Genomic DNA, 60,948 nt, shown 5'->3' with positions numbered 1-60,948 from the left:
TTTTGAAAAGGAGTTTGTCTTTTTTTTTTTTTGATGGGAAAAGGAGTTTGTCTTCTAGCTAAAAGCATTGGCGATAAAATTGTCTTTACCTAGCAGTAGCGTAAGCGGCATCACTTCAGTTGCTTTGTAATTGTATCCTCAATCTCAATCACATCACATTTCCACTCAAGCGACAAGTTTTCCATCCTCATCATTTTGAGCATTGATGGTTATTATGCACTCATGCTTCTAAGTTTAATCCTCCTCATTAGTTTTGGAAGTTTTTTTTTTTTGGCCAAATATTCATCTTTTGTAAAAAAAATATTACCGAAAGGTTTTTGTTTGAAATTATTTTATCATGTAGCCCACTTTGAAATTTGAGTTCTCACGTGAATTATTTTATTGAGAATAAATATTAGATTGGACTTGGAACTCAATTTTAGTAAACTTGAGTTCCAAAATGAACTACATAACTAAATAACTTTAGGTATAATTTTTTCAATAATAATTTTCCAAAAAAAAAAAAGCCATTTGGGAATGATAAAATTGTAAGTGGTGATTTCGATTATACAATTTATTTATTAATTCAATCAATTTAGTTTGATGACTTTTAATGAGTTATTATGTGACAGTGATATTAATCAATTTTATTCACAATCATGTAAAATTTTAATTCATTTTAAAGTAAAAGTTAGAAATGAGTTTTTTTAAAATGAGAATTAATTTATGAAATAAATATAAGATTTTTATTATTTTCATTATAATAATTTATTTTAATTATTATATAAAAAGATTGAGAAGAAATTAGTATATAAATTCATGATGAATAAATGATGGAGATCAAATTTGAACCTAATATTAATATTACTTTTTTACCTCAATAATAGCAACCAATAATAACTTACTATTTAGAATTTATTGTAAAAATATTGTGGACATATCATTTCCCATACTCTATAATAAATCACAAAAATTTCCTAATACCTAAATAGATATTTTACTTTTTAGATTTGTAAAGGTAAAGGAATGTATTATATAAAATTTTATTTCGGTTTAAAAAATAACAAAGAAAAAGCATGAGAGTGAAAGAGAGTATCCTAATCAATTCTTCAAGTTTTGTCTTTGGGTGATTGGGCCTACTGGTGCGGATGGTCAAAAGTCCCGTCGTGTGTGATGAATCATCGCGCCATTAAAGATCTGGTTAGTAAAGAGAGACGTGTGCTCTTGGATAAGTTAAGCCACGTAATGACCCTATCCTACAATTGACAACGGCACGAGTTTTGGATAATTTGTGGTAACTGAATTTTGAACTAGTTTGTCGTTTAAAATTTTTTGTAAAAATAATGTGAGTGTAATACTTTTAAAAAAAAAAATTATAATATTTTTTACAATTTTAAAATAAATCTTAAATGACAAGATGTTATTACTTATTTTTATAGTAGAGTTAGTGAGTTATTACAAATTTTACTACGTGATTAGTATATATTTGATGCCACCTAAACATAACTAGTCTCATCGCATGTGCTCCGCGCTTGATGAAGTTTTTTTTTTTTTTTTTTTTTTTTAGTGTCATAATTTTCTATTCATCAGAATTTGAGATTTAAGTATACGTTTGATTATATTATACATTTGAGAACTACTGATACAATCAAGAGTATCACGAGGTTAGTTTCAAAAAATGAATTGAAGCTAGCCTTATAATACTCTTGGTTGTACCAATAGTTCTCAAATGCATAATAAGATCAAACATATTCTTAAATTTCAAATTATGATTAATTGAAAATTGCACTAAACCAATAAAAAAAAAAAAGGAACCTCATGCACACTTGGAGCACATGCGTTGAGGCTAGTATTTCATAAATATCATCTAATTTTTGTGTTGCTTCTAATGTGATTATTAATAGATTAATTTTTTAAAACTTAATATAATTAGAATTAGAATTTGTAGCCACAATCTCAATGCACTATCACAACCACAAATCAAAATAATCCACCACCACTAGATTGTAACCCAAAACAAATTGGCCCAACCCAAACCCAAATAGGTCAAACTACCACCACTAGGTCCACTACTACTATGACCCATTGCAAACCCAGAGCCCAAAACCACTAGCCAGCCTTGAACAAACCATTGGAACCCATGAGCTCCACAACAAACCAAGCCTACTGTGACCCATACCCACGCACACCAGTCTCCATACCCACGCACACCAGTCTCCACTGCCTGGGTTGGCCACGATGGCAAGTGGATTGGTTTGAAGAGAGAGAGAGAGAGAGAGAGAGAGAGAGAGCCACACACACCTTATAAATATTATTCACAACTACAAATTTAATATATAAATATATATATGTAAAATTCAAAATTACTAATATAGGTTGGTTTGATTAAAAAGATCACTTCACTACACTATGGATTGATATTAGGTGTAATAGTTTGGGTAGTGTACTTGATGCAATTGTAAGCAATGCTTGAGATTGAGGATTGAAAAAAAAAAACTTTCAATTTCAATCATTAAATAAAAAATTATTAAAATAAGTAAAAAATTTAAGAAGGTAAAAAATTTGTGAGAGGGAAGTGGATAATTGCATGCATCATGTGCAAATGTGCAATACCTCTGACCTCAACGCGTACACTACCTTCTTTGTTCTTTTTTCTTTTTGGGTGAATTCACATAGTATATTAGAGTACTCATATGAGGTATATTAGTGATTGTATAATAGAAAAAATTGTAAATTTTTGCCAAAAAATGACCCATATTAGTGGGTATAAAATTGTATAAATTGATACTGATAATATTCATTTTGCAATAATTTTTTATTCTTTGATAATGTAGGAAAATAGTAGATGAAAATTATTGTGCGTAAAGAAAGATAAAAAAGATTTTTAAAAAATTAAAATTTTAATAAAATATCATATAAAAAAAAAGTAATTTATTAATAGATTGAAATTAGCATTAATATCAACCGATTACATTGTAATTTAAAAAAAAAAAAAAAAAATTGGATGAAACATTGTAAAAAAAGTTGTGTAAACATTATCCCGTAAAAGACATAAATAGAGTGAGAAAATTACAAATACAAATAGTTGGTCTGACCGATTGTTAGCGAGAAGAGAAAAGAGAAAGTGCATCGACTGGCGAGGTTTGGGTACAACACCAACATGCATTGATAGAAAAAACCAGATTGAGATTGTACAGAACGCGCTCAGACAAAGGAAATTTCTAAATAAATAAATCAAAATCAAAATCAAAATCAAATATCCTTTCCTTCGCAGCCTCGTCACAACAAGTAAACGAAATTACGTAGAAGCTGCTTTTCCTTCCTCTTTCTCGTTCCCTCTCTCTCTCTCTCTCTCAGGTACCCCTAATTCTTGTTCTTGTAGGCAAAATTTGGAACCAAAACAAAAACAAAACATAACCTTTGTAAATTTTGTTGCAGCATCATATGATTACATATAATTTTAATTCCTACCTTATTTGTTGTACTTCAATTCAATTTCCTTTTATTTATTTATTTAGTTAATCAATTCCTTGTTTAGGGTTTTTGTCTGAAACCCAAGAACCCGCCACCCCCTTCTTTTCCTTTGATTGCAATTGCAAACTTTAAGATTAGGGGTTTTGATTTGATTAATAATATGATACAACGACCCAAGGGGTTTTTGGGTCCCAGAAATGCCCGCTTTCGTGGGGGTTTCAATGGAATTTGTGCTTTGGTGTTGTTGTTTTTCTTCTTCTACAATCGCCATGGTTTTCTGACGAGAAGGGGTTGGAATTCGCATAATTTGAGTCTGATTCCTGATTGGGGTGGTGGAGCTGATTCGTTTGAGGTTGTTAGTCGAAGAAGAATTTCTGAAGTTAATGTGAGTTCTTTGAATTTTACTGGTGGTGTTGTTAATGGGTCGGCTACCGATGATTTGGCGGTCAGGGATCCGAAACTGTGTGCCGGATTGTCTGAACACACGGGCTATAAAAGCAAATGTGAGTTTTTGATTGCCAATCCTGAGTGTTCGCCAGGCGGGTATATTGATTATATCATGTTCTTTTATTGTGATTGTGAGAATGTTAGCGTTTTGGGGTACTTAGTGTTGTTCATATGGTTGGCTGCTTTGTTCTATCTATTGGGGAATACTGCCGCCGATTACTTTTGTTGTTCTTTGGAGAAGCTTTCGAATCTTTTGAAGTTGCCGGCGACTGTTGCAGGAGTTTCCCTGCTTCCTTTGGGGAATGGAGCTCCTGATGTGTTCTCCAGCATTGCTGCGTTTGTGGGAAAGGACGCAGGCGAAGTGGGTCTTAATAGTGTACTGGGAGGAGCTGTCTTTGTTACTTGTATTGTTGTGGGGACAATATCGCTGTGTGTGGCCGAGAAGAGGGTTCAGATTGATAGGAAATGTTTCATCAGAGACATATGTTTCTTCCTCTTCAGCATCATGTCGCTTGCCATCATTTTGACTGTTGGTAAGGTGACTGCTGCTGGTGCCATAGCATTTGTGTCTATTTATGTGGTTTATGGGTTTGCAGTTGCTGCAAATGAGATTCTGAGGAAACATGCTCGGAAGTTAAGGTTGGATGCTGTAACACCATTACTTCCTGTTAGAGGAAGTGTCTTTTCTCAGGGGAGTGAGGAGGATGATTCTATATATGCCTCACTGCTTGAGTCTGACTCTCAAAGTGAGGTACCACATCTCCAAAGTAAGTTGCCTCAATGGATGTGGGCTTCAAATGTGGCAATCTATTCAAACCAGGGCATGAAGGCTGGTTCAGAGAGTCCGAAGTCCTATTGGGGTTGGAATGACGAGGACATGGAGAATGGAAGTGCTTACTGCACATTTTCAAAAATTTTAGCACTGCTAGAGCTGCCGTTGATACTCCCGAGACGGTTGACAATACCAATAGTTGAGGAGGAGCGCTGGTCAAAAGGGTATGCTATTGCAAGTGCTTCACTAGCACCCATTCTTCTGGCATTTTTGTGGAGCACCCAGGATGATGTGAGTTCTTTGAGTGGACAAATAGCATATTTTATTGGTGTTGTTTTGGGTGGTATATTTGGTGTTCTTGCATATCTATACACAAGACCTGATGAAGCACCTCGCAAATTTTTATTTCCATGGGTTTTGGGAGGATTTTTCATGAGCATTATCTGGTTCTACATTGTTGCAAATGAGCTTGTTGCTTTGCTGGTGGCATTAGGTGTAATTTTTGGAATTAACCCATCAATACTTGGAGTAACTGTATTGGCATGGGGAAACTCAATGGGTGATTTAATGTCAAATGTTGCACTGGCAATGAATGGTGGAGATGGTGTACAGATAGCCATGTCAGGATGCTTTGCAGGGCCTATGTTCAACACGCTTGCTGGTTTGGGGATCTCAATGCTGCTTGGAGCCTGGTCTAAGAGACCTGCCTCATACATAGTTCCCCAAGATAGTAGTTTGTTTTTGACTATGGGATTTCTAACTGCAGGACTTATTTGGTCACTTGTTGTGTTACCAAGAAATGATATGCGCCCTAACAAGGTGTTAGGAGTTGGCCTTATAGTAATCTATCTGATATTTCTCACTTATAGGATGAGCACATCCATGGGTGTTGTGTCAGTCATAGGTGCCCATTGACGACTTGTGTATTCATCACTAGCATGGTGATATTTGATGATTTCTGAACCTGAGAGCACAGCTCCTCTTGATGGTGGTCGGTTCATCCTTGTGCCTATATTAGACTAAACTCATGCAAACCGGGTATAGTGTCGAGTTGGAATGGCAGTGTCAATGCCATAAATTGTTTCTCATAGCAAATGAAAGTAAATATCATTGATGATGTATAACAAATTTCATGTTGATCCAGAAGAAATTTATCCTCTGTCTGTTATCTAAACTCTTGTACCTTCTTCATCTTTATCCACTTTTGATCATTGTGATCTGCTTAGTGCTATATGATTATTAAATGTGATATGATGGCTGCAAAATGGATGGTGTGTGTATATATATATATATTATTTCTCTTTGCTCTTGAAATTTGTGAAACTCAAGTTTTTGCAATATTGATGTGTCATTTTCTATTTCTTTTATTCTTTTGAACACTGGAATCTTCATATGGCATTTGTTGTTTTAGGCTTTGGCTTCCTGCTCATACACTTTGGATATTATCTCTCCAAAATGGACACCTGAATTTAGATTTGTTTATTAGTGTATAATACAGTCTGTGGAGAAACTGAGTTAGCTGTTTCAATTTTTTTGCATTACCTGGAGTGCTCTCTGTAATCTGTTCAGTCATATAGGCTTAAATTCTACCCAACTTGTTGCAGCAAAAAATAATTATTGGCATCTGTCTGGCTGCAACTACATGAGATCCATGCTTAATGTTGAAGTCTTTGTTTTAGACTATATCGAGTGGTCTTTAGACATTTTATGTCCAGATAGGCCATTAATAATCAGTAAGCTTCATTGATAGTATGCTTAAGTGACTTCAAACAATGTTATGACTTAATGTAGTAGCAATTAAACAATCTTGCTTGGTCTCTATTCAATTATGTTTTATTTTATGATACATTGGTAACTTATCAAAACCATCCAATAACAAGAAGCAATTAAACGATCTTGTATTGTACATTCGCCGGTTATAGAATGACTTGAGAGTGTTCTTGTTATGCAACAACCACCCCCCCCCCCCCCCCAACTCTCTCGTTCTCTTTCTGTCTCTCTCTCTCTATTGAGCATGTCAGAATTTGGAAGTCAATTTATTCTAATTTGTTGATTGTTAATGGCAGACATCTGATATAATTAGATTGATATAATCAAACTTCTGGAATGATGGCACATATGTCGAAGGCAATGTTAGAATTTGAACAAGGGCCAACTATTTAAACCCTCCAGTTATGGTATATTTTATTTTATTTTTATTAGTTTTCTCTCATAGATGAAAATACAGCTTGCAGACATACATTCATACCAATTCAATGGGCTCTGAAGCTGGATTTTGCACCATATTTGAGTGTTTTTATGCGATTTTCTTGGAAGAAGTTTCATTTTGCTTGACGCTTGGTATTTGCACATGGGGTGATTTTATCTTTGCTATAGACGCTTTGTTGCATATCAACAATGAATTTGCATTGAATGTCCATGTAGAAAGTTTGATCATGGGTTAGATCATGGTTGTTTGAAAATCAAATGTTTAGTTTTTGGATCCTTGCGAAAATTACTTGATTGTACTTTGCTTGCCTTTAAATGATGGTCAAAATCCGACCATTTATTCCTGAAAGTATGGTATAGTTGCACAAAATCACAAAAATCTCACTCTAAGCTTCTCCCCTTTTTTCTGTACAACAATGTTGTTTCGTTTTTACCTATGTTAAAACTTAAAAAGTAATAAAACTGCCCAGGTTAGTTGTTGGTACTTGGTATACTGGTAATATTGAAAGTTAATGAGTGCATGTGTATCTTTTAGCCAAGAATGATTCTGAACATGATAAAATGACAGTGTCATACATACACGAAGCTTCTTCTTTTATCTTTTCTGCTTAACACATACGTCCAACCCAACCAACCAAAACCCAACTCTTTATATAGCTGTGCATGTGTGTGTGTGTGTGTGTGTGTGTGTGTTGGATAGCAAAATAACGAAGATGATGCACATGACCATATACTGGGGGAAGAAGGTGACCCTCTTGGTGCACTGGTGGAAGACCAGGACATGGGTGAGTTACATCCTCACCTTACTAGTATGCTTTCTCTTCTCTGCCTTCTACCAGTACATGGAGGACCGCCGCCTCCACTTCAAAGCCTCCGCCTCCAATCCCCCTCCCATTGCCACCCCACTTCTCTCCAAACTTGGTCGTGCTCGACGAGTCAGTCCAGCCCGGCTGGTTACCTCCCTGTTTTTTGGAGTCAACTTGGCTCTTGGCTACCTCCTCATGCTGGCCATCATGTCATGTAATGGAGGGGTTTTCTTGGCCATTGTGTTGGGGCTGTCGTTTGGGTATTACTTGTTTAGGACTAGAGATGACTGATGTCCTAAGTCCTGAATCCTTGTGATATACTTTGAGATTTTAATTTCATTTTCTTTGTCATGTTTGTAATGTATTACTATTCCATGATGTGTTTTCTTGTTAAATAAAGGGATTCGATTTCTGGATCTAAACTCTATAGAACGAGGGTCAAATGTAGCTGAATCAATACATGATCACTGGCATTATTATTCTCCAAGAATCTTCATTTTTCTTTCGGTTTTTTGCTTTTGGACAATGCCAAATTGCTTCTGATTGAAGGAAAAAGTTTCACAAGGGCAACAACTATTTACACTGCTTGAATTAGCTTTTGCTTCATCTTAAGTTCAAAATGGATGGACTTAAAAAAGTTGGTTTTTGGATACAACCCCTAATAGAAGTTCAAAAATGAAAGATAGCAGCTATATAAGAACAAAAACTCTTAAAAAGTTGAAACGTCAAGTAAAAAATGTTTATGTTGATGGATCGGCAACTGGATAGATCATTATTTAAAAAAAAGAAAAAAAATTGAATTAACTTTTCAAAGAAGATGGAATATAATCCACTTAAGCCCAAGTCTATATTTTTATGACCATAATATATGCGTCTTTATTACTGGTTCTAAAAATCAAAATTTGTATCTCCTATAGGCGGTTTCAATTCTAATCAATAATAATCTTTCCACTCTCTTCTAGAATGGATATAATTTCAACCTAGGCCATTCAATCCATAATAACTGCTCTTTATTATCAGGTAAATACACTATTGTTATTCACAAAAAAAAAAAAAAAAAAAAAAAAAAAAAAAAAGAAAAAAGGTAAAGACACTCTATTGGTTTTTAATGTAGGGAAATGTTAATGAATGCCCTAAGGACATTAGTTTAGGAACTACTTTTAGAAACATTTTATAGGAAAATAATAAAGTAATTAATTTTTCTGGCAACTTTTTATATTTTTTATGAAAGTGGTGTAAAAACTTTTCTAATATAATTTATTAACAAACCCTAAGGGTGCTTGTTAATATAACCCTTTAATGTAAATAGGAATTCAAATACAAGTTCCTTATTTAATGATAAAAAAAACTTGTCAATTAAGCTAATTGAAACCGCGTTATATAAGAATCTTTAGTGCATTCTTTTTCTTCATTTTCTTTGAATGCTTATCCACTTTCAAAGCATCAAAAAAAAAAAAGAAAAAAAAAAGAAAAAAAAAAAGAAAAAAAGAAGAAGGAATCGACAAGAAAGACTTCTTAGGAAGCAAACCTAATTGTCAATAAACCAATATTTGTTTCGTTGAATTTCTTTCATGCATTGTGTACAACAGAAGCTTTAATTTTGATGAGCTTCACAATAAAGGATGCTAAGGATACAAGTCATTGCATATTATTTAGATGATCTATTGATTTTTTTGTTCAATTACCAAAAACAAAAGATTTTCTTACCCCAAAAACAAAAGGGTACTCCATCCTCAAACTTATAGATGGCCATGCTAGAGCATGGAGACATCAACCTTATCTCCCTGGCTTGGTGGTTAAGTTGCTCCTCGTGAATATGCTCAAATAATAGCCTATTCGTCCTTATTACTTTTGTTGGGGAAGTCATTTAGTTCAATGGTAAAGTTTTTATTTTTTATTTAAATTTTGTATTGTTAAATAAGGAATCTAGGAACAAATTCTAATTATACTATAAAGAATTTTATTATTGACTTAACTATTTTTTTTTTTTTTTGAGAAACAATTGATGACTTGACTTAATAGTAAAGAAGACGTCATAAGTTCAAATATGATATTTTATCGTATTATATATATATATATATATATATATATCATTGTCAATTCAATTTTTGGACTCCTCTAAGCTTTAGAACTGATTCAAATCTTAGAAATCAACTGCAATTAGACTATTGATGCTTCACTATTTACTTATGGTAGTTTTAGTTCTTAGCATTAACCAATAGTGCATGACTAATGCATGGTAATAGTATGATATTTGATAAGATGGTTTTATGAGATCTTCCTCTCGCAACATGTGAAATCCACATATATATTGTAAGAGAGATGCCTCTTCTTGAAACCATTGAATAAGAAAAGCTTTTGGAAGGGGCTGGGTGATGGGGGTGGAATTGAATTTTCTTTATTTTCTGTCGTTTGAAATTCAAATGACGGACCCATTATACTTGATAATTAGAATATTTTTGCATTGTGTCCACTATTCACTAAGATTCTTTGTTTCAAGATAGTGGAGTATGAAAATTAAGTTAGGCTTGGTGCAAAAGCAAGCGTGTTTTGTCTAAATCAGCATGTCGCGAGCACAAGTCCAAAAATTAAGTGGGGTAGTGTAAGATTGTCTACCAACACTCTTCTAAATCTTGAAAAAAATGTAAAGTTTATGCCTTTTTTAATGGAATACATTGAAAAAATTTTTAATGTAAAAGGAATCTCCATTGATTTTTATTTTCTTTTTACTTTATTGAACAATCTCAATTGAATTATTATAGTAGTTTTCCTGATGTATTTATTTAAAAGTAATTAATGGAGCTGTCACTCTTTAATAATTTTTCCAAATACACAAACAAATCATTCCAAAACTCTAAAATATATTTCAGCTCAAGTTCTCTTTGTTTAGAAAATCGAACAATACCATTAAAATACAAAACTCTTATAATTACTACAAATGTAGTAAACAGAATAATATATTACTTGGAAAAAAAAAATCAACAATAAAGCTATACCATAGTCCTAAAACTTTAGGGTAGGTAAAAAGCATAATTACATGATAGCATCAGTTATATGTGGAGAATTACTTATGTTCTCTCATATTCAGATGTGACAAAAAACATTAATTATTTCGTCTGCTATATTAATTAGCACCTCGTAGATTCACCATATATATAGTCGAGAGTAGCAATGATACCAAAAACAAAAGCTTGATCAATGCCTGGTTTCACCACCACATGGTAGAGATCCTTGCTTGCCATCAATTCCTTCACCTCCTTCTTCACTCCAACCTGCACTTCATAAACAACAAATCCTTATGAGAAAACCTCAGATAATATTGATATTAATTTAAGCATCGCAGTGTACAAGTTTATAGCCAGAATAGTATCAATTCAATTACCTGCGCCACAATGTTGCCTTTGGTGTCGATGATGCTACAATCTCTATCTGGGAAATAGCCTTTGATCGTAAAGTCCCAATCTTTGTTGCTTACCCTGGGTTCCGTGGAGATTTTCATTGCATTGTTCCTTACCAAACAGGAGTTGGGTTCTTTTAAGCTGAAAACCAACTTTTGAGACCCTTCATAATCAAAAGTGTAGCCTTTCCATTTCTTGTACATGCTTAGAGCCTCAACCATTCCACCCTTCTATTATTTTTTTTTTTAATTAAAGAAAAGAATAAAGAAAAAAAAAAAAAGGAAAAGATGCCAAAAGTCAAACGACAAGAATAAATTCATTTTTTGATTATGCATGTACGTGTATTTATTTAAATAAACGTGTATGTATTTCTTAATATATTGTGTATATACATTAATGCTTGATGTTCATCAAAAAAAAAAAAAAAAAAACATTAATGCTTGCTCTAGAAGTCATCAGAAAAGGAAGACTTGTAACATGATTATTTTTTAAAAAATTTTACTTTTAAGAAACCAAAATAGATTTTTAAAAAACCCCAAAATTTTTAAGGAAATGCTACAATAAGCAGGCTTATATTTCTAAGTCCATGTTTGGATTTACAATCCCACTAGCATTTCCTGCTTTAGTGAATCATGTTCTCTTATTGGAGACTAATGTTTCTCAACAATGGTTTTCCCCAATTCTCTCTTCTAATCCATAGTTTTGAGAGAATAAGATCTTCTCCATTTCAAACATATTAATTTCATAATTCAAATCAAATATTACAGGTTTAAAATTGTATCATACTGTGTTATTTAAAATTTTAAATATAACATTTTTTATTTTACTTGAAATTGATAGACCAACGGTATTTGCTAGCTTAGCAATCTATAAATTTGAATAAATTTAAAAAATGATCAGAATTAAAGCACCACCATCACTTTGAGTCCTTGAGGCTATCCAAATTACCCTGTCAAATATCAAGGACGTTTAAATTAATGCATGCATATAAAACTTGTTTGTGGTGATGCATGCATGTATATGTGTGTTTAGGTACCTTTCGGCGGATCAGCAGCAAAGCATCTCCATTACCATCTCCATCTCTCAGAATCAGCTCATCTTTTGTGCCAAGAATACCACACCCATCAACCCTGAAAATCACCTTCTGATTACAATCTGTCACCACAAAACCTCCTCCACTTGTCACATGTGGCCTCCTCCTAACTACAAGGACAACCTGTGAAGAGGAACAGTAAGTCTTGTTTATGATTGGAATCGTATTAGCCCTTGTACCCATCTTTCTCTATACTTCTTTCAAGCTTTGTATTGCTCTCATATATGCAACAATTAATACTCTTATATATAATGTTGGGACTTGGGAGGAGAAGAAAGAAGCTTGCTTTGTTTCTTTTTTAAATTCAAATTAGGTTCGGCAGGATTTGACAATGCGATTCATTGGAGTCTAGAAAGTGAAGAGAATATGTGGAATACATAAACATTGCTTGTTGAAGAGGAGAATTGATACCTCACTAGCGAACTAGATGGGAAAGTCCCCGCAGTTGTTTTTATTAGTTTCCTATTAAGGGTGCATAGGGATAAATATTAAAGTTTGATATATTATAATTATTTTATTTTAATTAGAATCGGGTATGGTTTGAACTTTGAACTATATATATATATATATATATATATATAAAAGACATCACAAATAATGTCATTATCACTTGGTCATTACTTAAAACTTTGATGGCATATTAGAATTGGTGAATAATAAAATGGCCCGTTTGGTTAGCTAACTCAAACATTAATTTTCACACATTTCAATATACTTTTTTACCCACATGTATATCAAAAATACTCAAACAATATTACTCAAACTAACCAAACAGACCCAAAAGTAGTATTAGTATTGGTTACATGTATAATTAAAGTGATTTTATATCTATCACATGACTCTGTTTGGTATTGATTTTTTCATTGGACTTTTTAGTTAATTTGATTGTGCAGTTTTTTTATAATTTATTTGCTATACTATGCTTTAACTAACTTTATTTAAATAAACAAATAAACTTAAAAAAAAAAAAAAAAAAGCATCCAAATACACTATCACATTGATTAAATAATTTTTTTTTTTTTTTTTAAAAACAAAAGCTACTATCCTAATAAATTCCAATGATTGAGATGCAAGTCATTGGTTGATTGAAAGCAAAATGAAGTTTCCTTATAACTAAACAATATACATTCAAAAGAGGCTTTTTGAGCTTTTTGAAATTTGCGGCTTAGTGAGTAGGAAGAGAATCATTTGAAAGATAAAAGTCTTAGTTTGACAGAGGACATTTGAACACGATTTCCTTTCCTAGGGTATCTTGTTAGGGTGGATTTCGGAGTAACGTTTGGCTCACCCTAAAATGCGTGCATATGATCTAGTTTAAAATTTATCATGGAAGATGTATATCCTGACACGTGGCAAAAAACAATATATCGCTGAATACTAAAGGTTTTTTATTTTGCTAAGCTAGTAGAAAGGGACCAAGGTTATTATAAAAGAAAAGAGGACAACTTTTCTCTTTGATGGGGGGTTTCAGAGAAATGATGGGCTGGAAAAAAGGAAAAGATGAAGACTTTTCAACCTCACCTCAAGATTCTTAAGATTGCTTCTTTATATCTAAAATCATTATTCAAAATTTTTTTTTTTTTTCAATTGAAATGCAAAGAATCTATATTATGGTCAAAATTAAATGGATTAATTGCATTTCCTACCCCCTCCCCCACCCCCATATAAAATCATCATTCAAATTTCTATTATTTCGATTGAAATGTAGAGAATCTATCTTATGGTCAAAATTATATGGATTAATATCACCCCCCCCCCCCCTTTCAATCTCCATTTTAAGAACAAAATCATCTTCTTCTTTTTTTTTAATTGTTAATATGCAAATTTCCTTCTATCACTAATATATTTCGTTACTTTCAAATGATAACACTTTTTTTTTTTGGTAATTTGTTCATTTTTTGTGGTCCATTAAGCCTTTTATAAACATTAAGCCACGTACAATTTTGCCATCCAAATCAAATAGGGGTAAAAATAAATTAAGAGTGTGTGTGGAGGGAGAGGAGATGGGGTCACGGGGAGTAGACAGAAGAGGGCAGCAATTGGTGAAATTTTAATTAATCTTATTTGGATGTTTTTAAAGAGAGAAGAGCTTGAAGGAATTTGGAGGGCGTATAATACTTCCCCCAACCCTTAATTTTGATTTTTTATTTTTAATAATTCGATAGTTATAATAGGAGAAGGGATATGAACCTTGAATATTACCGTTGAAAACATCAAGATTCAACCAAATTAGGGAAATTTGGTTGGAGAAGAGTGGGGTTCAAGTTATAAATATTAAAAAAAAAAAAATTAAATTCTCAAATTTAACCTTATATGTCAATTTGTATTAGTTTCTTTAAAATTCGCAAATAAGGGTTTATAATTGTCAATTTAGATGACTATGTTTTAGAGTAGAGAGCAAGGCTTTCTTTCCCGAAGTCATGTAGGAGTTTGTTCCTTCAGATATTAATAATGTTGTTATGGTTGATTTACCAGCCTTGGAATGATATTCATGATGATCTTTTTCTCCAATAAAAAGAAAAGAAGAAGAGATGACCATTCCCTTCCCATCTATTCCCCATACTTAAATTTTAAAACATCCAAAAAAAGGGGGAGAGATATCTATTCCCTTTCCTCCTACTTAATTTAAAAACATCCAAAGAAGAGGAATGGACATTCATCTCCCCTCTCCTCTCCTCTCCTTCCCCCTACCCTCTACTCCTGCTCTCCCTTGAAATTTACAAACACACTATATATTTATGTTGGGTGAAAAAAATTATTTAGGGGGAAAAAAAAAGCACTCATTTGGGCTAATTCCAAGCACCACAAGATTTTTCAAAAAAATCCAATTTGATTTTTAAGCACAAACAACACTTAACACTTTTTAAAAGTTTCCATGCTCCTCCAAGTCCTTTGTTTCCTCCTTCATCTCTAGTTATTATCCATCCACCATATGCTACCCATCGTGCATATAGTTGCAACAATCTAGTCATTATCGGACTTTTGCAATCAAGACCAATTGTTGGATATATGCAAATGGGTCCAACTTCTTTGATGAGATTCAGTTCCTACCCACAATTGAGATCAAATTTAAACACATTTGATTTCAAATTTCCTATCCATCATGCCGGTTAGAGAGCTTAAAGGTCATGATGCAAGAAGCAAATTAACTTGTAACCTGGCCACGATTAGTTTTTTGGGAATTGAGCACAAACGGTGTTAAGTGTTAAGTGTTGTTTGTGCTTAGGAAGAAAATGTGATATTTTTTAAAAGTCTTGGTAATGCCTATCATTAACCTAAACCCCAAGGATTGTTTTTGTTTTACCCATTTATTTACTAGTGAATCATCATCCCAATTCAAAGCACAAACTATTTCTTTTAAAAAATATACAATATCAATATATTCCTTTTGTTGCTTGATTTGAAAAGAGAGAATAATTTGAAACAATATAAAATTAATTCTCTGTTCTAAAATATATTTATATATATATATATATATAAATATATATATGTAAGGACACGACTCTCTGGCGGCCCAATAAGGATGTTGGGCTCGCGCACGGAAGATCCCTCACAATATAATTTGTAGAGAGTGGGCTTAAAAAGCTAGCCGCTGGTCGCGGGGCGATGTCCGATCCTGGTTTTAGAGGAATTCAGGTAGAAAAAGGTGTTGGGCCTGAACATTTAAGCCCTAAGACGTCGCACCATATGGGATGGGACTCCTCGGAGTTGATCCGAGGACCATTGAGGCCTAACCCCGGTTATCCAAAGACGGACTTTCTTCAGTGAAGTCCGGTGTTGTTGAGATGTTCTCTCCCATGTGATCCTCCTTTTTCGGAGGTGGGATGGGATCCCCCTTTAGATTTACTTGCTTTCTTCTTTTATACTCGTCTGCGTTAATTGTCTTTCGTCCACGTGTAGGGTCAATCTTTACAAGACTGATATTTGTCCCATCAGTCTAATTCCAGAATTGTTGGGTATGGTTGATAAGACTGCAGAGTACGGCTCTGTCATGTGTTGGGTCTTATCTGGAAGGGTAGTAAGGATAACTTCCCCAAGATATTTTGGATCTCCTTACAAATTCATCCCTATACCAGTTTTACCCCTTTATTTCGGTGGGATTCAGGATCTGCCGAGGACCAAACTGTCCTCGGCTGCCTTCCAAAATTGTTTTGTGCTCTGTACTGTAGAGTTTGGGCCACAGCTCTCCTCGGACTGGGCCTTCAGATTTTCCAGGAGCAATCGGGCTTGGTCCTTAAATTATTGGGCCCCACAATATATATATAAAATTAATTCTTAGAATCATTCTCGTAATGCCCCCCATTCCTTGAAGGTGAAGTTAAATAATGAAGTTCTAAAAATTCTCAATTCACAACACGACTATACCAAGAAGCAATCTCATGCAATTTACAGTCTTCTAAAAATTTCATGAATAAAAAAAAATCTATTTAAAGGAATCATTCACACTATTCGAAATTATCACCCCCAAACACATTAAGACAACACGAAACCTAATAGCAACCCAAATTAAGCCACCATAACCTACCCCCACCCCAAGGCCATATCTACAAATAAACTACTTATTCGACTAACCCATGTCCCTGGTGGCCAAAAACCACACCCAAACAGTTGTTGGGAAATAGTCTCAAATTCCAATTGTGACTTGGAAAGTTAATTGGGTTTCCTTGTTGAAAAATGAAAAATTAATTTGGTTTTTTGTTGTTGTTGTTGTCGTTGTTGTTTCCTTATCTTGGAAGAAAAAGGCTATTTTTTGGAGTGGATGGAGAACCTAATCCCTATTAAAGAATTAATGTATTTCATATTCATAAAGGAATAGGAATTGAGTCTTTTAAATAGACAATAATAAAAAAAATTTAATGGCTTGGCCTAGGGGCTCTCCTTACAAGGAGAGAGAAAGAATTATAGAATTGGGCGTGAAACCAAGAGAGAGAGAGAGAGAAAAAAATTTCTTGGGAGGTAATGCAAGGAGAGAGATAATAAGGTTTGTGTTTTGTTAACAACGTTATTTTGTAAAACACACTAAATTAAGGAGAATTTGTGAGGCTTATTTGTGATGTTACAAAGTGAAGAAATAAGAAGAAACTGCAATGAACGCAGTGAGTGTGTGCAAGAGTAAAGAAAATAAGGAAATTTTCTTTAGCCGTGAGATATACACAAAAGAAGATATTATTGTATTTGGTGTGGATCTCAAGTTAGGCATAAATTTGAAAGAATATATTCTAATTGATTTTATAATAGTAATTTATTTGAAGTTTGTCTCATGATTTTTCATTTCAAGGAGAAAATGTTTTTCACATATATTTTTGTGTTCTTACTAAAGATTGATATTTTGGCTTGGTAATTTTAGTGATAATATTTTTGGGGGATTGATTAAAATTGTTGGTTGTTTTTCTTAATTCACACAAGGCTAGATTGAGACCCAATAAGTGATATCATAGCTCAAGGTAGTGTGCAACAAGGTGGCAAGGTGTTTAGCCTCCTTTTGTAGGTGGTGTGCAGTAAGGTAGCGAAGTATTCAAGGTCTCCCATTCACAGTTGGAGTTGGGACATAGCAAACCTAAAAGGTCCACACAAACGATCCTAGAAAAAGGCATATCAAAGGAGTATTGTTAATGGGTGTTAATTCATGGTGTAGCATGAGGTGTTCCCATGCACAAGGAAGTGCGGGCTGGATTCTCATGAATGAGTGTGCAGGATTGACACGTGGTTCCTATAGATTGAAATGTGGTTTTCATAAATAGCATATGAGAGGCCTATAGATAATACGTTGGTGAAGGAAAGAAAGTCTATAGGTGAAGAGGAACGAGTAGGACTTGTTTGTTGGCCCAAGTAGGCCTAGAAGCTCATAAAAAGGCAAAGACTCACATATGAGAGAGAGATGATTGGATATACATGTGTGAGTGAAGTTTCACATTACATAATAATAAGAAAAATGAATTGTTCATATATCATAATTTGGCTCAAACAAAGAGGTTTAAAATTTTAGGTTAAGTGATATCCTATATTGTAATCGCAATAACAAATACATATACAGTATACCACATAAATTAGCGAGGAAATGGTGCCTAGGTTCTTTTTCGGGTGTTTTTGTACCTAGCTATTGACAACTCATTTGCCATGAGAAACATATTTCAGCGCATTAAAAGATGAGAGATTTGTAGTTTATTTAACTTGGACTTAATTAATTAAACTTGGAAGGATGAGATGCGAATCAAATTTTTAGCAACTCTCAGAATATATGATACTGGTTCCAAGATGCAAAGAACCCAGAAGGACCTAGTCCTATCCTGTTGAATAATGAAGGTATTTCATTTTAAACTTCCAGAATGTTTAAGGAGCCGCCCATCTTGGTAAATTGCATCGAGTGGGAAGCCCATTAGCCCAAACGTACCAATAGGCCCAAGCCAGCATGTTGTGAATTGTCATTCAAAAGAAGCACAACACCAAATTTGAGGCGTTTAATGCACAAGTACAACGTGCAGTAACTGTGGGGTGCAAAAGTCTTCTCACTTTTGTTATTTTCTTGGCTGCATTTGAAGTCCAGCAGCTCCTTTTCTTCTTTCTCTATTCCTCTTTCTTTCTTCTTGTTTCCTTCTTCTCCCCTTCTTACACGGCAGCCTTCTCTACCTCACCAAAGTAAAATATCCCTCTCTAAAGAAGAAATCAAAGGGTTAACACTAAAATTTCAGCTTCAAATTGTTGGGGGTAAGTCATCAAAACTTCATTTGTTTATTTCTACTTCTTTATCCTCTATCCTGATTTTAGAGGTTGAACTATGATTCTGTTTTAGTGATTGAAAGTTTGATGATATTTTGATCAATTGAATGCTTATTAACATATTTTAATATGTATACTATAGGCATAAAAATACCCAAATGAAATTAAGACCTATTGCTATTTGTTGATGATTTTGTAAGAATGTGTACTGAAGCTGTCTCTGTGACAGATTTGATGTTTACTACAAGAAAATTTTGTATTAAATCGTATTTTGTGAATTAGGATGCAAGGAGTAGTTTTTATGAATTCTAAGACACACATGGTTTTTATAGAAGTGGTCTCACAACATTTTGATGAACATAAAAATAATGGTTTAATTTGTAAGTTGCAAGAAATTCTAACAGGACAGATTTGAGTATCCTGTTTTGTGTGATTTTTAGTAAATCATGGGTTTATGCTTTGACTCCGAAATTTTTATGGTATATACTGGACATACAGGGGAGTAGTTCTGTAAAATTTCATGACAATTGGATGTGTGTGGATAGCCCGTTTGTATTTTACAAATGGAGCATATGTTGCTGGAATGAGCAGTGAACAACATATGCTACACTTGACTTTGTGGATTTAATTCCCAAGTTAGGGTGTATGTTTTGGGCTATAATTTAATACGCTCATCCTTTGGTATGTTTGAAGCATATATAAATTCTATGAATTGGTTTCTCTATGGTTCGGCTGCAAAATGTGTTTGATGATTGTATCAAATGTTTTGGGGAACTTTATGCGATGGGAATTAAGATTTTCTTGAGTTTGAGAGTTAGGTTGTGATTGAGGTATAAGTTTATATATTAGGAAGAGTTTGTCCGTAATAAGTTTTGGTTTTTCGTTTAGGCAGTGAGAACGAGAACACGGACACTTGAGCTTCTCGTGTACAATCTCTCGCGTCTTCTGTTTTCAGGTAAGGGACTTGTAACACGTGCTTTTGATAAGTATAAAAAATTGTTTAGAAAAATATTATGTATTAAAACTTTTAATTAGAGATATTACGTATATGCATGATTTAAGTAAAATACGTGTTCGTGAGTTATTCAATATTATATACATAATAGTTTTAGCATATTGATGCTATGATTTATATCACGAACATATTATTTAAAAACGAAGTGGATATGCTACTATTGTGAAACATTTATGTAAAAGCAAAGTTATCAGAAAAATGTAGTTTTCGGGTTATTCCATTGTTATGTTCTGAACTCAGCCAGTAGGGGTTATAGTACTGGCATTTCCATGGAGATTCTGATTGGCCATTAAAAGTGGGACTGGTTCTGCTGTACCTGCCCTTGTTGGTAACAACCAACTTGTGGAGGATGTCAACCTACCCGCATGGTTGAAAGTATATATTATGATATGATTCCGGAATTACCTAGCATTGTGGGGAATGTTGGATGCCTGACACTCTGTGTTGAAAGCCTCCCAAAGTAGTGACAGACTTACAATTGGATTAACTAATATGTATTATAAGTGAGGTATAAAGCTATTTGGAAATTATAAGGAAAGTAAGATGATAAGAAAGGTATATTGAATGTGTTATAAATCTGATGAGAAATTATGATAAAGTATTTAATAGTATGTTCAAAGATAAGATTACTGAATTATATTCAAGTTCCTTATTATGTCATTTTATTTATTAAATGAAAGAAAAATGAAGTATTCTCATCTTAAGTTATTTTTAAGAACAATATGAACAATATGAAGGCTATTTTATCAAATCTGGCATATCCATAAACTATTTGATTTACATGCATTTTTATTAAAGGCCCATGGAGCTTTAAAACCTTACTGGGCTTCGCAGCTCACCCTATTATATTTCCGTGCACAGGTTCTTCCTGGAAGCAGCGAGAATATTAGAGGTGGCAAGAATTCTATGTTTTCTCGTTTGTTAGAATGTAGAGTTTTGTTGTATAGCAGTTAGCTCTTTTGTTGTATAGAAGGAATCAAGATGCAATTGATCCTTTGAGCACAGATGTAATTCGGTACCTTATTTTGTTGTGAACCCCAGTTATATGTTTTTGGGGTTAGGTTTGTAATAAGAGTTTTGCTAAACGTTTAGCTATGTAATATTTACACGTATACCTTAAGTTTCAACCAGGTGGTAATTTCCCAAGTTCAAAGGAAATCAAATTTCAAGGTTTCCATCATTGTTGTATATTATGGCTTTTATGCAATAAATTAAGCAGGAAATCAAGAAACAATTCTTGATAAGTACCTTCAGTTTAGGTTGGTTTGTGTTAGTATTGAGGTAAACTTGATATTAACATGCTGGTCATGCTCTAAACTCTGAAGTACAGGTTTGGGTCGTGACAATTAGCCTCCTCTTCTTCTCAAAAATGTTACCAAACTGATTCTTGTTCCACTGCGTCATTTCACTTGTAAATTTTTCTATTAAAGCCGAGAGATTTCTAGTATGACTCCCTGCCGTCATCACAACCCCAAGAAACGAAGGATTAGATAACCAGAAGCTCTGGAACTTGAAAGGTCTATTAAGGTGAGTGACTCTTTTAGGAACTGCTTCTATGAGAACCGGACAATGATCAGAGTGGCATCGAGTTAAATGTGTTACTCTAGCCTCTGGGTACAATAGGCACCAACTTAGGTTCGTGAAAAATCGGTCAATTCTCTCTTGAATGAGATTGTTCAGGTCCCTCCTAGTTGTCCACGTATATCTAGGACCGGAGAATCCCAGGTCAACCATATTACATTTATCCAGACAGTCTTTGAATAGGAGGGATCTCGAGATACTAACAGGTCTTCCTCCAAATTTATCCTCACCCAATAGGGGTTCATTGAAATCCCCGGCTATCACCCACGACTTATTATGTAAACCTGCAACCTTAATTAAGTTTTCCCACAGAATATACCTTTCTGCACTCCTAGGACTAGCATACATACCAGACAGAATCCAAGAAAAGTTAGAAGCAATTACCTTCACTTCCACATGGATTTCCTGCTCTGTATTAGCCAGCTGCACCACCTCCATGAGGTCAGAGTTCTACAGAAGCCATAAACCTCCACCATACCCGATTGTTTCAATGTGAATGGCGCCATCAAACGAAAGTCTATCCATGATTCCCTTGGCTCTTTCTCCACCCAGTCTAGTCTCCATAATCACTAAGATGGCCGGATTGTGGACTCTAGCCAAGTCTCTAACATACTCCTGAAAATTAGACTTCAGCACGCCCCTGCTATTCCAAACTAAAATATTCATTATTATGGGGTGGGTAGGTGTATAGCACTCATCATAGGAAGGCATTAGCTCCACCTCCCTCTTCGAATTCCATTCTTTCTTCTCTGAGCTCTCCGCCGCAATAATCTGCCACTTCCCCTTCACCGTGGTAAACCTGGGTTGAAGCTCCTGCATCTTCAGTCCCCAAGTCAGGTCTGAGGCCCCCTCATTCTTCCTTCCAACACCGTGACAATCATCTTCCCGAATTCCTTCAAACATTGATCGGACCACCCCATCACCAGTGTCGGCTTCTCTCTCATTTCCGCACTCACCTCTATTGACAATCCCATAAATCTTATGTTGGTGTTGATTGCCCATCTCGGCATTAGTGGTGGTTGAAAAGAGGAAAGGTGTGCTTGGGTCGTGGTCAGCGCCATCTCTACTGAGAATCTTAGGTGTTAGAGAAGTAAGGTTGAAATGGGTCTTACTACTTCCAGTAGCTTCCGTGGTGTTTTTGTTCCTTGCCCTATTCCTCGCAATTACTTTCTTGCCCTTAACTGATGGGCTACTTTGGGCTTCTGAATTGAAACTCTTCTTATCTGTTTCACCTCCAAAATTAACATCTGGCCCAACCTAGAAACCCCAAGTCCATTTCCATTCAATAAGGCGTCACCCACGGCCTGATGATCTTTTGTCATTGCTGGCGCTACGAACTTACGAGGTAAGGACTATTGGGTCTGTAGGGAGCCCCTCGGCCTTAAGTTGAATATTGTGCTTTCAACTTGGGCTTGATCCAATTGTTTTGAGGGGGCCAGCTTTATTTTAACCTCTCTACTTGGCCCATCAGCCAAATTTTTTCTACCCGCTGTAAACTTGAACTTGGCATCAGTCTCTACCTTTCTCTGCTCTTGTCTTAGCTGACCGTTATCCAGCACAGCATGGCCCCCTCCACTTCTCTGATTTTTTGGCACATTCCTCCTTCACACTACTATAGTCCAAGGACCGTATGTCCTTTCCTGTACCTCCTCAGACACATTCCCATGCACAATCCTGCTGGCCTCCATTCCCATGGCCGATTCGTGTGGTACATGCATATCCCATGATCGTCCTTCACCGTCCCTGCCATTTTCCGATACCCCCTCTTTCGCCGACGAAACTGGACGAACCGTATACGGGCAACTTGCCTTCCTGTGACCCATTCTACCACAAGAGAAACATAATTTTTGAATGCATTCGTAGCAAACCAGTTGTTCAAACCTCCCTATCAACACTGCTGTCACCAACAGCTTATCCACATCAATCTGGACATAAAGTCTAGCAAATCTACCTATTGCTTCATTCGCAGTGTGTGTGTCAACCCTTAACCCATTACCAATGGACTTCCCAATTTGCAACAGAGTTTCCGAGTTGTAATACTCGATTAGCAAGACGTTTAATCTAATCCAAATAGCCACCAAAGTGACATTTGCCGATTCCGGTCGAAAGTTAGGTTCCCATGGTCTAATGGAGAGAAAATGCTCTCCAATGAACCAAGGTCCCCTCTTAAGAGTAGCTTCATAATCCTCTTTCAAGTAAAACCTGGTCAGAAAAAACCTGTGCTCCAAGTCGACACAGTCCAGCCTTCCCGCAGGCTTTCCACATGGATAACAACGTGCTATGAAGAAAACTTAAGCCCACCACCCTTCCATACACCTTAACAATGAGGGCTCTTGTCCATGGAGTACGAATCTTCTTCTTGAAGTCTTTGGAGAATTTAACAGCAACTAAACCTTCACGAAGGTTTTCAACCTCCTCATCAGACTCCATGATGTCACTAAAATTGAAAGCTTGGGTGTATGCCCCCGGGATATCCCCAGTGAGCTTCTCCTTGAAGGAGTTTGCCTCACTCCACCCTCCCTGCTCATGGTATGGAGGCATCGAAACAACATCCTGTCATCCTCGGTAATCCTCATGGCTAAAGTCCTTCACTTTTTTCTTGCTACGTACCAACTCCTCTTGTTCTTCCCTTGAGAGCACGAGGGAGTCCATTTCTCAGCGATGCCACTGCTTTTAGAATTGAGTCACTGATAAAGTCTATGATGATAGATATTATATGCCACACCAATGTATTTACACTGCTTGAATTAGCTTATGCTTAATCTTAAGTTCAAAATGGATAGACTTACAAAAGTTGGTTTTTGGATACAACCCTTAATAGAAGTTCAGAAATGAAAGATAGCAGCTATATAAGAACAAAAACTCTTAAAAGTTGAAACGTCAAGGAATAAATGTTTATGTTGATGGATCGGCAACTGTAGAGATCATTATTTAAAAAAAAAAAAAAATTTGAATTAACTTTCAAAGAAAATGGAATATAATCCACTTAAGCCCAAGTCTATATTTTTATGACCATAATATATGCGTCTTTATTACTGGTTCTAAAAATCAAAATTTGTATCTACAATAGTCGGTTTCAATTCTAATCATTAATAATCTTTTCACTCTCTAGTATGGATATAATTTCAACCTTGGCCGTTTAATCCATAATAATTGCTCTTTATTATCAGGTAAAGACACTATTGTTACTCAAAAAAAAAAAAAAAAAAAAGAAAAAAAAAAAGAAGAAGGTATAGACACTATTGGTTTTTAATGTAAAGAAATGTTAACGAATACCCTAAGGACATTAGTTTAGGAACTTCTTTTAGAAACATTTTATAGGAAAATAATAAAGTAATTAATTTTTTTGACAGTTTTTTATATTTTTTTATGAAAGTGGTGTTAAAAATTTTTTAATATAATTTATTAACAAACCCTAAGGGTGTTTGTTAACATGATCCTTTAATGTAAACATGAATTCAAATACAAGTTCCTTATTTGATAATATAAAAAACTTGTCAGTTAAGCTAATTAAAACCGCATTATATGAGAATCTTTAGTGCATTCTTTTTCTTCATTTTCTTTGAATGCTTATCCACTTTCAAAGAAAAAAAAAAAAGGAATCGACTAGAAAGACTTCTTAGGAAGCAAACCTAATTGTCAATAAACCAATATTTGTTTCGTTGAATTTCTTTCATGCATTGTGTACAACAGAAGCTTTAATTTTGATGAGCTACACAAGAAAGGATGCTAAGGATACAAGTTATTGCATATTATTTAGACGATCTATTGATTTTTTTTGTTCAATTACCAAAAACAAAAGATTTTCTTACCCCAAAAACAAAAGGGTACTCCACCCTCAAACTCAAAGATGGCCATGCTAGAGCATGGAGACATCAACCTTATCTCCCTGGCTTGGTGGTTAAGTTGGCTCCTCGTGAATATTCTCAAATGATTACCTATTCCTTATTACTTTTGTTGTGGAAGTAAGTTAGCTCAATTGGTAAAGTTTTTCTTTTTTATTTAAATTTTGTATCGTTGAATAAGGAATCTAGGATCAAATTCTAATTATACTATAGAAAATTTTATTGGTGACTTAGTATGAGTTTGGATTGCGTCTGGCGTTTGGCGTTTTTGCGTTTGGCGTTTAAACAGTGGGTCCCGTGCACTGTTCACAGGATCCACAAGTATGGAATTCAGCAAAATTTTCATTAAAACTGGGTCTCACAGCACTATTCATACATTTAAAAATTATTTTGTTACAATGTTTTCAGTTTTTAGTTTTCAACAGTAATTGGTGTCTAAACAGATCCTTAACTATTTTTTTTTTTTGAGAAACAATTGATGACTTGACTTAATGGTAAAGATGACGGCATAAGTTCAAATACAATATTTTATCGTATTATATATATATCATTGTCAATTCAATTTTTGGACTCCTCTAAGCTTTAGAACTGATTCAGATCTTAGAAATCAACTACAATTAGACTACTGATGCTTCACTATTTACTTATGGTAGTTTTAGTTCTTAGCATTAAGTAATAGTGCATGACTAATGCATGGTAATAGTATGATATTTGATAAGATGGTTTTATGAGATCTTCCTCTCGCAACATGTGAAACTCACATATATATATTGTAAGAGAGATGCCTCTTGAAACCATTGAATAAGAAAAGTTTTTGGAAGGGGCCGGGTGATTGGGGGTGGAATTGAATTTTCTTTATTTTCTGTCTTTGGAAATCCAAGTGATGGACCCATTATACTTTTAATTAGAATATGTTTGCATTTTTACCTATTATACTTAATAATTAGAATATTTTTGCATTGTGTCCACCATTCACTAAGATTCTTTGTTTCAAGATAGTGGAGTATGAAAAGTTAGGCTTGGTGCAAGAGCAAGTGTGTTTCATATAAATCAGCATTTCGCGAGCACAAGACCAAAAATTAAGTGGGGGAATGTAAGATTGTCTACCAACACTCTTCTAAATCTTGAAAAAAATGTAAAGTTTATGCCTTTTTTAATGGAATACATTGGAAAAAATTTTAATGTAAAAGGAATCTCCATTTATTTTTATTTTCTTTTTACTTTACTGAACAATCTCAATTGAATTATTATTGTAGTTTACCTAATGTATTTATTTAAAAGTAATCAATGGAGCTGTCACTCATTGATAATTTTTCCAAATACACAAACAAATCATTCCAAAACTTTGAAATATATTTCAGCTCAAGTTCTCTTTGTTTAGAAAATCGAACAATACCACTAAAGACTAAAGTACGAAACTCTTATAATTAATACAAAGGTAGTAAACAGAATAATATATTTCTTGGAAGAAAAAAAACATCAACAATAAAGCCATACCATAGTCCTAAAACTTTAGGGTGGGTAAAAAGCATGAGTACATGATAGCATCAGTTATATGTGGAGAATTACTTCTGTGCTCTCATATTCTGACGTGACAAAAAACATTAATTATTTCGTCTGCTATATTGATTAGCACCTCGTAGATTCACCATATATATAGTCGAGAATAGCAATGACACCAAAAACAAAAGCTTGATCAACGCCTGGTTTCACCACCACATGGTACAGATCCTTGCTTGCCATCAATTCCTGCACCTCCTTCTTCACTCCAACCTGCACTTCATAAACAACAAATCCTTATGAGAAAACCTCAGACAACATTGATATTAATTAATTTAAGCATCGCAGTGTACAAGTTTATAGCCAGAATAGTATCAAATCAATTACCTGCGCCACAATGTCGCCTTTGGTGTCGATGATGGTACAATCTCTATCTGGGAAATAGCCTTTGATCCTAAAGTCCCAATCTTTGTTGCTTTCCCTGGGTTCCGTGGAGATTTTCATTGCATTGTTCCTTACCAAACAGGAGTTGGGTTCTTTTAAGCTGAAAACTAACTTCTGAGACCCTTCATAATCAAATGTATAGCCTTTCCATTTCTTGTAAATGCTTAGTGCCTCAGCCATTCCACCCTTCTATTTTTTTTAATTAAAGAAAAAAAAAAGAGGAAAGATGCCAAAAGTCAAACGACAAGAATAAATTCATCTTTTGGTTATGCATGTACGTGTATTTATTTAAATAAACGTGTATGTATTTCTTAATATATTGTGTATATATACACAAGATATATGCCTTAATGCTTGCTCAAGAAGTCATCAGAAAAGGAAGACTTGTAATATGATTATTTTTCAAGAATTTTACTTTTAAGAAACCAAAATAGATTTTTTAAAAATCCAAACATTTTAAGGAAATGCTACAATAAGCAGGCTTATATTTCTAAGTCCATGTTTGGATTGACAATCCCACTAGCATTTCCTGTTTTAGTGAATCATGTTCTCTTCTTGGAGACTAATGTTTCTCAACAATGGTTTTCCCCAATTCTCTCTTCTAATCCATAGTTTTGAGAGAATAAGATCTTCTCCATTTCAAACATATTAATTTCATAATTCAAATCAAATATTACAAGTTTAAAATTGTATCATACTATGTTATTTAAAATTTTAAAATAACCCTTTTTATTTCACTTGAAATTAATAGACTCATGGTGTTTACTAGCTTAGCTAATATAAATTTGAATAAATTTGAAAAAAAAAATGATCAAAATCAAAGCATCACCGTCACTTTGGGTCCTTGAGGCCATCCAAATTACCATGTCAAATATCAAGGACGTTTAAATTAATGCATGCATATAAAACTTGTTTGTGGTGATGCATGCATGTATATGTGTGTTTAGGTACCTTTCGGCGGATCAGCAGCAAAGCATTTCCATCACCATCTCCATCTCTCAGAATCAGCTCATCTTTTGTGCCAAGAATACCACACCCATCAACCCTGAAAATCACCTTCTGATTACAATCTGTCACCACAAAACCTCCTCCATTTGTCGCATGTGGCCTCCTCCTAACTACAAGGACAACCTGTGAAGAGGAACAGTAAGTCTTGTTTATGATTGGAATAATATTAGCCCTTGTACCCATCTTTCTCTATACTTCTTTCAAGCTTCGTATATTGCTCTCATGCAACAATACGACTCTTATATATAATGTTGGGACTTGGGAGGAGAAGAAAGAAGCTCTCTTTGTTTCTTTATTAAATTCAAAAGGTTCGGCAAGACTTGACAATGCGATTCATTGGAGTCTAGAAAGTGAAGAGAATATCTGGAATACGTGGACATTGCTTGTTGAAGAGGTGAATTGATATCTCACTAGCTAGCCAACTAGATGGGAGAGTCCCCGCAGTAGTTTTTATTAGTTTCCTATTAAGGGTGCATAAGGATAAATATTTTTTTTTGATAAATATTAAAGTTTGATATATTATAATTTATTTATTTTATTTTAATTAGTAGATGGGTATGGTTTGAACTATATATATATATATATATATATATATAAAAGACATCACAAACAATGTCATTATCACTAAGCCATTACTTAAACTTTGATGACGTATTAGAATTGGTGAATAATAAATTAGTATTAGTATTGGATACATTTATGATATAAAAGTGATTTTATGTCAATCAAATGAGTCTGTTTGGTATTGATTTTTTCATTGGACTTCTTAGTTTGTTTAAAGTTTATTTTCTAGAATTCAGCAAAAAAAAAAAAAGTTTATTTTCTAGAATATGCTTTAACTAGCTTTATTTAAATAAACAAATAAACTTAAAAAAAAAAATGCATCCAATTAAATACACTATCACATTGATTAAAGGAAAAACAAAAAAAAAAAAAAGGCTACTAGCCTAATAAATTCTAATGATTGAGATGAAAGTCGTTGGTTGATTGAAAGCAAAATGAAGTTTCCTTATAACTTTTCTTTTGAGAAGGAAGTTTCCTTAATAACTATAAAGAATATAGGCGAAACTACACTATTGGTCCCTGAAGTTTGTCCTGTGAGTATAATTGGTCCCTCAAGTTTCAAGTGAACACTTTTAGTCCCTCAAGTTTAAAAAATGAGCATTATTAATCCTTCTGTTAATTACCATTAGTATCAATACTTATGTGGCTAACGAAGTAGTGACATAGCATCTTTTAAAGTTTCGTGATATTTTTTTTGTATTAAAAAATACAAAACTCAAATGACACCTCAGAACCCAAATTCCCCACACCTAATTCGGTTCTTAAAGGGTTACCCAAATCAAATCTCTCTTGACCCAATCGTCCTCCTCTATGTGACGCTGTGATGCCACCTCCATTGCCTGGCAACGATGTCATCCTCCCCCACACGATAGCAACAACGACGATAAGTGGTGAAAAACCCATTTTGGCTCTAGCTCTTCAAGTGTTGTTTGCCACAGCCACTACTGCTTCCTCGTGCTTGCACAACCACCAGTGCCTCACCGCTTCTCCTCACCTCTCCATACAATCCCTCAAATATTGCTCTTTTTTTTCTCTCTGTAGTCACAGTCCTTCAAATTAGATTTTCTATTTTTTTGAAATTTTAGATCTTGTTATCGTTATGCACACTATCCATTTGTGTTTATGCTTGAATGGTTGAACAATCATTTGACTAATTCTCCAAAACTATGTGTATGTTATATTGTAGGCATTTTTTTCATAATTGTGTTTTGGCATTTTATTGTTTCGGTGGTGCGTTCATTCTGGATTGTGATTCTCCTTTTTTTGTTTAGATAAAAGATGGAATTGTATTAAAGAATTGAAAAGAAGTATACACTTACAGTCTTGAAGATAGAAATGGCCAGGCAAGGAAAGAAGGAAAAAAAACAAGGATCTGCAAATCATATGAAAACCAATACAAAGATTTAAAAAATGCATAACAACAACTAACAGAGTGATTTTAAAGCATTGAAGAGTGATGGTGAACGGTGACATTCTTTGATCGTAGATCTCATAGGTAATTTGGGAGATTTGATTTGGGTAACCCATTTGGGACTTGTTTAGGTGTCAGATTATGAATTTATGATGTGTCATTTGAGTTTTGTAAATTTCTAATAAAAAAAGACGCCACATCACTACTTTGTTAGCCACATCACTGCTCCGTTAGCCACGTAGACATTAACAGTAACTGCAGTTAACAAAAGGATTAATAAAGCTCATTTTTTAAACTTGAGGGACTAAAAGTGCTCACTTGAAACTTGAGAGATCAATTGCACACACAGGGTAAATTTCAGGGACCATTAATGTAGTTTCGCCAAGAATATATATTCAAAAGAGGCATTGTGAGCTTTTTGAAATTTGCATCTTAGTGAGTAGGAAGAGAATCATTTGAAAGATGTAAGTCTTTACTTTGACAGAGGAAATTTGAACACGATTTCCTTTCCTGGGGTATCGTGTTAGGGTGGACTTCGGAGTAACGTTTGGCTCACCCTGCATGCATATGATCTAGTTTAAAATTTATCATGGAAGATGTATATTGTGACAGGTGGCAAAAAACAATATATTGCTTTTTATTTTGCTAAGCTAGTAGACAACCTTTTTCTCTTTGATGGGTTTGAGAGAAATGATGGGCTAGAAATTCTTTTCCTCCTTTTTTTTTTTTTTTTTTAAGTAATTAAAGTAGAAGGAAAAGATGAAGATTTTTGAACCTCATCTCAAGATTCTTAAGGTAGCTTCTTTATATATAAAATCATTATTCAACTTTTTTATTTCGATTGAAATGCAAAGAATCTATAATATGGTCAAAATTAAATGGACTAATTGTATTTCCATTTACAGTTGGAGCTGGGACATAGCAAACCTAAAAGGCCCACACAAACGATCCTAGAAAAATGCCAATCAAAGGAGTATTGTTAATGGGTTCTAATTCATGGTGTAGCACGAGGTGTTCCCATGCACAAGAAAGTGCGAGCTAGGTTCTCATTAATGAGCATGTGGGGTTTGTTCTCATAGATAGCATATGAGAGGCCTATAAATGATGCGCTGGTGAAGGAAAGAAAGCCTATAGGTAAAGAGGAATGATTAGGACTTGTTCGTTGGCCCAAGTAGAGGCCTGGAAGCTCACAGAGATGCAAAGAATCACATATGAGGGAGAGATAGTTGGATATAAACATGTGAGCAAAGTCTCACATTGCATAATAATAAGAAAAATGAAATGTTCATATATTATAATTTGGCTCAAACTAAAAAGTTTAAATTTTTAGGTTAAGTGATATCCCATGTTGTAATCACAACAACAAATACATATATAGTATACTATGTATATGTTTGAATTCAGCGTCTGCGTCTGCACGTTTCCTTTTTTTTTATTTTTTTTATTTTTTTTTTTATGCATGCGTTTCACTATTTCAGGAGACATAGAGCACTGTTCATACACTGTTCGCGCACTATTCACGGGATCCACAACCACTTTATTCAGAAAAAATATATATTAAAAATAAGTCTCACGGTATTATTCATACATTTAAAATTATTTTGCTACAGTATTTTCAGTTTTCAGTTTTCAGCAAAATAAGCTGTATCCAAACGGACCCTACATAAATTAGCGAGGAAATGGTGCCTAGGTTCTTTTTCAAGTGTTTTGGTACCTAGCCATTGACAACTCATTTGCCATGAGAAACATATTCCAAAGCATTAAAAGATGAGAGAGTTGAAATTTGTTTAACTTGGACTTAATTAATTAAACTTGGAAGGATTAGACGCGAATCAAATTTTTAGCAACTCTAAGAATATATGATACTGGTTCCAAGATGCAAAGAACCCAGAAGGACCTAGTCTTTTCCTGTTGAATAATGAAGATATTTCATTTTAAACTTCCAGAATGTTTTAGGAGCCGCCCATCTTGGTAAATTGTATCGAGTGGGAAGCCCATTAGCCCAAACGTACCAATAGGCCCAAGCCAGCATCTTGTGAATTGTCATTCAAAAGAAGCATAACACCAAATTTGTAGGCGTTTAATGCACAAGTACAACGTGCAGTAACTGTGGGGTGCAATGCATTCGCCATAAATTATATCAAGGAAGATGATCCTTTCATTTTCAAATAGACTGTCCATTTACAATATGTAGAAATATCACTCCTACAATTTTGCTAGTAGAATCTAGATTTTCTCTGGATACAAAATTCCACATATATGAATGATCATGATTCACAATCAAACTTGCCGGGGAAAAAAATCAATTGGTATAAATGGTGTCACAAACTACCAATTTGCTTTTCGGTCATTGTAATTAAACAATAGTTCATTTTATAAAGCACATCATATGTTAGATTACAAAATTTTAATTCAAAACTACATCAATAAGTCACTTATTTGTAGTGCTCATTGTAAATAAACTTGAAATTATGACAATAAATACAATTCACTCGTGACAAAATAGGTTGACACGTTTTGACACAATTAATAAACAAGTCAATTTTGTGTTGATTTGCTTGACTTGCAATCAACCAAAACAACCCAGCTTTGATTATGTATTTTTAAATTTGGGTGGAACTTTATTATATTTTAGATTTTAAGATATTAGTATTTTAATTGATGTTATTATGAAATGCAATTTGTGTATAATTTATTTATTTTAATTATTAGAATTTATATGCCTACAAAATATAAAAATATGTTAATAATTTTTGGTCAAATTCTATAAAATGGGTTGAAATGGGTCTTTCAGTGATCCAACAAAAATTGTATTTTAAGCATGCTACATGAGTCATGTCCAATCAACCTGCTTAATAAATGAGTCATATTAAGATCGAGGGATTTTGATAGTTATTAAAAAGTTTGGATAAGGGTTGACTAGTGTAGTAGAATACCTCTACTTTGACACAACATAAAGACGACGCATCAACATGAATTGCCACCCGTATACTTAATTTTGTCCTTCCTTTACTTAGGAAAGAACAATGATAAATTATAATTTAACTCTTTTTGGTTTGACCCTATCACAATTTAGACAATAAACTTTCAATTATTATATTTGATTGCCAAAAGTTTGAGCGAAAATGAAATCATTAGGGTTATATCAAAATAAACTTAACGATCTAATTTTATTTCAAATTTTAAAGGGTTAAAATCTAACCTTTGAAAAGTTTGTGACTAAATTGTGATATGATCAATCTCAATGGGGTAAGTTGTCGTAGGTGAATTTGAGAACATGAACCACAGTAAGGGCCCCAATCGAGCAAGGTAGTTGAATAAGTAGAGATTCACTAGATGAGAACCTTGAAGAGGAAAACAAATCATTTCCTACACTTTAGACCAACCAAAGGGGTTGGTCGTAGTTGTAGGCACTTTGAAGGTTAAGTCAGTATAATTCCTGAAAATCTTAAAAGAAATTGATAGAGTAGTAAACAATAGCGCATACGTGATGTGGGATGTGGAAGCGACAATCAGCAGAACACTTCCACTCCTAGAAAATTAGAAATAATAGGAACTAAATTTGATCTAAAAAGCATTAAAAGCACCTAAAAATAAAGAAATAAATACCCTAATCCTAAAATAAAGAAAATTACATAAACCAAAATTAATGAATTAAAAAAATTAAATTGTAGATTATGTCCTACATCAAACCTCTCCACTAAAAAAAAAAAAAAAAAAAAAAACTCATCTTTCTAGTTGATAGTAAAGATTAGAATCTTCCATGCCAAACAAACAAGCACTTTTAAAATTTCATTATCTTTGTCTTCTTGCAAAACTTGGAAGCCATTGATTGAGCAAAAAAATCATTATGAATTTCTTTTTCTTTGGTTTTCATGCAATTGATGATATTCACCGAATAAGAGTTAATGATCACCAAATAAGGTCGAAGAGGTCTTGACAACACATTATTCCCTTAGGTCAGCTGAGAGAACGTGTTAATAAGTTATTTCCCCCAACGTTACAAAGTGACGACCCCCCATCATGTTGCATTTAATGTAAAATGGTGGTGGTTAATGAGAGTAAGTAATGCTAACATGATGGGGAAAGTGAGCTATAGGCTTTCCTTTTGGGGTGGGGTGATCCATCACCAAGCTTTGGGCATCACTGATTAAGTTCTGGCTAGGGTTTGATATATCACATACTTCTCGCCACAAGGTTGCACTTGGATATCTATTAGTGTGCAAGGATCATGCTTAATATGGCATCAAAGGGTTGCTTGTGGATGTGGTTCTAGGTTGGACCTAGGCATTGTTGGCTTGTTTGTAGGGACGTAAACAAGGCAAACTTTGTTGAGTATTGAGTGTTCAAGTTTGGCTTGAGCTTGAAATAAGCCTACAAACAATGTTTAAACTCCAACTCACCAAAATGTCTAAAGCTTGAGCTCAACTTGATTCATTAATTAGTCAAGCATAGCTCAAGCTTAATATCAAGCTATAAAACTCAAGATTCAACATAAGAATATTATTAAGCCAATTTGGTTTGGACAAGTGGACTCAATTTCAAGTTAATTAAAGGCTTTATAAATCTGGGTTTATTTTTTTAAGTCCATATCAAGCTTATTACCAAGTCTATAAATGAGCCCAATATTGGCTTGTATTTTATTGAGTTCTATTGTTTACAAGCATATCCATGAATAATTTTTTTTTCTTTGAACCCAAATTGTTTATTAAATAGTTCTAAAATTAAGGATAAATTGGTTTATTTATAAGCAAACAAATATGAACAAACTTTATATTTAGCTAAGTTTGAACTATTTAGAAACGGCTTTATTCATTTACTGGACTCATTTGGATTGGGCCTTCAAGTTTTTCTTCCTTTTGAAATTGAAAGTTTGTAAAATACAAAATTAAAAAATGGCGACGTAGCTTTAATGACACTATTTTAATTCAAATTTTAGGGATCATATATAATAATTACAAATCTTTGAACCAAATTATGTTAGAACCAAACCATTGACTAGGGGTGTCCAACCCAACCGCCCACCTGCCTAACCCACCAAACCCAACTATACCCGACCTGCCACCACCCGATTCAACTGCTCCGATGGTCGAACATGGGTCCCAACCTTCAAAAACCCGAATTCGATGAGTCAGCTGTAGGTCTCCTTTAAAACTCGTGAAACTTAACTTGACCGAAATACATCAATTCCGACGATTTCTCTAGCATTTCAGTGACTTTTCCAGCTAGATGCAACGAACTTCAGTGACCTACACAACTAGATTTGGCAAATATTCATTAGATTCAATGAGTTCTCGATATGATTTGGTAGAAATCTCTCTAGATTCAATGAGAAATTCGCTAGAGCTGGCTAGATCTTATTAGACCTTGGATAAATTTGGTAAGATCTTGCTAAGATCTCGCTACTTTTTAGTAGTACCCGAAACAACTATCACATTACAGAAACCCAAATCAACTAACTAGATACCATTACTGGTTAGCTGCGGGTTTGGAAATTCCTCACCTGATCTGATTAGATTGGTTACGGATTGTGCACAAACTCAACCCAAACTGACCCATGGACAACCTACCACTGACAATAAATTCTAATTTTCTAGAATATAATGATGACAACGCAATTAAAAAGAGAGAGAGAGAGACCATAAAAGAGCAAACACATCATCATGGTTTTTCAGGATGGTTACTGTAACTGGATATGTAGTATTGAAGGTGGGTCCGACAAACTAAAAGTAAGGTCGCTGTAAGGTGGGTGATACTTTCTTCAGATTCGGAAGGAGAAGAGAGAGAACGACAGTTGGCTGGTTCTAGTTCTACTGTTCTACTCTGGTATTGGTTTTGAACTTTGAAGGCACCCACCTGGCTCACTTTAAACATTGTAGTGCCTTGAAATGCTAACCTGCTCCGACACGTCACCACTCTTTTTGCCGTGGTACTTTGGGAAAGAGCGGGAAAAAAAAAAAAAAAAAAAAGAAGAAGAAGAAGAAAAATTTACTGAAAATGACAAGTCTGATTCAGTGGGTGGGTGTTGTGGGGACACATGGGTTTGAGTGATACACGCTACTCCATTGCGCATGGAATTCAAACATCAAACACACATGGGTTTTGTACTTCGTTGTATCTTCTGGGTTGGGTTGGGCTGTGTTGTTTCGGTGAAGAAATGGAGAAGGGCAGAGCAGGTAAAAAAAAAAGGGTTGCCTTGGTAGAGACTTGTACGGAGAGCTTTAGGTTTTTTTTTGAGAATCGGAGAGCTTTAGGTTTGTTTGTTGTTATTCACTCAGATTTCAGATTTATCAGTAATTCCCTTACATACACAGCCTGCGTAGTGCCTTTCCTGCCTGCCTAATTGTTGCTGTATGCTATTGCTTTGTTGTTAAGTTGTGTATGTGCAAATTGAGTCACTGTTTTCATTCACCAACATCAACTTCCGTGAACCACTCTCATTCTTCTTGCATTCTTTTCTTTCTTTTTAGCTACACACCACAATTATGTCCACGTTGGAATTGGATTAGTTCTTGACTTCTTGCTTCCTAATTCCTATTAAACAATGATTTGGAACAAAAATAAATGTGATTAAAATTTCAGTCCTTTCCCTTGAAAAATTCTACCACTAAAATCAATTTCACATCTATTTTCATAACTATTTGAAACCCCTAATTGTGAGTTATGGGAGAAAAAAAAAAAAAGTGGATTAATGTGAAAGTGACAAATACGTAGTCATAATCTATCATATAAAATAATTGTAAAAATAATTAGTTATGATCCTAAAATAACCATTGTCTTTTCCTGTTGTATTTTTCTTATTGTAGTTTGGTTTTCTTTGTGCCAAAATTTGTAGTAAGTCTAGCATATTTTAGTATAAAAAAAAATGAAGAATACATTTGAGTAATAAAAAGTGGTATTACTATCTTTTACATAAATGATAGATCTCACCAATTAAATAAATGGTAGAATCCACTATTAATGTAAGAAAGTATTGAATAATATGTTATGATCCTAGTGTCCCACATTGGTTAAGTGTAAGTTTAACCATGTATTTATAAGTTCTTAGACACCCCCCCTTACAAATAGGTTTTTAATGGTGAGTTCTACTCATGAATTTGTAATATTTGGTATCAGAGTCAACCATCACCCCAATTAATCGGATGTAGCTCATTAAGTATGGGATCAAATGAGTTGCGGCTTTGTGGTTGGATCCTAAAAAGGGCGACTTAAAGGTTGGATTAAAATGGTATGTTATGATCCTAGTGTTCCATATTAGTTAAGTGTAAGTTTAACCATGTGTTTATAAGTTCTTGGGCACCCTCCCCTTGCAAGCCGGTTTTCAATGATGAGTTCTACCCATGGGTTTGTAACATAATTTTTCCAAATTCTTGTATATATATGTTCAATATCTAGAAATAAGAGGTTTGAATATTAAATATTTTTGTTGGCAAAATCCAAAGGTATCAGAAGTAAGCTATCGTCTGCCATATATGCAGTTGATATTACTGAAGCTATAGCTATTGAAGAAGGGGTTCTTCTACCTCGTGAAATGAATCTCACTCTACTTATTATTAAGTCTGACTCTCTTGTTGTAGTTCTAGCATTGAGGTCAGGCTCCCTTGGTGGAGACATGGATCCTATTATTCAAGATTCTCTCACCATGCTTGAATCCTTTTGTAGCTAGAAAGTGAGGCATCTGAAAAAAGACTACAATAGAGTGGTTCATGAGCTATCTCATGCTGCTAGAAACACTAGGTCAACTTAGTCATGGTTCGGCTTCGATCTTCCATTGATTCAGCATCTTCTTATTATAGATCGATCAAAATGATAACCATGCTAATGGTTCCCTGTATCTTGTTTCTCTATCTTTGTTGTACTTCAATTTCACTTTTATTGAAATCATACCAGTTTCATTTTATCAGGAGGTGCCAAATTAGTTAAGGTATAAGCCTTTTGACAGTCTCCTATTTATATGTTAAGAACAAGATTTTATCGAACCTTCACAAGGAATAATTATTGAATGGTACTCCATCCTCTCACATGAATGGTTAATCTAACTATGAATTTAATTAATGATACCTTCGTTATGTGGATAGTGGGGAGGAGCTCGAACATGGGCAACATGGAGGAACTCCGTTGTGGATGGTGGCTAAATTTTGCTCACAAGCCTTTTGTCTTGTCTCTTGCACGGTTGGTCACTGGAGTGGTGGCACGAATCATGACTAGGTCATTGCTTTGCCCAGGGTGGGTCGCCAAAGTTGTGATGCAGGTCGCGGTGGGATGTGGTGGTGAGTGGGGTCCACGAGGAGTGATTTTATGATCAACTTAGATATTTGCGGTTTGAACAACATTTTCAACTAGCCCAAAAACCTGAAAATCTAGAATTATTTGCTGAAAAGTATTTTAAACCAAAACAAATGCAGCCTTGGTAACTTTTTTCTTTTATGGTAAAATTTAGTTTATGCTTTCTAAGTTTATCATCACATCTATTCTATTCTACTTTAAAATTTTATAATTAATAACTTTAAATGTTATAGCTATGTCAATGTATCGCTTCCATAATAGTTCGTCACATTTTCACCGTTAACCACCTAAAAATATCATTGTTCTTTTAACCTAAATCAACACTTTTTTATGGATTAACAGAAAAAAATAATAATAATAATAAATAAATAAAATAAATTTATATAGGAAAGACATGTTGATATTACTATAATACTCAATGATGTAAATTGCAAGTTTACATCTTCGAGTATTACAGGAAATTTGTGCTTAGAATATTAGGCCCATTTACCGTCGATGAAAAACAGTATAGCAAGAATTTGTACCCAACCTCAAGTCGAACCTAAAAATGCACTTAAAGGAATGTCCGAGCATGGTTTATTTTTCCACTATAATTAATTATATGCAATTTGAAAAGTGGCAGATAAAGGCCATTAAATTGTGCTCTTAGAACTTTGTAACTTAATTGATAATTTTGAGTATTACCAAAAGAAATTTCAACTACTCAAATTTTCCGTTATTGTTGTTGGAGGCGTTTTTTCGTCGCCCATATGATGTTAGGAGAGTCAAGACTAAAACTTGACTTTAGGTTTGAAATATGACCCAAAAGCTATCGGTGAAGGGTGGAAGGCCCATTTTGCTCAAGGTTCAGGTTGCATCCAACAAATATTATAATAAGGCCCCAAAATACCTCCTGCAAATATAAGTTATCACAATGGATGACCCACCACAATGAGTGCTTAAATAATAGTCCAATGGTAAATAAGAAAAACATCTAGCGATAAATGTTTGGAAAATTTAAAAAAAAAATGTATTTGCATAGTAAAAATTATGCATTTCCTCCATAGTTGGTTAATATAAAAGTGAGCCCATTATAACAAGTACATAAGAGGAAAAATGGTCTAACAGCAAATATGACAGACCTCCAACAGTAGACATTTGACAGGTTAATAAGTGTGTTTACATGGTAAAAATCATATGTTTTCCTTATTATTATTAAGTCAACATAAGGGAAAACTTCCATAATATCCAAGACATTATGACCTTCATTATAATAGCAATAAAAAAGGATTAAAGGCTTTATAATTACAGGTAAAAGAGGAAAAAATAGGATGGAATGAAGGAAGAGAGAGATTCCAGCTCAGTGCAGCAAATGTTGAACAAAGATTCTTGGGGAATATATATGTGTAGGGCATGAATGGGGTAGTGTAAGCTATTTTGAGTGGGTGGGCATTTAAGCTTGTGGTGGTGTGATGGAGTTAATGCAGAGGCGAAGGCTTTAATGGGTAAAGAGTTGTTTGTGACTAATTAGGAAGTATTTATGAGTTGTGAATATGCAGAAAAAGAAAGGGAATGTCTAAGGCTAAGTGAGTGTGGGCTAAGGGGAATGATTTATGAGCTTGTGGAGAGCTAAACCACAAGTAAAGTGGCAAAAAAATCAGAAATTTCAAAAGGGTTGGTGTGTGTTTTGTGGGCTAGGGTGCTTACCCTTTTATAGTGGTGTTTAGGAAGGTATTAATTAACAAAAGTCTAAAAACGTAGGATTGATCAGGGGTAGAATAGTAGACTTAATTATCCTAGGATTTGGCCATAAATGGGAGATTTTCTTTTGGGGCTGCCTTGCTTCTTTGGGTAATATGACACATGGTGAGTATTTGGGATAATTTTGCATTAAATGCTAAGAATTCTGAGATTGTGTTCAGCCAATGGGATTAAGGTAGGTATTAAGGAGGAATCTTAGTGCTGCAACTGAGATTTGGACCCTAGGAAGTAAAATTCAACACCCCAAGCTAGGTATCAAAGTTTAAGTCCACTTTAGAGGGTTCTGCTGGAGATCCCTTTATGCTCTCCAAACCACATATTCCCAAATTTTCCCCTTTAGGATTTATGGGCTTGGTTCATGAATCAATTACATACTTTTTTAGTAATAAAATAAACTATTTAGTTAAGGATTTCATGAGCTTGGAAGTCTTGATTATGGCTTCCTTGAGTTGTGACCAAAACTTAGAGAAGAATGGTATTTATTACCCATTAGCTTTTAGGTGTTAGTCTTTGGTACTGTTCGCGTCAGAATTGGCAGTGGGACATGTGACTAGCTCCTAATTTGGTTTGGAAGCTTGGTTGCTTCTTGATATGCTCTCTAGCAGAAGGTAGAACTGATAGGAGTTCTCCAGCTCGGTCAATTTGAACACATGAGCTATTTTGGCTGAGATTTTATGTTGGACTTGGCCTTGAGGGCTGAGTATTTTGGTAAGCCTCTGACTTGGTGGTTCTCTCCACTTAGGCCTATCCTTTTGCTTTCTCTTTGTGAGCCCTACAAAATGGACAAAGCTACTATATATTACCATGGATTTTTATTCAACATGGGTTTTAGTTGTTAGTATAAATGAAATGTATTCATGAGTTTTAATAAATATTTATGATAGGTTTAGGTATTAATTTCCATGGGCTTTAAATAACAATTTGAATAGTTTCTCATAATTTTTGCCATGGATTATTTTGTAAATGATATTTTCTTTGGGACTTTTAAATAATGACCTCCAATATTTCTTGAGAATAATATTTACCATGGGTTTCAAATAGAGGCAATCCATCAGTTTCAAATAAAATATGGTAACAACCACTATAGTGGAATAATGTGATATTCTCATGGGTTTTTCAATAGATAATCATAATATGCTTGTAAGGTAAATAATTATCATGAGTTTTGAAAATAGATATTATAAATGTTGTGATGTAAGATAAATAGTGACCATGGGTTCTTATATAAATTCCATGGATTTATATTATGGTTGAAATAAATAATCATAACTTTCCATGGGCTTTTATATTAGTAGTACAAATTCATAATTCTCCACGGGCTTAATATATGTTTGCCATGGGTTTTGGAAAAATGAATAGTGTTACGTAACATAAATAGTTACCATGAGTTTATAATATAGTATGAAATAAATAAATATTATGGGTTTAAGATAAATCATAACTTTCCATGGGTTTTTATATTAGTAACACAAATTCATAATTCTCCATGGGCTTGAGATGTGTTTGCCATGGGTTTTGTAAAAATGAATAGTGTCACATAACATAAATGGTTACCATGGGTTTTATAAGATAGATTTCATAGGTTTTTAGTATTATAGTAATAGGTTTGTGAACTTAAAACATTGTTAATCATTGGACTTTAAGTGAAATACTTATGATATAGTATTTTGCCAAGTATTAATAATTAGGATTGATATTGGGTCAAGTCGGATCGGGTTTACTGTGACCCGAAACTCGACTCGATAGAAATTGGGTTTAACTGCCTTAAACCTGATCCGAACCGAAAAATCGAGTCTGTAATCGGGTCGGTTTTCCGGGTCTTAGGTTGGACACTTTTTTTTTTTAATAATTTTTTTTTTTAAATGGAGGACTGATGCAATTGGAACTGTTCAAATCATACCAGGCCTGATAGAACTCCAAGGTAATAATAATAATACCAATTTTTCATATCAAAATCAAATAAGATCAACCATGAAGAGTCACAAAGGTGGAATCTTCTACCATGCTATTTAACAATAATTTTACTATCTAAGCCCAAAGAACCAAAACCTGCATATCTACAATTGGGAAACGGAAATTTCAAGGAATATTGGTAGATACAATTCAAGCATAGAGAGTCTGCAGGTTCAAAAACTTGCAACCAAAACTCTCAACACATACACATCCTTATTCAACCAATATTTCCTAATAACTAGTACAGAAACCTGCTATCAACACTGATGTTCCCATCAAAATAACCATCTAGGCTCCCAATGTTTTGATAAAACAAGGATATAATTAAAAGATAAGAGAAAAGATTGAAGATTCACCTATTCAAGTTTGTGGCAATAGCAGAATTGCAAGACATATTAAGATGAACTTTCAAGGAAAAAACAAAAAAACAGAAAAGAATATCTTGAAGTAAACCAAATAACACAAAAAGGGCCAACCCACAAACACAAACAAAGAAGAAATTTTTAGATAACAAAAACAAGGCCAAATGACAAAATGGGGAAGATCAATCCATGGATCAATCTGAGTTGGTGTAGCTTTGACAGTTCTAAGGTGATCAGGGTCTCCTTCAAAGAGTTCATACTCAAAAAAGACTGTTGGCTTTGCTGTTGCAGTCTGTTCTGTTATTTTTGTTCCTGTAGAAATGAAATGGGTATTAAAGGAGCATGTTACATCTTTCAAGAACTTCAACAGAGCAGAGCTCAAAAGCAATAGTTTTCCAGGCACAAAATAGGGTTTTGATCATCAATTAATAATCCATACTGCAATAAAATCAATGACAATCCTATCTGGATGAAGCTTCAACATAAACTCCATCATGAGTCCAATTCAACAGAAGTTGAAGTTGCAGAAACTAAAAAAAATGCAAATTCACACATAATAAAGAATCATGAACACAAGTCACAGGTTACAAACAGAGAAAGAACAAACAGACATAACTTGGGTAATGTGCAAAAAGCAGTTTAATTGGAAACAACAACAAAAACCCACATACCCCATCAGATTAGAGCTCAAATTGAATACAAAAACACAATAAAAAAAAATTAAAAACAACAAAAACCCATTAAAATTATAAGAAATTAAAAACGACCCAGATCAAGAAACATGATCATAAATCAAAAACCCAGATTCCTAAAAATTGAAACAGAAGCAAACCCAGAAGCACAAACGAGTAACACTAATACATTCACTAAATAAATATATATTTACATAAATTAATACAAGAGAGAGAGAGAAAGGAGGAGGCATACAAGTACTCTTGTGAGCAGCGACTGTTCTGAAGATGGAAACTGCGGCGACCACACCTCACACACAGTGTGTGGGTCTTGTTCCTCCTTTTACCGAAACTCCCTATTCCCTTACCCTATTACCCATTTTCAAAACACACAAAGATAAAAATATTAGACACACACAAACACAACAACACTATCACACACACACAAACACAACAACACGGGAAGGATGACTTACATAAAGAGGCCCTTAGGGAGGCGGAGAGAGAACAACAAATAGGGAGAAAAAATCAGGTTCAAACTAGTATATTTATATGACTTGACGCCCGACCCAATACAGACCCGAACCCGAAAATTACCCGAAATTAAGACTCGAAACCCGACCCGAATATTCTCAGACCTGCCCAAAACCTGTCGGGTCAAGTTTTCGGGTGGGCCGAGTCCTTGCTCAATCCTATTGATAATTTTGGGCTTTTTACTAGTTTGGGCTTTGAATAATGCCAACATAAATTGGGCTTTTGATATTACTAATAAAAATTGGGCTTTAGAAATACTGCCAAGTATAAGTAGCCTTGGGCTTTAAAAAAGAATATGATGTGTGAATTGGGCTTGTAGGGCCAGTTTTGGGTTTCAACTAAATACTGATAATAAAATTAGATAAGATATGAGTTTTTTAGGTTTTTTTTGTGATAATTTATATTGTGACCTAATTTAAATAATAAGATATAAAATATTTGTGGTTAACATAATAATAGGATAACCTCTCAAAAAAATAATAATAGGATAAAAAATATTTGAGAAAATCCAATAACTTATTAGTGGTGTTTAAAAATAAATAGGTGATATTTAAATAAAATTAGGTGTAAAAAAAAAAAATGGTTTCCTAACCATTGTAAATTTTAAATTAAAAAAAAAAATTAACTTGTCACACAAAAGAAGGAAAATTTCACCTAGAAATGAGAGTCATTGGATGAGTGGTTTTGACTAAAAAGATGTGAGTCAGACACGTTCGGCTTGGGATTCAGCTTTCTACCCTAAAATGTTTATTAGTGGTGCACTACTCTTAAAAATTGAGCTAAAAAAAGAACTTGTAAGTGCAATGTCTAGCTTACAATTTTGGTGACGTGAGGATTTTTTCTTGGACACAGCCGTGAGGATTCAAACCTGAGAGCTTACAAATACATTATTATTGACATTCTCTTTTACCTAAGTTTATGTTTTCATTTCATAATGGATAAAGAATGATTATTATGCCACTAATGTAAAGATCTGTTTGGATTGGAGGGGGAATGAATGAGAGTAAAGTAAAATTAACTAAAAATAAATTAATTTTTGGTTAATTTTACTTTACTTTTCTTTCAATTTTTTTCAATTCAAACGAACTATAAATACCTAAGGGTTGTAGAAGGTATCACATTTGAGACCTGAGAGGTTTGGGTAATTTCCTTTAAGCTTGGTCCTGTTCCTGTGATGGGTGTCTTTGTCTCTATGCAGCTCTTGGTTCTTATGGTAAATTTTATAACGCAGTATTTACTTTTTACCAGAGTCAATCACTTTTAATCAATAATTCATATTCTTGATTCTCAACAAAAAAAAAAAAAAATTCATATTCTTATTAAATTTTTTTTGTTTTTTCCCAGTACAAGTGTGATCGAAGTCTCCTTATCACAAGTACACACGTTAATATTTATATTTTTTTAAAAAAGTACATACATTAAAAAAAAACTTGAAATCTTATGAAAAGGAATTGGTATTGTTTGAAAAAGGAAATCTAGTAAAATTGACAATTGACATGAGGTAACATTGGTAGTCACTCCTTTTTATCTCAAAGTCAGAGCTGATTCGTAATTGAAAGCTCGAACCCCACCAAAAATACGAATACAAAGCCCTTTTTTCTTCTCTTTCCTAACAAGCGGTCACGTGCGCTCTCTGAGGTACTTCCCCATCGTGCTTTTCGCTCTCCCCAGTCTGCAACTTAGCAGAGAAAATGAAAATACCCAAAAACCAAAAAAGAAAAAGAAAAGAAAAAAAAAAACTCACTCACTCACACAGTTACAAACTTCAAAAATCAAAATTTCTATGAAATCCCTCAACTTTGCCAAATGGGTTCGTACAGAGAGTTGCAGTTGCAGTTGCAGGCTTTTTCACAGCCGTCTTTACTATTATTATTACTGCACTACCATGCACAAAAGATGTGCCTGGAGAGGCCTCAGACCCTCTCTTCTACTTTTCACTCATAGCCTGTGACAATAATGACTCTCTTTTTAGCCTTATTATTACTCTTTTCTCTTAAGAACTTTAACCCTCATTTAGTCCCTGCAACAACAGTTTGATACATACATTTATGTACCTCGCTGTTCTAGCAGAAACAAGCAGAGAGAGAGAGAGAGAGAGAGAACCCTTTTCTTTTTTCTTGTTTCTGTGTAGTAATTAGTTTTTGTCAGAGTGCCTAATTACTGCCTCAAAGCCACAAACTTTGTTTTTTTTACAGCTTGCCTTTCAGTTTCACACCTTAACTTCCTTTGCCTTCTCTTTGTTTTGTCTGTCTACTTCAATATATATATATATATATTTTTTTTTTGGTTAACAGGAGTTTACTTCAATATTACTGCTACCTGGTTCTTGTTTCTACTACAAGTACTACAAGTAATAATACTGTTATTACCACTTTCAAGTACTGATTTTTCTTGTTCTGTCTTTGTCTGAAATCGATGGCTTAAGTTTTGGAGTGATTTAGAATTTTTAGTGTTAGAAACAAACAATTGGTTACTTCTTGTCACCAACAACAAAGTTTGTGTGTGCTAATGGCTGCTCCTGCTCAGTTGGGTACTTCTTCTTCTTCTTCTTCTTCTTCAGTGCCGTCTCTGCCGCCACCACGTCCAAAGTCACCACCGGCGTATCCAGATTTGTACGGCAAGCGTCGGGAAACGGCCAAGGTTCAGATGCTTGAAAGAGAGATTGGCTTTCTTGAGGTAAGTTTGTTTGATTTTTATCGTTTAATTAATTTTGATTATTTCAAATTAGTGAATGCATTACTTTACTTGTTAATTGTTATAATAGTAAATTAGTAAATGCATTATTTCAAATGTCTTTACTTTCAAGATATCTTTTTTTCTTACTATGATTTTTTAATACTTTGAGCATAATGATGTGGAAATTAAGTGAAAACAAGCAAAGGAAGTGTATGATTAGATGGGTGTAGTGTAGTACAATGATTTTTTGTTACTGCATCTCAACAGGTAAAAAAAAGGGTTTTTATAGAATATCAATTTGAAGCCATTAAAAATCTTCATAGATGTAACACACAAGAATGTTTGGTTGAAAAAGCAACCTACTAAGGGGGGGGATGTATTGACCAAAAGGATAGATTGGAATGTTCTTCTAAAAATGGAAACTGATAATTTGAGGTGAATCAGCTTTTCCCCTGATACATTTAGTACCAAATTTGGTTTTGCATGCCATCAGATTGTCCAGGATATTATTCCTTTTGTAAGTTATATTAAAGCAGCAAAAGTCTGAAATTGGTCATTATTAGTGGCAGTACTTCTGTAGCTAGCTAATGAGCATCCTCAAACTCTGTAAGCATTGATGCTTTGAGCAGCTGAGACTATTTAGTAAGACTTAGCTATGTTATGCTCCAATTCAAATGATATTACAAGATTTTCTCTGGCTTTACCTTAGGTGTACTTGTCTGAGATTTTTTTTATTAATAATGTAACTTTCTCCATATTCCTTCATCTTTTTTTTTTTTAATTTTTTTATTTTTTGAGAAAGACTTGTGTCCATATTCCAATTGAACTTCTTGATTACAGTGAGATTGTTGGGGGTTTAGTTCATTCATAACAGAGCAGTCTGAAAATCGGACTCACTGTAACCGATTCTAGGATTTTGATTTATTTTGGCCATCGATGCTGTAATCTATCACCTTTGTACTCAAAAGGAATGCTAGAATATTCAATGGCACTATGAGGACTGAACAAAGCATTTTTCAAGCAATCAAGTTGGAAGTAACAACAAGGATTGGCTGCTGTAAATACTTTAAAGTGAACCATTCCTAAAAAGATTTTGTGTAGCATGTAGAGATTCCTGTTTCAAATTTAAGAGTGTAAAGGACAGTAGGCAGAGTAGTTGAGTTGCATTGATTTTGTACAGTTTGTTTCACTGTTTGTTATAATGGTGTTTGGGCTCAATTATATCTTACTGATACCTTATATAAAAAATAGTGTTGCCAACAATGTTAGAAACTACTCTCAAGTTTCGTATTCCTATAATAAAGTCTGCAACAAAGCAGTTTTGGTAGAGTCAATAAAGTAACAATTTTTTTTATTAATTATGCTTATGGTTGGCAAAAATGTGATTGATAATTTTGCACTGCACAGGAGGAACTAAAATCTGCTCAATCCCTTCAACCTGCTTCTAGATGCTGCAAAGAGTATGCTTAACTTTTGCAACATCCTTGTGTCTTCAAGAAATTTTTATGTGGGATTACTGATTATGTGGAGGATTTCGTTAATGAAATTTTCTTTTTGATATATATAGATATATATATATATATATTTTTTTTTTTTCCTTCCCACCTAAAGGATTATTTTGAACGTGACCATTTTGTAGGATTACTGATTATGTGGTGGCAAACTCGGATCCTTTTATACCAACGTAAGAATATTGTCATCAACTTTTTTTATGAAATTTGGAAGGGGAGTATGATCCTTATGTTTTTCTCTTTAAAGTAGGAATCGGAAGATCCGTCGGCCATGTCGCTTCTGGAAATGGCTCTGGTACCATTCTGTTGTCTTTTTTTATTATGTTTTATACATGTATAATTGTATTATCTGTGAACTAAGTTTTACTATACACTTTATAACATATCTATTTATTGGAGCACTAATGATGAACTAAATAAGCAAAAGCTGTCCAACATTACTACCACATGATTGTAGAAGTTCTGTTTCCCAGCATTTGGAAATGTGGTTGTGATTTTCAATTAAAATCAATCGATTCTCAGTGTCCACTCATGCTGCTGTGGTGAATGCCGTGGTCCTGCTTTACTTTGTATATTCTAAAATAAAAGGTGTAAAAATTAATAATTAAAATTATTTTTAGCTCTGTTTTATTTATTTTTCTCTACTAACATAATACAGAAGAAAAGACTTGATTGTCATCTTAGAAATTAGCTAGAGCTTATATGGCATTGCTACCAGACCCTTATAACATTGGCTTTGTGACTTTATTTGAACTTGGCTTCAATTAACAAAGGTATGCATGATGAACCTATTCTGACCCGGAAAATCACAGTTGAAAGTTGGAACTTTATTCTGGTACTTGCCTCTAATGCAAAATTTGTCCTCAACTCTCAACTTTATCTGGCAGTTATGAGTGTGGTGATAGGGAAACCTAAGCAAGAAGTACAAATTAAATTAGAACAAATTAAGATTTCTGGTCTGCCTCTCGCAGAAATAGAAATTTTCAACTCATGCCTCTTGTGAAAACTAATGTCCATATATAATGACAAGTGTCCTTTTTTGTGCAGTGGAATGCCATGTTTTAACCTCTCATGGATCTGCTGTTGCTGCTGTACCGGGTGCTCAAATCATCTAGAAAGGCCGCGCTGCAGCTGCTGCAGCTGTGACTGCAATCCATGCAAGTATTGTTCATGTAATCCGTGTAACTGTTGTTTCTGTGTTGGTTGTCATTTTCCAAAGTGGCGGTGGTGTTGCTCTTGTCCCCGTTCAAATTGCTGTAGAAAAGTCTCATGCAGAAGCAACTGTTGCCATTTCCCATCTCCTTCATGCCCTGATTGCTCTTGCTGCATATGCAGATGCTCATGTCCTAAATGTCCAAAGGTACGCCCTCGTTGCTGTTGTACAGACATCTGTTGTAACCCTTGCTATCTATGTTACTAGTATATTCAAGCAATTCCATTTGGAAGCTTTGTTCCTCAACATGACCTTTTATTTTAAATGGAATATAAACTTTGCAAATATGGAAGGATATAACATAGTATCATCAAGTGCCATTATAAATGGGTGGTATTAGACAGATCTATGAAGGAAATTGGTGTCCTCTGCCCTGGATTGATGGATTTTGCTTTGAAAATTTTCCATTGATATATATTAGTAATTTTATTATTAGATGATTGAGGGTTCTTGTTTCTGCTTTTAAAAAAGTTCTTTTGAGTCCTTTAAATTTAATAAAGGAAAAACTTCAAAGTTAAGCTTGCATGTTTGAAAACCTTAGCCTTAGGTGGAGCTCAGCTATGCAGGAGTGCCATTGCAATGAGTTTTCCTTTGCCTCATAATTCAAAATAGGTGTCCCTACACTGAACCCATAATTGACATGAATTATTGAAGCGCGCATGCCATATTTTGGATCATCCAGGGTTCTGTCAGATTTATTTTCCTGCAAAAACTTCCAGCACAGGACATTTGCAGATGTTCATTCATTTCATTCAGTTCTCTGACATAAAGCCATTTGGGTGCGTGGCCATTGGACGGTCTAGGGAGAACAATAGTAGAAACTAGAAAATGTTCCTCCAAAAATAATTGAGCATGTGTGACCATAATGGCCCAAATTAAGTGGTAGGATCCTAGGAGGTGTTAACAACCTTTCTGCCCTTGGGCTAGACTTGTTATGAGCCCAATTTCTCATTCCCTGTATCGTTGACATAGCAAGACTTGGAATGGTAAGGATTGAGTAGGAGAAGAGGACTCTCGGCCCTTGGACTATTCAACTTTAACCAAGCCTAGATTAGATGCACTTGGGTTGGCTACACTACACCTACATGGATAGAGTTTAATGCGGAACCAGAATTTAAAAAAAAAAAAGGTAGGGCATGAGGGATGAAGATTATATTAATGTTAACAGGTGCCCTTACAGCAATAGTTAACAATTTATTTTAAGAAAATTTTGACACCACTTTTATGGGAAATAGAAAACGTTTTCAAAATATTAATTGTTTTTTTTTTCTTCATAAAAACTTTCTTAAAATGGTTTGTTATCATTTGTCATAAAGGCATTTATTAATATTTCTCTTATATTAAATTTTCCCAAAGCAAAGTCTCGCTACATTCTTTATATGTGAAAAAATACTAGCAGCAATTCTAGCTGTAGATCAGTACAAAGATTACCACTTGTAAGATTTTGCTAGGATTGAATTGGGTTTGGTTTACCTCCAGTATTTTTTAAAAATGAATCTCATTTTATTTTAATGGGAGATTTCACCCACTAACTAAATAAAAGGCAGGAATTAAAGTCCACTATTACTTGTTATTGTATATTTAAAACAAAAAGACATATCTAGCTAAAAAAATACTAGAAGTGTAAATTATATTTGATACTTATTCTCAAAAACTCAAATCAAATTATGACCAAGTAGTAGTGTTGTAGTCTCAAATTTGGATCTATTTGTAACAGAATGACTAAATTAAATTTGATGCTGGCACAGACATAATAGAATGACTAAATTAAATCATATTATTAAATAAAAAAGTAACAAGTTTCTGTTTCCCACTTCCACTCCAACAGAAGGAGAGCTGCAAAATATCAACTGGAAATAGTCAAAAGTTACGGAAAAGCTATACTTAACATTGGCATGTCAGTCATTCTGTAACATTAACTTAACTAAACAAGCCAATTGCAAATTTTATGACAAACTGACACTCTACTGTCTTAATTGTCTTTTCAACGCGGCAAAACAAACCACTTAGGTCATGTCCGATACACTGGGCTTTGATAGCTGTTTTATTAATAAACTGCTGCTGAGGCCCAAATACATTAAAAGCAATCTAATACTACTGTGTCCATGCAAAGGCAACTGGGCTCTTAACTTGGTGTTGGGCGTTGCTCCAGACAATTGAACCAAATTCAGACATAGGTGTTTTGGGTGCACCGCTCTTGGCCACAAAGGTAACCGTGTACCTCTGTTTCTCCCCTACACTTTTAAAAACAAGCTTTGTAGGCTTCACTGCCACATTCACCATTGTTGGTGCACCAACGGTTACATCATAGACAGAGCCAGCAGCCCCGACATTCGTCAATGTACGAGTGTATCGGACAACCTTCTTGTTTGCAAACAAGACAGAGAATGATGGGTAATTGAGTTGACCAGGGTCAGAAAATTTCCTCGAACATGTAACATTGGGGCGTTTAACAATAGTTTGGACTTGAGCAACGGTGTAGTCCAAGGAGCACAAGAAGGTTATGTAATCCTCAATTGAGATATCATATACAAGGCCCGGATCGAGGGCTTTATGTGGTTCTACATGACCAGCCCCGTGAGCCAACGGGTTGGAAAATCCTCCTCCTGCAGCATCCCGGAGAGGGGAATTGGTGTTATCCTGAGTGTAAGCAGTAGTCATTAGTGCAGATTTGATTGCACTTGGACTCCATTCCGGATGAGCTGCTTTTAGCAATGCTGCCAATCCACTGATATGTGGGCAAGACATTGATGTACCTATATAGTTTCCCAACATCATCATAAGTATAAATAATCATTCTTGAATATAAATATGAATAACACAATTACACCTAGCTAGCTGCATCATAAATGAACTTAGCTTTTCAATTTTCCTTGTTCTAATAAGCCCAAAAAAAAAATTTCCACTTTATTTATTATGTGCATTCAAAGCTGATGATTAAAGCAGTTCAAAATTGACCAACTTTTCTCTGAAAGCATTTCAAAATTTAATGCAAACACCAAAAAAAAAAAAAAATACTCAATAAATGAAGTACCTGACATGATGTTGAATCGAGTCTTCCTAGTGTCTGTATCCAATCCAGTGGGCCCAACAGCCTCAGACCAAGCAGCCAAGATATTAACACCAGGCCCAATCACATCCGGCTTCAATATCTGCGGATTCACCATATTCGGCCCTCGAGAACTAAACGCCGCCACTACTGGTGAAGGCTTCACATTCAACACCGTCCCACCAAAACTCAGCACAGCCGTTGGATTCGAATTAGACCGCACATATTCTCTGATCATATCCCCTACTTTCCTCCCCACCGCCACAGCCGGCAACAAGTGACTGTCAGCCACCAACTCTTCCCCACTCGCCGCCGTGTTCGCGATTATCATCCCAACCCCACCCGCGTCTCGTACAACCGCTCCCTTCTCCACACGTGCGTTCACTCCTCTATCGCAAACCACCACTTTCCCACGTGCGAAGTCCGGTTCGAGCGAACCGGGTAAGCACATGTTGCTTGCACTGCTGTTCCCTTTGTTGTAAACCAACCCAACCGGTTTGGCCCCCATTCCGTTTCCGCTGTATAATGACACACCGGTGAACCGCTTTTTGTTTCCGAGTAAAGCGAAAGCCGGGAAATCCCGGTCTATAGTACCGGCTCCAACGGTCATGATCCAGGGTGCCACGTTGGCCAATGAGGCTCTGATGGGCCCACTGTTTCCGGCAGAGCAAGAGACGAAAATGCCCTTCTCAACCGCCGTGAAAGCTCCGATTGCGATGGTGTCTCTGTAATACGGAGCGGACCCACCGCCGAGAGAGAGCGAGAGCACGTCCACGCCGTCGCTTATGGCCTGATCCATACCCGCGAGAATATCGGATCCGAAGCACCCAACGCTCCAACAAACTTTGTAAACTGCGACGCGCGACCGACTCGCCATTCCACGCGCCGTGCCCTGCGCGTAGCCGAGAAGAGAAGCGTTCCCCACGGGGGATCCGGCGGCGGTGCTGGCCGTGTGGGTCCCATGGCCGTCATTGTCGCGCGGCGACACGACTTCCTTCGGTTTCGTCGCGGAGCCTCCACTGGAGGCCATGCGGTACCCTTTGGAAAAGCTTCGTGCTCCGATGAGTTTCTTGTTGCAGAGTGTGGGTTTGAAATCGGGTCCGGACTCGCACTTGCCTTTCCACCGGGTCGGGATCTCGGGTAAACCCGAATCGTCGAAGCTTTTCGATTCGGGCCAGACACCCGTGTCTAAAACTCCGATGATGACATCGTTAGAGGCTTGGTTAAGGACCTGAGTGTGGTGGCTGTCGGACTCAGTGTTGAGGCCTAGGAACTCGGGAGTGCGAGTGGTGTGGAGAGTGTAGAGAGTGTCTTCGTAAACGCCGAGGACAGAGTCGGATCGGCGGAGTGAGTCTGCTTCGTCGGAGTCGAGCGAGGCGGCGAAGCCATGGTAAGCGTCGGTGTAAGTGTAGAGAAGAGTGGAATCAGTTTGGAGTTGAGAGGAGTACCAATCATGGTGGGTGGCATAGGAAGAAGGTTTGTCCTGGTGTTTCATGTGGACTATGTAAGTTTGTTTGGTCATGGCTGAGACAGAAAGGAATGGTAGTAGAACAAGGAGAGCACTGGTGAGGGAGAGCAAGAAGCCATTGGAAGCCATGGCTGTGTCTGTGTGAGAGAGAAAAGCGTTTAACTTAATCAGTTATTTATAAAGGAGTTAAAAGAAAGAAAGCAAGAAAGAGAGAAAGACAGTCAGTGACTGTCACTCAGACAAAATACTACGGAGTAAAAAGAAAGGAAGGAGGGGAAGACTCGTGTCAGTTTTATAAACATTTCCATTTTTTGGAGCGGTTTGGTTACGTTACTAGAGTAACGTTGTTTATATTTTTTTTAAAAAGAGATGTAATACCTATAATATTTTTACAATAAATAATAAGTAAATAGTTATTATTGGTTCAAATTTGAAACTAACACTAAAATTATTTTTTTGTCCTAATAATAATAACAGTAACAACCTGTCACTTAGGATTTAAGATTTGTTGTAAAAATATTATAAAAATATTATAGACATAATATTTCTCTTTATAAAAATACGTGTAGATGAAAAAATGTGTAAAAATACGTGTAATATTATTTAAAAGTTGAAAAATATTGCTCAAATTACCATACCAAACGGCCCATCTTTAGCTATTTTTCTTTTTATAAATAATATGTACAATTTTTATTTTTTATTTTAAGTCATTGAAGTAAAGGTTTTTTTAATTAAAAAAAAGAGAAAAAGAAAAAAGAAATATAGGGTTAATAGTAGATTCGAGTAAAATAATTTACATTCAATTATAAATTACCGTTTAAAAAATGGTGGATATTCTTAAAATGTTATTAATAAAGATTTGAACTCAAAAAACTTATGAATCACCTAAATAATGACCAATGTGTTATTTTTTGTGCTAAGCATTTTAGTGCCTAAAGGATTTGGATTTGTCTCGCTAGCATCTAAGAATAAAGTTCATGATCCGTGACTTCCTAAGAACTATAAAAAAAAAAAAAAAAACAAAGAAAGAGAAGAAGGGAAAAGAAATTCGATCAATAACATTTAAATATAAAAAGAAAAAAAGTTCACTAATTTTGGGGGCCATGGTTGATTAATATTCCCATTTTGGCTTTATCTTATTGGTTATTCTAAAAGTATTGTAGGGCTTTTAAAAACAATAATGCCTGCAAGTTGTGCTTGGGCCCTAAAAAAAACAAGAGAGAAGGACCATCATGTTAATTTTGGAGTGCATTTGAGCATTGCAGACGAAAAATGGTTGTTCTTGTTTAAGAGTATTAATATGTTTTGTATGGACTCATCTAAATTTAACTATCATCCTATCGTCCCAAAGTTTTCCATATCTTCATTGAAAGTGCGTAATGGATTTCTTTGTTTTCTTTTTTTATTGTGGGATTTTGGTTTAGTCCCCCACTTCGGTGAACATGTGAATTGTTGTTGGACGAGAGCTTAAATATTTTTTATCAATGGTGTTCTTGTCCCAATGGTGTTCTTGTCTTTTGCCAATCAAATGGCTGGAGAAACGTCATCTCAAGGGTCCACCAATCTACCTCCACCAGACTATCTTTTCCAATTGAACCTTCCCCATTCTTTGTTGATGTATGAGGTAAGAACTCCATTGCCATCCAGAGAAACTCAGTACCTAGCCCTTTCACACTTCTGAAAGTTTGAAATTGTTTTGCTAAACCGATCATCGTGTGCTTGATTTTGGGTATGGGCTACATTCACTCCTTCACAATAGGCAGATTATAGAATACTTCGATGCCACCATAAAGGTGTATTTTTTGCTCTCATATGAATAGAGGGTTTTACCATTAATTTAACTAGTAAGTCGGCCATGCTCGATGTATGGAGAATGTTGTAATATTTTATATAAAATAGTTTTAGAGGATATTGTATATATATATTGTAGCATAATTGTTATGGAGCTTTGTTAATAATCAGTTTATCATAAGAAGTAACAATTATAAATTACATGCATATCCATTATAATTATTCAGTTCAAGTAATGAGAAATAAAAATAAAAAAATAAAAATTTGAATGAATATTGTAGAATAAAAGTTGATATAAAATGTATATTTCTCTTTCTCCTTAATTTTAAAACAAGATACACACCACAAACGCTCATAGTCAATCACAACCTTTACAAAACCCACAATCCACAATGTTCAACCTTAACATCAAAATCATAATTACCACTATCACTCAATATAAAATGCAAGCCCCCTTCCTTATTTGTAACCAACTCATATGGGTTAGGATTAGATATGATAACAATATTGGAGCATTGAACCAAAGGAAACAAAAAGTATTTATTTTTTAATTAGAATAATCTTGAAACATTGAACCAAATGAAACAAAAAGTCAATATTTAATTTATTCTTATCTTTGATGTGGCACTTGAGAATTTTTCAATTCTCTTTGCAAAAAATGTGTCACTTGCAGAATCTCATGCTTTTTCACATGAGGTCTCTTCTTTTATATATATACTAGCATTTAACCTATGCAAACGCATGGTAGGGGTGGCAAAATTGGACATGACACGACACAAAATTAGCAAGTTATGGGTTGAGACTTAATGGGTTCGTGTCATATTCAGTTTGACACAACTAATTCGTTTAATAAATGGGCTGGATTAGTATTTAACCTATGGAACCCGTTTGACCCGTTTAATTAAATGAGATTTTACTAATATACACTTCAAACCTTAGGTATATAAACTTCTTAGTTGTTGTGGTTTACTTTCTTTGACATGTTGTGATTGATTATTTGTGATATTGAGATATGCCTTAATTTTGAATGATTATTTATAATGCAGTTATTCGTTAGTTCAAAATTTTATATTAAAAATATTTCTTTGTTTGTTTTTTCATAACTTTTTTTAAATTTTGATAAAATCTAATAAATAGGTTGACACGACTAACTCGTTTAATAAATGGGTTGTGTTAGGGTTGAGGAATCTTGACCCGTTTAATAAATATGTCAGGTTAGTATTGACCCATATAGTCGGATATTCATGAGTTGATACAACATGAACTCGACACGCAAACACGAATTGCCACTCCTACACATAGTTGCATTTAAAATTAAACACAGTTTTTATTATAAAAATATAAATAATTAGTCAAATTATTAAAAAAAATAGCACGTAACACATGTTTTAATGCGTATGTATGGATACATTTAAAATTAATGACAATTTCTATCATAAAAATATAAATAATTAGTCAAATTATTATTTTTAAAGTAAATGTAATTAGTCACATATTAAAATTCTTACCTAAATTTAATATTACTTACGATCAATTTTTTTATAATTTTTAATAAGATAGAACGTGTTGTGATTTTTATTGAGTATATGTGATTAATTTAATAAAAAAAAAAATTATAGTTCATTAATATTAGATTCTTAGTATTTTGCACTCATTAATTCACTTGGCACAAAAATTTAAAAACTTAAGTGGACACATGACATAAACTTAAGTGAATAATTATGGTGTGAGCCCCACATAAATTTAGAAACATGGCACAAAATTATATTCTAATTGAACTTCTTTAAGTTTTGCCTATTAATATATATATATATATATATATATATATATATATAGATTGATTGATTAGTGAAATTCAATATTGTATAAGATGAGGGAGTACAAATTTGTTATATTCCCATTTTTTTTTCTTGGCAATATCTCTTATCATCAATACCAACGTATAACCGTAAATAATAATAGAGTTTTACTAATGTGTGTTTAGAAAAACTTTTTATTATGGAAAAATGTAAAAGTGGCTAACTTTTTTCAAAACTTTTTCAATTTTTTATAAAACGTTTCCTTAAATTGATGATTAATATATGCCCTAACGGCATACATTAACCGAACTCATAATAATAATGGTAACTACTATGACAAATGGCAAAAGTCAACTATTCATTTTTTGGGAATATTCATTTCAAAATGAATATTTTGTGACAACTTTTAATGTTGCTCATCCTAAATGGAGTTAAAACTTATAAGACTAAGGTCATAAATGAACTATGTCAAGCTCAAGAAAAAAATATTTTTATGTTTGGTTATTTAGGAAACAAGTCAAGCTCAAGTCTATAAAAATATAAATGTATAGATCATATAATAAATAATATTTGATCGACACAAAATTTGACATGTATATTAATAACGTAAAGAACATACAATTCAATGGTTAGATTTTCATAATATATAACAATGTTTATTTTATTGAGTAATATTGTAGTCTTAGATTACAACTAATTATATAGTTAAACTTTGTCCAATATTTAATCGTAAAAATAAATATAGAATGAAGAAGACATGTCCTTTAAAAAAAACTAAATAAATAAAGGACAAAGTTTTGCTATAAAATTAGTTATGGACAAAATTTAGCTACAAAATTGGTTGTAGTTTAACGCTACACACTTGCTCAATATCTTTTTATTAGAAGTGAATTTTGATAAATCCACAATTGGATTACATCTTTATATATATATATATATATATATCCTTCATGCTTGCAAAATTTAGAAAATTAAAGACCAATAGTTATCTCATCAATAAATTATTTAAATTACAAGTTTTTATAGTTTAAAATTATGCATAAAATATAAACTTATAGATTATATAGTAAATAATATCTGATAGACACAAAATTTGACACGTGTATTAAAAACGTAAAGAACATAAAATTAAACGGTTAGATTCAAAGTATATAGCAATTTTTACTTTATTGAGTAAGGTTGTAACCTTAGCCTACAATCAATTTTGTAACTAAACATTATCCATTATAACAATTTTTATTTTATTGAGTAAGGTTGTAACCTTAGACAACAACTAATTTTGGAGCTAAATTTTTTTCATTAGTAAGGCTACAATTTTATTCAATATCTTTTTATTGGAAATGAATTTTGACAAATCCACCATTATATTATATTTTCTTTTTATATTCTTCATATTTTCAAAATTTATAGAAAACTAAAGATCAATAGCTATGTCATCAATAAAATATTTAAATCACAGATTTTTGTAATTTAAAATTATTCATAAAATATAAGTTTATAGATCATATAGTAAATAATATCCGATTGACATAAAATTTGACATGTATATTAATAGTATAAAAAATATACAGTTCAACGATTAGATTTTACATGTAATAATGTTTATTTTATTAAGTAATATTGTAGCCTTAGATTCCAATAAATTTTTTAGCTAAACTTTGTCCAATATTTAATCGTAAAAATACATATAAAATGAAGAAAACATGTCCTTCAAAAATAAAAAGAAATGTAGGTCATGAACCATTCATGAACAATAAAGTCATCCCATTTATACATCTGTAAGTGTAAACGGCAAACACATATTACGGCGACATTGAGGGGGGTGGTGTCATGAAAATGAAATGAGTTAGAAACCAAAACGAAGGGTATTGAAGGAAAAGAAAAAATGGGCACGATGATCGAGACGAAAGAAAAAATGGGCACGATGATCGAGACGAAGATCACGCGCTAATTATGCGGAATAATTTTGTCTTTTTAAATCGTGGAGAGAGAGTTCTCGAGTGAGAGATGGCAAATTAGCAATTGCATAGCAGGCAGAGAGTATTGCACGCCATTCAAAAAAAGGGTCTAACGGCTAGATTTTTATGAAAGCTACACCCTTCTCTCTTTCTCACTTTCTTTTTGACTAGATTTTCTTTTTCAAGATAACTGCTACCTGCATTCTGTACACTCTGTACTATTCTCTTTCATCACGTATGAATTCACAATTGCTTTATTTTGTTTTGACACTTTTTTTTTTTTTTTTTTTTAAGACAAGTCTGACATATATATATATATATATAATTTAAAATCTAATTAAATTCACACTTCATTTTTTGGGAGATTATAGTATTTTACCTTTAATTTTTTTTAAAATTGACAATATGTTCCTGTTTACAAATTATATAAAGGCGTGCCCTATTTCGATACTTGATTAGCCTAAAATCGAGTTCAATTAAATACTTGATTTGTAGAAAATCGAGTTATGCTCGATTAAACTTAAAAAAAAAAAAAAAAAAATTGCATGGAACTCGAGCTTACTGAAATCGAGTTCCATGCAAAAAAAATTTTATAAGTGTGATTGCCTCATATTTAGAAAGCCTTATAGTGGCGTTTTTAAGCCCTATAGTGACGTTTTAAAACCCTATAGCTATGTTTTCTTGCAATTTTTTTTATAAGTGTGATTGCCCCATATTCAGGAAACCCTATTATAGTGACGTTTTGAAACCCTATAGCGACGTTTTCCTGCAATTTTTTTTATAAGTGTGGTTGCCTCATACCAAGTTCAAGGAGCTCTATAGTGGCATTTTTAAGCCCTATAGTGATGTTTTAAAGCCCTATAACGGCATTTTCCTGCAATTTTTTTAATAAGCATGATCGTCCCATACCAATTTCAAGGAGTCCTATAGTAGCGTTTTTAAGTCTTATAGTGGCGTTTTTAAGCCCTATAGCGGCGTTTTGGAACTCGACTTCCCTAAAATCGAGTTCCATGCTTTTTTTTTTTTTTTTTTTTTTAGTTTTAGTTTTATTAGGCATAACTTGATTTTCTACGAATTGAGTATTTCATTGAAACTCGATTTTAAGGTAATCGAGTATCGAAATAGGGGCATATCCCTATATAGTTTCTAAATAGGGACATATTGCTAAATTTTTTAAAAATTAAGGGCAAAAGGCTAGAATTCTCTCATTTTTTGCACTAAATTACTTACTACCAAAATTATTAAAAAAAAAATAGTTAAAATTAAAATTCAATTTAGAATATAATTGGATTTAGAATATTTGACTTTTGCACTTAATATTTCACCTTGACACAAAAATTAAAAATTAGATTGGATGCAAAATTGGACTGCAATTTAGAGCCTAATTAGACTTTCTCTAAGTTTTAGCTTTAACTAAAATTTAGAATCTGAGGGGATTCAGACTCTTCGGTTTTTACACCCAATAACTCACTTGCTACCAAAATTTAAAATAATAGGCAAAATTAAACTCCAATTAAAATTCAATTTAAAATCTAATTGGATTTAAATTCTTTGACTTTTGCACTTACTAATTCAACTTGACACAAAAAAAATTAAAAATTAGATTGGACACATAGTGCAAAATTGGACTATAATTTAGAATTTAATTAGACTTTCTCTAAGTTTTAGCCTTAAC

At 34.1% G+C, this 60,948-nt stretch overlaps 6 protein-coding genes and 1 long non-coding RNA gene across 10 annotated transcripts; 3 read left to right on the top strand and 4 right to left on the bottom strand.

Annotated features, from left to right (window-relative positions):
* The first annotated feature begins 3,075 nt into the window (after positions 1–3,075).
* On the top strand, positions 3,076–5,903 carry LOC115968581 (cation/calcium exchanger 4-like). Its single transcript, XM_031088003.1, has one exon. The coding sequence runs from the start codon at positions 3,614–3,616 to the stop codon at positions 5,585–5,587; it is 1,974 nt and encodes a 657-aa protein (XP_030943863.1). The 5' UTR covers positions 3,076–3,613; the 3' UTR covers positions 5,588–5,903.
* Positions 5,904–10,655: 4,752 nt separating this feature from the next.
* On the bottom strand, positions 10,656–12,476 carry LOC115966280 (protein LURP-one-related 6-like). Of its 2 annotated transcripts, none has more exons than XM_031085533.1 (3): positions 12,121–12,476; positions 11,069–11,314; positions 10,656–10,958 (listed from the first exon to the last, which is right to left on the bottom strand). In XM_031085533.1, exons 1-3 carry the CDS (start codon positions 12,358–12,360, stop codon positions 10,815–10,817), a joined length of 630 nt encoding a protein of 209 aa, XP_030941393.1. In that variant the 5' UTR covers positions 12,361–12,476; the 3' UTR covers positions 10,656–10,814. The 2 variants fall into 2 exon arrangements, with proteins under 2 accessions (XP_030941393.1, XP_030941394.1); XM_031085534.1 differs by having other exon boundaries at positions 11,069–11,311.
* Positions 12,477–18,655: 6,179 nt separating this feature from the next.
* LOC115968973 lies at positions 18,656–21,084 on the top strand. The gene is made up of 3 exons (XR_004086832.1): positions 18,656–18,882; positions 19,783–19,849; positions 20,771–21,084. It is a non-coding gene; the product is annotated as an uncharacterized LOC115968973 (long non-coding RNA).
* Positions 21,085–21,214: 130 nt separating this feature from the next.
* LOC115968435 lies at positions 21,215–21,928 on the bottom strand. The gene has a single exon (XM_031087832.1). It carries the CDS (start codon positions 21,926–21,928, stop codon positions 21,215–21,217), a length of 714 nt encoding a protein of 237 aa, XP_030943692.1.
* A 5,036-nt stretch (positions 21,929–26,964) lies between these two features.
* LOC115967745 (protein LURP-one-related 6-like) lies at positions 26,965–28,554 on the bottom strand. The gene is made up of 3 exons (XM_031086874.1): positions 28,231–28,554; positions 27,223–27,468; positions 26,965–27,108 (listed from the first exon to the last, which is right to left on the bottom strand). Exons 1-3 carry the CDS (start codon positions 28,468–28,470, stop codon positions 26,965–26,967), a joined length of 630 nt encoding a protein of 209 aa, XP_030942734.1. The 5' UTR covers positions 28,471–28,554.
* A 16,893-nt stretch (positions 28,555–45,447) lies between these two features.
* LOC115967645 (guanine nucleotide-binding protein subunit gamma 3) lies at positions 45,448–49,586 on the top strand. 3 transcript variants are annotated; one of them, XM_031086788.1, is made up of 5 exons: positions 45,448–46,484; positions 47,892–47,944; positions 48,124–48,168; positions 48,246–48,290; positions 49,043–49,586. In XM_031086788.1, exons 1-5 carry the CDS (start codon positions 46,317–46,319, stop codon positions 49,413–49,415), a joined length of 684 nt encoding a protein of 227 aa, XP_030942648.1. In that variant the 5' UTR covers positions 45,448–46,316; the 3' UTR covers positions 49,416–49,586. The 3 variants fall into 3 exon arrangements, with proteins under 3 accessions (XP_030942648.1, XP_030942647.1, XP_030942649.1); XM_031086787.1 differs by having other exon boundaries at positions 45,449–46,484; positions 48,243–48,290; XM_031086789.1 differs by lacking the exon at positions 45,448–46,484 and adding an exon at positions 46,659–47,808 and having other exon boundaries at positions 48,243–48,290.
* A 1,422-nt stretch (positions 49,587–51,008) lies between these two features.
* Positions 51,009–53,987, bottom strand: LOC115968370 (subtilisin-like protease SBT1.8). The gene is made up of 2 exons (XM_031087756.1): positions 52,243–53,987; positions 51,009–51,964 (listed from the first exon to the last, which is right to left on the bottom strand). The coding sequence occupies exons 1-2, from the start codon at positions 53,852–53,854 to the stop codon at positions 51,303–51,305; spliced, it is 2,274 nt and encodes a 757-aa protein (XP_030943616.1). The 5' UTR covers positions 53,855–53,987; the 3' UTR covers positions 51,009–51,302.
* Positions 53,988–60,948: the final 6,961 nt, after the last annotated feature.

Source organism: Quercus lobata, chromosome 11 (assembly GCF_001633185.2).
Source record: "Quercus lobata isolate SW786 chromosome 11, ValleyOak3.0 Primary Assembly, whole genome shotgun sequence".
Lineage (NCBI taxonomy): Eukaryota > Viridiplantae > Streptophyta > Magnoliopsida > Fagales > Fagaceae > Quercus > Quercus lobata.
This window is presented reverse-complemented; position numbering and strand designations above follow the sequence as displayed.

What these genes read in the sequence shown, in the direction of transcription:
- LOC115967745 (XM_031086874.1), bottom strand. Translation starts at nt 28,470, where the DNA reads ATGGGTACAAGGGCTAATATTATTCCAATCATAAACAAGACTTACTGT. An exon ending in TGCTGCTGATCCGCCGAAAG is followed by an intron (nt 27,469 to 28,230) that starts GTACCTAAACAC and finishes TAAAAAAAATAG; the next exon opens with AAGGGTGGAATGGCTGAGGC. An exon ending in AAGGCGACATTGTGGCGCAG is followed by an intron (nt 27,109 to 27,222) that starts GTAATTGATTTG and finishes TATGAAGTGCAG; the next exon opens with GTTGGAGTGAAGAAGGAGGT.
- LOC115966280 (XM_031085533.1), bottom strand. Translation starts at nt 12,360, where the DNA reads ATGGGTACAAGGGCTAATACGATTCCAATCATAAACAAGACTTACTGT. An exon ending in TGCTGCTGATCCGCCGAAAG is followed by an intron (nt 11,315 to 12,120) that starts GTACCTAAACAC and finishes AAAAAATAATAG; the next exon opens with AAGGGTGGAATGGTTGAGGC. An exon ending in AAGGCAACATTGTGGCGCAG is followed by an intron (nt 10,959 to 11,068) that starts GTAATTGAATTG and finishes TATGAAGTGCAG; the next exon opens with GTTGGAGTGAAGAAGGAGGT.
- LOC115968581 (XM_031088003.1), top strand. Translation starts at nt 3,614, where the DNA reads ATGATACAACGACCCAAGGGGTTTTTGGGTCCCAGAAATGCCCGCTTT.
- LOC115968435 (XM_031087832.1), bottom strand. Translation starts at nt 21,928, where the DNA reads ATGGAGGTGGTGCAGCTGGCTAATACAGAGCAGGAAATCCATGTGGAA.
- LOC115968370 (XM_031087756.1), bottom strand. Translation starts at nt 53,854, where the DNA reads ATGGCTTCCAATGGCTTCTTGCTCTCCCTCACCAGTGCTCTCCTTGTT. An exon ending in TCGATTCAACATCATGTCAG is followed by an intron (nt 51,965 to 52,242) that starts GTACTTCATTTA and finishes GAAACTATATAG; the next exon opens with GTACATCAATGTCTTGCCCA.
- LOC115967645 (XM_031086787.1), top strand. Translation starts at nt 46,317, where the DNA reads ATGGCTGCTCCTGCTCAGTTGGGTACTTCTTCTTCTTCTTCTTCTTCT. An exon ending in GAGAGATTGGCTTTCTTGAG is followed by an intron (nt 46,485 to 47,891) that starts GTAAGTTTGTTT and finishes TGCACTGCACAG; the next exon opens with GAGGAACTAAAATCTGCTCA. An exon ending in GCTTCTAGATGCTGCAAAGA is followed by an intron (nt 47,945 to 48,123) that starts GTATGCTTAACT and finishes ACCATTTTGTAG; the next exon opens with GATTACTGATTATGTGGTGG.